The following is a 72,089-nucleotide window of genomic DNA, read 5'->3' on the forward strand; positions in this document are numbered from 1 at the left end:
ATCTTTTTCTGCAGATCACAGCAATGAAGGAGGAAAGTCTATCCTGGCTTGGATCTCACAGGGAGGTAGAACAATACTGGGGTGAAGTTTAATACTTGCAGGGAGAATACATAACTGATGAGCCGAAGGGACTCCTCCTGGGTTAGTACAGGCCTGATGGGCCGAAGGGGCTCTTTAAAAAAAAATCTGAGTAAAATCTCAGGGAAAGGCAATTTCCTGGACTTTTCCTGGCCTGGCACGGGCCTTTTGGGTCAAAAAGCTCTTGCTGGGCTAATACAGGTATTGTGGGCAAAAGGGACTAGTTTGTCAGCTAATAGGGGCCTTGTGGGCCAAAATTAGTGGTTTCAGGCAGGCCAAACAACTCATTTCATTTCCATTTCCATTGCAGTTTCAAGCACAGGACAGGCCAAACAGCTCATTGCATTTTCATTTCATTTCCATTGCAGTTTCAAACACAGGGCAGGCCAAACAGCTGATTGCATTTTCATTTCATTTCCATTTCCATTGCAGTTGCAAGCACAGGGCAGGCCAAACAGCTCATTGTCTTTTCATTTCATTTCCATTTTTTCATTGCATTTTCATTTAATTTCCATTTCCATTGCAATTACAAGCACAGTGCAGGCCAAACAGCCTGTAGTTGCCAAAAAAAATCACCGAAGTGGGACAAGCCCATTAGATTTACATTAAATCTTTCCCCCTTCATCTTAAACTTCTATTTTCTGGTTCTCGATTCCCCTACTCTGGGCAAGAGACTTTCCAATCGTTCCTTACATAACTGGCCTTGAATTTTGGTTACTAGCACATGCAAAATGGCAGGTTAATTTATATTTTCATTTGAAATTTATTATGTTCAATAAAATTAATCATGAATAATTCTACAAAAACTCATGTTATAGTTAGAAAGCATAAATATTCTTTCTGTATTATCGTTTTATTAGCTATGAGCAAGATTTATGTGTGAAAGTATAAACTATTCAACGGTAATATAATAATGCAAATGTTATGCCCTTCTGTATTCAAACATGTTTGTTGCATACCCTAATTAATGGAAACTGACTATTACACAATTACCATGACAAGTATTGGCAGAGTCATTCAATGCTAATTTATTACTGCTGGTTAATTTTACAATATCACATTTGATAATCAGATAGTTTAATGATCACAGGAATTCTACTCAATTCCATAGACACCACAGGCAGAACACATTCTTTTAAATGGTAATCATAATGTCCCTTTAGATTGTAATGGTGGTGAGATAAGATTTGTAACCACACCTGATGGGTGTAATTAAAGCAGCAAGCTAACTTCCTACAGTCTGCTTATCCGCATGACAGCAACATCTAACACGCACTGTGCTGGATTCTACAGCAGTCAATCTTGAGAGTCTGTATCCAGTAAAAATCACACTTAACAGTTTAAAGTAAGTTAGCAGCTTTGTAATGAAGGAGTGTTGCATCTGGAACAGATGCAGTCAGGTATTGTACATCAGGACCTGGGGAACTACGATAGATACTGGGCATGAGAAAGTGTAGGTTCCATGGTTTTCGATGTAGAACCCATTGCTTAGTGGTAGAAATAACGATGATATTGAAACAGCAGGGAACCAGGGAGCTCCTCATGCTCAGAGGTCAGTGAGGAAGTGGGGAGGACGTGCAATTAGGCTTGGAGCTCAGTGCCAGGACTGGAGCACTGATAGCCTGGTGCAGTCCTGTAGGAAGCTTAATCGCTTCAACTGAGAGTTTCTGAATAAGTAAATAGTCATCCTGAGATGCTGCCTGGCCCGCCAAGTTACTCCAGCATTTTGTGTCTAAACACCCCAGTATTTAATTCACCACACCACTATCACTCACCAACTAACAATCCTCATCGATTGGGACACAACTATTAATATTTACTTATGAGGGTAGAGAAAGAAACCATCCAGCCCATCATATCTATACCAGCTCCTGGTAGAGTGATCCCATTAGTTATACCCTTCACACAAAAAACTCGAGTAACTCAGAGGGACAAGCAGCAACTCTGGAGAGAAGGAATGGATGACGTTTCGGGTCGAGACCCTTCTTCAGATTCACATTCTTCATTCTTCATCTTTTTTCCTCTGTATTCCTGCAATTTATCCTCTCTCACATGCGCATCAATTCTTTTTTGGATCTTTTTGCCTTCTTTTTGCAATGAATAACTTTAGCAGCCAATATAAGATAAATGTGCCCTGAAATAATCTCAGACACAAGACAATGTTGGGATCCTCAAATCCACAATTCAACATAATTGCTCAAATGATGTCCAGAACTGCTACCTCCATGGTAATTGTCACCTGAAAACGTCCTTGCTTCCTTCCAGTTAGCTATTCCGATTCGAAATCACCCCTTATTCACACAACCAGCTGTATAACCACAAATATAAAAACAGAAAATGCTGGTGTATTCAATGGGTTCAGCTGTCTTTGACCTCAAAGATTGACTCTGTTTCTCATTCCAGACATGGCTGCCTTGACTGCTGAGGTTTACCAGTCTGTTCTACTTTTATATCACATAGAGAACAGTTTTGACTTTCAACAATTTATAAGCAGCCACACCAGGCAAACATTTTGTATGAAATCATTGAAAGCCTGCTTTTCCACTATGGTGAATAGATTGGACACTAATTGGAGAGAGTAAGGTGGGGAGGGGGAAGGTGATCAACATATCTATTCCTATTATGGATTGCTACAAAAATCCATTAGGTGCTCTAGTGTCCTCACCTTGAGAATAACCTCAAGCACATAACAATTGTCCTCACCCTATGACTCATTGCTAGTAGGCGGCGCGACTCACCCCATGACTCATCGCTAGTAGGCGGCGCGACTCTCGTCAGCAGCGGCCTCTGCAGCCCGTCTGCGTTTTTATTATTTTTTGTCTATGTTTTTATGTAGTTTTTGTTATTTTTTGTTGGGGTGTGTGTGTGGGGGGGTGGGAGGGAGTGGGTAACTTTTAAATCTCTCCCTGCACGCGAGACCCGACCTTTTCTTTGTCGGGTCTCCGTTGTAGTTGGGGCTGCAACGAGGAGTGGCCTCCAACAGGAGAAGACCGGGGACTCTGGTGCCGAGGACTCACCTCACTGTCGCGGAGCTGGCCGAGTCCGGAGCGGGTAGAGCGGTGGTGGAGCACTGCTGCTGCTGCGGCCTGACCTCCGGAGATTCGGAGGCTGCAACTGCGGGTCTGGTGGACTGTGGCTCTCGCAACGGCGACTTCTCCTGCCCGAGTTGCGGGGGTCGAAGAGCTCCTGGATCGGGGCCACACAGCACCGCCCCGCATGGCTTGGAATGGCCGCGGGTCTCTGCGAGCGCATGCCGGGGGCTCCAACACCAAGACCCGGTGTGCGACCTCGCACCACCCGGCGTGGCTTTAATGACCACGGGACAATCGCCATCGCCAGCCGGGGGCTTTGACTTTGACTCTGACATCGGGGGAGTGCAGTGGAGAGATATGTTTTTTTGGCCACACAGCGATGTGATGGATGTTTATGTAAATTATGTTGTGTCTTGGGTCTATTTGTTTGTAATGTATGGCTGCAGAAACGGCATTTCGTTTGGACCTCAAGGGGTCCAAATGACAATTAAATTGAATCTTGAATCTTGAAATTTCATATCCGCAGTAATGTAGGTTTACCGTTGTATCTAAATTGCTGTTTTACAGCACATTAAGAATAAAATCTGATAGACCAGCTCGCATTGGCATGGCAAAATTACTCGCAACCTGGCTAGCCTTATAAATTCATCTCACAAGCATATGGGTACTACTAGATTAGGAAAGGGTAGATAAGCCAGAGCATGGCATAGTTATATTAAAATAATATACCTTACTGTCAATATCCCAGACATTTCTGAAATATGACCCATCAGAAGTGGCAGCTCTGTAGTACAGGTCAGGGACATATCGCCTAAAAGCAAGCTGACAATTTTGTGAAGCAGTAGCACAAGACGATATACATGCCACAGTAAAAATACCATACCACTTATAACTTAGGTGAACCCACAACCAATAGCTCAATTATGGGTCTGCAGTGAACACATATCCAATCATTAATTAGGGCAGCACAGTGGTGCAACAGGGAGAGGCAATGCCTCATAGCACCACAGATGTGGGTTTGATCATGACCTCAGGTGCTGTATGTGTGGAGTTTGTACATTCTCCCTGTCACCCCATGTGTTTCCTTCAGGTGCTCTGGTTTCCTCCCACATTCCAGACATTCAGAGTTGTAGGTTAATTGGCCTCTGTAAATTGCCCCATGTGTGTTGGAAACGAATGCACAAGTGAGATAGCAGAAATAGTGAATGGGCGATTAATGGTTGCCATGGACTCGGTGGGCTAAAGGGGTTGTTTCCATGCTGTACCTTTTTAAATGATTGTGAGCAATTGAGCAACTAATAGGAGGAAGAGGCATCAAGACCATCCTGTCCTTGATGATGGTGGCACTACTGTAAGTACAAGGCTGAAGCATTAAAGGCATTTTCTATCAGATCTGCCAAATAGATTATCCATCTCACTCTCCTCCTGTGGTCCTTGCCACCACATAAGCCAATGTTTAGTTGATTTAATTTACTCTGCTTTAGTTTAGTTTTGTTTATTGTCACGTGGACCGAGGTACAATGAAAAGCTTTTGTTGTGTGCTATCCAGTCAGCGAAAAGACAACATGATTACAATCGAGCCATTTGCAGTGTGCAGATACATGCTCAGAGAATAACGTTTAGTGCATGGTAAAGCCAGCAAAGTCCAATCAAGGATAGTCTGAGGGTCACCCAATGTGGTAGATAGTAGTTTGGCACTGCTCTCTGGTTGTGGTAGGATGATTCAGTTGCCTGATAACAGCTGGGAATAAACTGTCCCAGAATCTGGAGGTTTGCGTTATCACACTTTTATACTTTTGGCTGATGGGAGAGGGGAGAAAAGGGACTGGTCATTATATCAAGAAACAGCTGAGGACACTGGATGTTAACCTTACCAACAATATCTTCATCCTATATATAAATAACATACAGATGCCTAGAAACATTATTGGCTCGTCTAATGCTGAGAACATGGGCAGCAGTAGCATTAAACTTGGTGGCGATGATGGTATCCTCAAAGCTATCCTCTTTGTCACATCAAGAATCTTGCTGAACACCTATTTTACTCTACTTTGCAAACTGGTGTTTTACAGTATAAGCACCTCTTCTCTTTCTCCTTCATGTACCACAATTTTACCTAGTGCTATTTTTACGGCCATCCAAGAATTGTAGGAAGAGAAATCATGCAATGAAAATATTATAAAACAAATAAAATCTGTTTTGAACTTTAAAACAAATTGAGGGCATGTAAGTGATAGCTTTCAAAAGATTGCTGAGCTCAATGACCCCAAATTCTTCTACAATGGGTAGGTGTGTGAACAAAATGTAAGTAAGCAAGATATCGCTGCAGCAAAATAGGTTCAATTGTATTTAAATGGTGCGTCGAGAAAAATGATATCTAGAGTACAAACAATACATAGCTGATCCAAGACATAGGAAGGGTTTTTAACCATTAATGCATAAAATAGACCATTAAGTTATTTTCATGGTATTTCTGGTTGGGTCATTTGTGGCGGAAGTATTAAGAGACCAATGGGATACTAATGGACCCTATGGATATGAACACTTAATATATTGCACAAAAATGGAAAATGGGAAAGACTCCTTAAAATGGAGCTAATGATAGCTTTGGCCCTCCTTTAATTTACTTGACCAGTTTAAGCACAGAAAAAAATGATATTGCTACTTGTTGCATGAACTGATACATCCTAGCATGCTGCTGTTTCCTTGCCTAAAATCAATTCGGCATCATATGGCATTCATGCATTGCAACAATTACAGCAACTTTTGTTTCTATATGAACCAACACATCACATTATTCTCTAGCACTATCTGGCTAATTGATTGATTGGGTAATTAATAGGTACAACGTGGGAACAGGCCCTTCAGCCCATTGATTCCACACTGACTATCAGTCATCCTTTTTCACTATTCTATGTGGTGTGGGAGATTGCGACCCTGTTTCGACTAATGCAATTAATCTGATGTGCACAAACAAATAGATCAAATAGACCAAGTTGACCTACAACTTTAGGCTGTGCACGCCAAACGCAAAGAAGAAGACTATTCTATGTTATCCAACTTTCACATCCACTCCCTACACACAAAGGGCAATTATCAAGGGCCAATTAACCTACAGAGCCACATGTCTTTTTTGATGTGAGAGGAAAGAGGAACAGACGTAGGAAACCCACTTGGTTGCAGTGCAAATGTGCAAACTCCACACAGACAGCACCCAAGGTCAGGATCAAACCTAATTCTCTAGCACTGTAAGGCAGCAGCTATACCAGCTGCTATATTGAGATACATTCACAATCTTATACATGGCCAGTGGGTGCTGTATTGTGCAGCAATAAAGATAATACAAGGTATAGGACTGTTGGTTGTCTTCACCTTAGCCATAACTCCATAAGTTATTCACAGATGGCCTGGACAGAAAGGTGCTGTCAAAATGTTTTCTCCTTCACCTTCCTCCTGCAACTGGTAAAGAGTGTGAGATATTGAGGAAAGGTACATATTGGTGTTCTTTTTCCTGGTGAATGTTTTCTTATGAGGAAGAATTGACGTGTTGAGCTCCAAAATGGCAACATTGGCGTCAAATCAGACTGATTACTATTGTGATCCACCCACTCAGTCTATGCCAATGCGGGGGCTAATGCCACACATTAAATAATTTGGGGGTGAGTCACACCATATTTGAATCCATACTCCAGCCACTGTGTTGACACCCAAGTAATGTTTGTTAGTCATCTAAATTTCATGCTGCACAATTTAGTACCATACATCTATGACATAACATCACATTGATCTGGAATGTTTTGAGCTGGTTAAGAAGTAGTCTTTTATCTTATGGTCAATTCATAAAATAATGTACTAATCTAAGTTGCTGGCGAGTTGCTTCTTTTGGTTTAGAATATGTGATGTTATCAATCTCACACCTATTCTATCATCTTAAAATTCTTGAGATAATTGAGAACTTTTGCAAGCTGCCATGACTACTATTAAGAGTGTGTATAATACACAAAACAAAATAATTGCTTCAACTTCATAGTTCCATTTGTCACAAATTACATTTTTACATGGAATTTATGATTAAGAAATGAAGCAGTAAACATGATAGAAACCTCTGTTCTACAACTGTTCACAAATTTTGCCTTTGCTCCATTATTCAAAGCTTTTTATTGCCATAATCAGTGTTTTCTTCCTATGAAGCTTGGCATCCAATTTGTATCCAATTTACAGATGATAGATTTCAATAATGTAATACAGAGTGTTGCAAGTGCCTTGTATTTACATTGGGCAAACATCATCCTCGGGTATTGGCAGCTGAGCAAACGTATCACGTTTGCTACACTCTTCATGTTTTGTTGTAGTAGAATAGGAAGTCTTCATTCTTGCAATAGTGGACATCTCTCTCTCATCATGGCTGCATCCTTGCATTGGACGTTCTGTTGTTGGATTAGTGTCGGGTTCATTGAGGCTGAACATTTGCAGGACACATTTTCTGAACTGTATAAACACAACAACAAAAAACAGATTTGGAAACCAAATATCACAAGAAAAGCATTTGTATAGATTATATTAATCTGGAATTCTATCTTTAATAACATACACTGTACTGTACTGTTATCCTGCAAGTATGCGATGGTTCCAAATAGAAAACAATAGGTAATGTATCTGGGGAGGGAGAACGAGTTGATACTTTAATAAATGTTGATGCATGTTTCCCTAAGACAAATGGGTATCTTTCATTAATAACAAACGTTGGTATCAAGGAAAGAGCGTTCACATCACGGCCCTGTTTCCACCAATCTTTCCACCACCACGCACAAGAAACGACAAGACAGACACCATTGTGCAGATGCCGAGAAGTGTGTTCAGCTCTGGCTGAACAACTTCTAATCTAGTGTGTGGACTCGATAAGAAGAATAACAAATGTTAACTTTTGTTATGAGGTTTCCTTCTTTCAAAAAACATTGTTCTAATATTTATAAAATAAATGCTTCTCAGCCCAAGGATTTATAGCTGAAATTGATATATAGAACCTAAAATAACCAGGAAATCAAATTTAATTGAAAGTGCCCATTAACTAAATCATGCTGTGATGGGTTCTTTGGTTTTCTCTTTTAAAGGCAGGACTAACTTTTGTCTTCCATTAAAAGTGTAACATAGTATGATATTGGAATGAATTGAGAAGTTTCAGGGAGAACGTATAAATAATCATTTCCTAAAGTCCCCCATCACTTTGGTGGCAGTTTCAACTTTACATATGATTCATTGAAAAGTTTAAAATTTTGACAAAGGTTTTGTTGGATGTAGCTAATGCTTCATGGAGATAGTATTATATTGAGCAATCTCTCTGACGTCTTTGCCCTCCAGGATCTTTTCATGTCTTCTGGCTTCACGCAAGATTTGCTATCTGAAAGGTGATAAATTCAATTGCTTCAAGATCTAATGTTTATTCTCTCTTACATATGTGATGTATTTCCGGCAGAAAGGAAGTTTAACTTGACAAGGTGGGATCTGCTATTGTAGATTTTACATTACCCTTTGAGGAAGATAACCTGTTATTTTCATGATGTTGCCCATCATCCTAAGTTCTCCCACAAAAGAAACCTTTTCCATATCCACTCTGTCAAGATCTATCAGGATTATGTTTTGAATAGGTTCCGGAAACATAATCTTCAAAACAATTTTTTGGAATTAGTATGGAATTGTACAATCCTATCTGATTTTATTTCATGCAATACTAAACATAAAATTAATCTGACACACAAACAGTGTAGAGATTGTCAAATGTCACCGGTAATCAATATTCTCCGTGTCTAGCGTCAAAAATAAAAAACAGCATTTTAGTACACAATTGCTGTGTTTGTACCCAACACACATTTAATTTGTATAATTGTTGTGGCTTGGTATTATTTAAGCAACAAATGACATTATAGCTGTCCACATCTTTTCATCACAGTTAAATACTGTTTCAACAATTGACCTGATCTCTCAACAAATTTGTAAAGTATGTTTAAATGTCACATAGCAAGTGGTGAAATCATTGCAGCTCAGTATAATCAAGTTTGATTATCGTTAAGCAGGAAGTTTGAATGTTTTCATTGTTAATAGACAATAGACAATAGGTGCAGGAGTAGGCCATTCGGCAACTTCGGGCCAGCACCGCCATTTAATATGATCATGGCTGATCATCCCCAATCAGTACCCCGTTCCAGCCTTCTCCCCATATCCCCTGACTCCGCTAATTTTAAGAGCCCTATCGAGCTCTCTCTTGAAAGCCTCTAGAGAACCTGCCTCCACCGCCCTCTGAGGCAGAGAATTCCAGACTCACAACTCTCTGTGAGAAAAAATGTTTCCTCGTCTCCGTTCTAAATGGCTTACTCCTTATTCTTAAACTGTGGCTCCTGGTTCTGGACTCCCCCAACATCGGGAACATGTTTCCTGTATCTATCGTTTCCAAACCCTTAACAATCTTATATGTTTCAATGAGATGCCCTCTCATCCTTCGAAACTCCAGAGTGTACAAGCCTAGCTTGCATACGTATTAGCAAGATGAAACTTGTTTAATTGTAAAGGGCCTGTCCCACTTTCACGACCTAATTCACGACCTCTGCCAAGTTTACCCTTGACTCATACTCGCAGCATGGTCGTCACGAGGTAGTAGGAGGTAATAGGTAGGTCGTTGCAGGCGGTGATGCTAGTCGTAGGTACTCGTGGCATCAAGTAGTTCGGGCCGTTTTTTCCAGCATGATGAAAAATGTCCACGAGTAAAAAAGGTTGAGAATTAGGTCGTGAAAGTGGGTCAGGCCCTTAAGGCTGCATGCAATAATTACAGAGAGAAACAAGAACTGCAGTTGCTAGTTTACAAAAATACATAGTGTTGGAGTAATTTCATGTGTAGAGCAGCATCTCTGGAGGATGTGGTCAGGTGACATTTCAGATCGGGACCCTTCTTCAGACTCTTCTTCAGTATGAAGAAGTGACCCGACCCAAAACATTACCTGTCCATGTCCTCCAGAGATGCTGCTTGACCTGCTGAGTACTCCAGCAATGTGTTTAAAAAAAATGGCAACATACCTGTCTGTTCATAAACACATAAATGACTGGATTATAAACAGTAGCAGTTTTTGAGAAGAAAGCTGGTACTGCTGACATCCGAGGATCCAACTCGATGTCCGGGCAAGTAATCACGGTTATGGAGAAAGCTGCATAGGGGCACCAGCAGAATAGGAACGCCAGTATCATAACAATGACCATCCTAGTCACCTGCTTTTCTGGTTTCCTTGCAGCTCCCAGTCTCCCTTGTGTACTTGATACCTACAGCAAGAAAACCTAAAGTCAACTGTTTCATCCTGGATTTTTAATAACTTCTCCTATTTTTCAAACCATACAAAATGTGTACACCGGACAATTCTGAAAATGGTTGCGACCATTTTGTTTGCAGATTTCGTATTTTTCCCTTTTCAGTTTAATTGTGAGCTATTCTGAATATTGATTTAAATTCTGCAGTACAGAATTAAAATATCCATGGCATTCATCTCACTGTGTCATGTTGTCAGCATTTTGATTTTGCACTTCAATTCCAAGTAACGGTCAGTATTTAATAGTGCATGATACTCAGAAAACATTTTAAATCATACCCTGTTTCGCAGCCAGTTAAATCAAGCATTTCAAGAGTCATTCGTCATTAAAATAATATTCTAAACGAAATGGAATGGTGAGAGCTGGGAAAATAATATCTCGGACCTTGCCCAGTGCAGTAAGGATGATTTTGCCGGTTGAGCCCATACCCTGTTTTGTGAGGCTTGTGAGGACCCTCACATGTGAGGCCCTATGTATTGTGATCCAGTTTGATGGCAAAGTCCAGTCAGTAAACAGCTAAGACATCCTTTAACAACAGCAAAGTCTCACCCCCATATTTGCCTTTTGAAAAAGGTTTCTTGGTTTAAAAAAACAATATCAAAATATTGATTTCAATCATTCAAAAAAATATATCACTTAAGGACTTGTTTAAATAATTAATAACAGTGCAGCAAACCAAAATAATTTTTAAATGCAACTCAACTTTCTTCCTCAAAACTACAAGATCTCCATTCAATTTAATGTCTTTTACTTTACTCGTGTGATGTAGGTTTTGCTGATGGCCATACTTAGTATCCCCGAACTGAGGATATATTTAGGGAAGGTGGGGATGGAGTCATTAGTACACCATACCAGGAAGGGTCATGAATTTCTCTCTCAGATGATAGTAATGAAACAACCTTTTATCAAAGCCAACTTCTTACTTCCAGATTTACTTCTTTGCTTGAAATCCCCTGATGCCCTGGTGCAATTTAAATTCATTTCTGGATGAGCATTTCAAATCTCACGATGCTTATCCAGTTAATTAAACATTGGATCACATTACTCTTGGGCCTCTGGATCCAACAGCAGTCCTAATCTAGTGCATGTGATGATGTGTAGAAAAGAACTGCAGATGCTGGTTTAATCTGAAGATAAGACACAAAATGCAGGATTAACTCAACGGGACAGGCAGCTTCTCTGGAGAGAAGGAATGGGTGATGTTTCGGGTCGAGACCCTTCTTCAGACTCTAGGCCCCCCTTCGGTCATGGTTGACCATGGGTGTCTCCAGGGTGCTATTCCCTATATGGAGGACAACCGTGCTTGACTGTTTAATGTGGGGAGACTGGGGCACAGATGGTCCTTGACAGATCTGGGTCAGGATCCAGTGGCATGGAGTCCAAGACGACCGGAGACCCTTTTCTGCTGCAGCCTTCATCCGCCTTCCCAGCCGTTGTGATGCTACACTGAGGTCAGCCATCGTCCTCCGCCTGTTCCACTGTTGAGGTCTTGGTTGGATTGCTCTTTGTCAGAGACCTCCCCCTCGACCTTACCGCCATGGGTGGCCTTACCAGGAACATAGCTCCAGACAGCATCGCTCTCAGGATCTCAGGTCCACACAAGCTTCTCCACCAAGGGGAAAGGGAAATGAGGGATATAGATGGTGAAATAGAGAGATATAAAACAAATGAATGAAAGATATGCAAAAAAGTAATGAAGATAAAGGAAACAGGCCATTGTTAGCTGTTTGCTGGGTGAAAACGAGAAGCTGGTGTGCCTTGGGTGGGGAGGGATAGAGAGAGAGGGAGCAAACTCCTCAATGTACAGTAAATGCTGGGGAATTGCAGCAAGTCTGTCAGGGAGTCTTAAACCTACTGGCACTTATGCTGAGAAATGCTGTGCATTCTATATGTAATTACTGGCCTTATGCAGCATGCTCTAGCCCATTTTGAATCATAAGATTAAATTTAGGTTCTTATTAATAAAATAGACTATTTATAATTGTAACCTTCTTGAGGTTTGTGATTAAACCACAAAACAGAATAATTAATTTTGAATTACCTTCCTCAATTTTCTCATGAGTTTCCCGTAAGACACAAATATAACCAATAAAGGCATAATGAAGCAAGTTGTGAAAAAGGCAAAAATATAAGTGTGATCGTTGAATTCTCTAGAATACCTGTAAGAAATAAAGCAATGTTATATTGAATATCAATGGTTTTGTTAACCATATAAGTATTAAGTGCATGACATTAAGAAATAGGGATATTGCAGAACCTCAAAAAACAACTAACTTTTAACATTGTAACATTTTCATTGCAGTTATTCTAATACAATGCTTTTTTACATGTCTCAAGTTTGATAAATAGTATCATTAACATATGTAGCTGGACCCCAATACAGAATTGATTATTTTTGGAACAACAGGTGCCTGCTCTGAGCTATCAATATTTCAAAGACGTTTCATTAACTAGAAATGAAATGAAATGAAATGAAATGAAAATGATTCAATTTATTGTCATTGTCAGTGTACAGTACAGAGACAACGAAATGCATTTTTAGCATCTCCCTTGAAAGGGAGACACAGGGCGTCGCGGTGTGCCCGCGCCTGCCGCCGTAATTACATTCCATTACAGGCAAAGGTGGGTGAAGTGTCTTGCCCAAGGACACAACAACAGTATGCACTCCAAGCGGGATTTGAACCGGCTACCTTCCGGTCGCCAGCCGAAATCTTAGCCCATTGTGCTATCTGTCGCCCTAGGGCTTGATAATGGCAAAAAAACATATACTTAAATTTTAGAAAACTGCATCCACCCCAACGCTTAAAATGCGGATCACAAGCATGTCTGAGACGCTACATCTTGAAGATATGAGACTCGTCTTAGCAGGAAAATAAGAGCAATGTTTAAAGACATGGTCTCCTTTTATGGATTAATTACAAGTATAGTATGGTGCAACACAACTCTGGAATTAAACCGATTCACGAACATGGTGATGGGTGTGGTGAGAAATGAAGCAGGTATATCAACACATAAGGGTCTGTTTTTAATTTTTATTTATTATTATTTTGGGTTTTTGTCTTCTTACTCTTCTATAAGCTTTTACTCGTTCACTCCTGGACTGCATTATCTGCTAGTCTAGGGGTTTACACATCACTATTTCTTTCACTTTCTCTCTTTCTCGCCCTTTCTCTCTTGTACTAATTCTCTCTTGTTAAATTTAAAATAGAAGTACATTAAATGTATTTTGTCATATGCCACGGTCTATACTACTGTACATTGCTTTTAATAAAAATACAAATTAAAAAAAAAACCATATGTGTAGCTTTATTAAGATATCTTATTCAGGAGTAGCTACATTTCAATTACAAAAAAAACTTGATGTAAAGAATATTCAGCATGATTTCACATCACCCATCAACCTAATGTTAGATTGTGCTGTCCTTAGCATGAACTAAATGAGATATTTCTTGTATCACAAACATTCCGCAGAAGATTTCTAATGAGATGATACGATATGAAATTATTTACAGATAATATGAGAAATATATTCTCTACCCACAGGAGTGTGGTAACAGGAATGTGGAATTAAATTGTTAGGGTTTAACTAATGTTTTCATGTGTGGTATAATTAATAAATAATTCTCCCTGCTTTAAAAATTCAGTAATTCTCGAAGGACACTTGGGCCAAAATTAGAACAGCAATGTATTGGTCCAATATCTTTCATGAATTACATTTATGTTCAAAATTGGTAGCAATGGATTGGAATATTGTCAACACATCCCTTTGCCTGCTACACTGTCCCTGTAGTTGTCTTTACTTCTTCTGGGTGAGCGAGTCCAGTCATTCTTGAAACCTAGCTAAACTTTCCCTCTCAAACTCTCTCTCTCTCTCTCTCCCCTCTTTCTCTCTTCCCCTCTCTCTTTCCCCTCTCTCCCCCCCCACCCCCCCCCCCCTTCTCCCCCCCTCCCCCCCCCCCTCCCCCCCCCCCCCCTTCCTTCCTTTCCTTCCTTCCTTCCTTCCTTCTCCCTGGGGAGCAGGGTGAGCAATTCCTTGTCCCTTCAACAGGACAGAGTTGAGAGATATGGTAAAGGGGTTCCCTGTCAACTACCTGCAATACAGAGGAAATTATATAGTCATATAGTGATACAGCATGGAAACAGGCCCTTTGGCCCAACTTGCTCACACCAGCCAATGTGACCTAGATACACTAGTCCCAACTGCCTGCTTTTGGCCCGTATCCCTCCAAAACTGTCCTATCCATGTACCTGTCTAACTGTTTCATCAGTCTATACTGTTGATCCTGTTATCTGCCTCACACTCAGTTGGCTCTAGGGTGGAACACAACAAGCCTCATGGTCGGCATGGCAAACTCCATCCAAACTACCAAAAACTTGTCACCAGACAGTAAGCAGCATGCATTGTGGCCACGAATTATGTAAGAGCCATGGCCAGAAATATGGATCGGACTTTACTATGTGAATTCCTCAATCCTCTCCCAATGTGGTTCCTGCAGAATTTAAATCCATGTAATGTAATAAAATCTGGAATAATTATGTTGAATCAAGTAACTATGACATTGAGAGAATGTCAAAAAGGCCCATCTGATGTACGAATGTCCATCGAAGAAAGAAACCTGCCATGCAGTTTCTATTCAGTCTGGTTACATGAGCTCCAGGCCCACCAATGTGACAGAGTGTTACATGCCCCTTCAATTGAGGGGCAACCAGGAATGGACAGCAAATGCAGGCTTGTGATGCCCAGCGTCCATGAATAAATCACCAATTCCAAACTCTGGGAAATGCGTAGCTGACCATTACTAATGCATGTAATACATCAATGTTATTCATGATCCTTGAGCAAGACTCAGTGAAGTTGCCCCTCAGGATATTTATTTATACTTCTGAATATTAAATGTTACTGAATTTTCAGCTTTTGCAGGAAAATGTTTGGGACGGGGAATGGACAGAGTGGTTGGAAGCAATGGCAGAACAAATAGAAAGACAAGAATTGAGTTTTGGAGAACCTGATGGACTGGCAAGTTAAATTAACTCCATCTTTTGTATCCCGACCACTCCCTCGTCTCCCCTCCCCCATCAGGCAAAAGGTATAGAAGTGTGAAAACGCACACCTCTAGATTCAGGTGACCCTGACTATCTTTGATCAGACTTTTCTGGCTTTACCTTGCACTAAACGTTAAACTGTAAATGGCTCGATTGTAATCATGTATTGTATTGTCTTTCTGATGGCTGGATAGCATGCAACAAAAGCTTTTCACTCTACCTTGGTACACGTGACAATAAACTAAACTGAACTGAGAAACTGGGGGTTCCACTATCTGAGATGGAGGATTACTCTGTTTAAATCTCTTGGCTACCTTTCCTCGAAGATAGTCTTGCAGTATGCCTGGAAATAAAAAGGAACGCAACCATCATTCACAATAGATGACATAGATGGGCAGCAGGCAGAATATTTGGTTGTCCGAGTGCATGTATATCATATCAGGTGTAAAGGACATAGGAATCATCTTCAAACTCCAGATTCTCCTTTAGAGAACAAACTAGTCATCAGGGCAACACCACTGTGTATAGCCTCCGTGTTGTCATTGGATCTACTTCAGATGGCCCTGGAGTTGTCATCCTAATGAGTGAGTTGGAGGTGAAAACAAGAGAAGACCTCCAGTTTTTAACTACACGTGCTACCTATGCTCTTGACCCCAACAATGTCCTAAAAACCTCAGCATGGACGGCAATGATTTAACTTTGTTATACTGCTGCAAGTAGAGTTCTCCTTTTCTTTATGAGCCATCAGTCTAAAAATCTGTGCTTTTGTATTTTAATAATGGATCCTAAATGATTGCCTCTTTGGAATGATTCGTACAAAGCCAGATTATAATTGGAAAACTCTGCCTTTCATTCACTGACATTGATGTAATCTTTCTGCTGATATCACAGTCAGGAACATGAATGAGGCTGAGGCAATTTTCTAACAATATAGTAGGCAAGGACACTAATGAACACTTGGAAGGCCTTCTCTGCCAATTACTTTGTCATTTGCAATTGGAACTTCTGAATGTTGCTGGTGTATTCAGCCCTGATGTCTCCTGATCTCATGACATCTACAGAGGGGGATGAAGTTCTGGAGTTGTGCAAGGGTTTAAACTGTGGCTAAACTGAGGCATCCTGTCAAAGATTGTGGAAGTGTGGTCAGCTGGCAGAGGTAGAGCAATAAACTTAAAATGTAAGCAGGATGTAGCAATGTTACAAAATTTTGATATTTAAAAAATCAAGTCTGCAATTTATCCCATCAGATAAAGCATAAAAAGAAGTTTAATTTGACACCTAATTCACTTTCATCTCTTCAGTATTGAAAAGTTTATGGCCATTTTCATACTCGGAAATTAGCATCTTGTTCCCTATCGCTTTTCCATTGACTTAACTCAAAAGCTGTGATCGAGGACAGTCAAAAGCCCATAACTTTCTTAAAAATTAAGAGAACTGAATAAAATTTTCAGTTATTATAGGCTGAAGCATTCTAAAACAAATATGAAAGAATCTTACTTGGATGACCTGAAATTAAAGCATATAATTAGTTAGTTACCTAATTGTAGCTAATTACAAAATGTAATTACTTGATCTATAAACATCTATCCATTTCTTAAGAAAAGGTTAACATTTTAAGATAGCCTAAGTGTCCAAATAACATTCACACAATAATTCACAATATAATATGATTTTTAAATCTCATTGTCATGAATTTATAAACCAAATGGAAGGAATTTAGTCTTTAATTCCCGTAAATTAATGGCCATTTTAATCACCTTGCAAGTGGGATTTTGTGGAACGGGATCGATTGGAACGTTGCGGTTTGCGGTGAATTTAAACCCTATAGCGGTAGGGAAAACACTGCCGGTTCGTTTGGGGCCTACATCACCTTTTCTCAACATAAAATTTGGATTAAAGTAATCCTAAGAAGCACGTTTATATGTAAAACAAACGGCTTACCTTTATCAGTCCCGTACGGGAGGTCCGACCTGTTGTCGGCGTTAGAAGTCAATATTTATTTTACTCCAGCAATTAAATTATCCAGCGTTGTTTTTAAAAAACTTGATAGATCGGATGTCGGACGATTTCTCTGCAGCAGTTAAACAGCCTGAGAAAATCGACTTCGACAGGCAGGAGTAAACGCCATTTTAATCCCGCCCCCCTCTCAAAGGCGCCAAAGTCGTGCACACGGCCAGTGGCAGAACTGCAGCGCCGCTGAAGGTAAATTTTGTAACATATCTACAGGATGGTGGAAATTGTTAAAAAGATAAACTTTTTCCTGGGCTTTATTAATGGACGGTTTCAACCGTGAGCAACAAAGTTAAAATAAACCTTTCATGAAATATGGTGCAGCCGCAACTGTAGTACTGTTTAGTTTAGTTTAGTCCAGTTTAGTTTAGCTTAGTTGAGAGATACACCGCGGAAACAGGCCTTTCAGCCCACTGGGTCCGCTCCGACCAGCGATCCCCGCACATTAACACCATCCTACACCACTAGGGACAATTTTTACATTTATTAAGCCGATTTACCTACAAACCTGTACGTCATTAGAGTGTGGGAGGAAACTGAAGATCTTGGAGAAAACACACGCGTGTCACGGGGAGAATTTACAATCTCCATGCAGACAGCACCCGTAGACGGGATCGAACCCCCGCGCTGCATTCACTGTAATGCAGCAACTCTACCGCTGCATCACCATGACCGGATAGTTCTGCATAGTATAGCTTCGGAAAGCTTTGCAGAAGATGCAGAATGGATTTACAAAAATAATTCCAGGAATAAAGGTCTTTAACTACATAGAGAGACTGGAAAATTAGGGCTCGGAAGAGAGGAAGATGTGAGGAGATTTGATACCCTATTTACAAAGGTATACGGTATATAGAGTACAAAGTGATAAACTGTTCTCCTTGGCTGACCGATCAAGAGTCAGGGAGCATACAATGAAGGGGATTGGCAAAAATAAAAATGAGGAAAAGATATTTTCAAACAAAGAGATTAGAGCCTGGAATGCACTGATAGGGTCAATAATGGAGGTAAATTTTATTGCAATGTTCAAAAGGGAGCTTAATAGTTATCTGAAAGGATACATTTTTTGGAAGTCTTTGGAATAGGGGTAGGATTAGCAGGATTATCATTCCACAGAGCTCGTATGGACTCGAGGGTTGAGTGGTAAATAGGACATAACGTGTTGGAGTAACTCAGCAGGTCAGGCAGCATCTCTGGAGAACATGGACACGTGATGGTTCGGGTCGAGACCCTTCTTCAGACTACTTCTGTGCTGTGATTGATCTGAGGCAGTTTTCCAAATGTACAACAAGCATGGAAACCCTTGAATAAAATAAGCGCCAAGGCTTTTTTTCTACCATAGAAAACAGAGAACATAGAACAGTACATTGCAGAAACAGGTCCACATCTATGGATCAGGTCCACATCAGATCTATAACTTGGAAATATAAAACATTGTAGATTAACTGTGAAACACAGAAGATTCAAAATCAGACTTTGGTAATGGAAGGTGTACATCATTTCATACTAGTACTTTAGCTGTATTCATTTCAGCAATGGGCTCACCAGTTAGGTTCACATGTCGTGCCAATTGGACTGACCGTGTAACTGCTCCATCCGATGGTGGGTGGTATGGTCCAGATGAAGGAAAAGACCCAAATGAAGATAATGCCAAGGGCAGCGTGCTTTCCTTGCAGGCGAATATGGCCCAGTGGTCGGCAAATCACAAAATATCGCTCAAAGGCTAACACAGCTAGTGACCAGAGTGCCACGATCCCTGAAATACAGACACAGAAACCAAATGTAAAACACATCTGTAATTTCTGTTTTTATTAACTATTGTGTTGAACATAGAATAGAACATAGAAAAGCAGCAGAACAGGCTCTTTGGCCCACAATATTCATGCCAAACATGGTGCCATGACAACTCTCATCTGCCTGCACATATCCCTCCATCATCTGCATATCCATGTGCCTATCTAAATGTCTCTTAAATGCCTCTATCATATCTGCCTCACCCACCACCAGTGGAAGTATGTTACAGGCACTCACCACCCTCTGTGTAAAAAACTAGGCCTGCACATCTCCTTTAAACTTTGGCCCTCTCACCTCGAAGCTACACCACCTAGTATTTGAAATTTCCATCCTGAGAAAATGGTTCTGACTACCTACATCTATGCCTCTCATAGTTTTATAAAATTCTATTAGTTCTCCCCAGCAACCACGGGTTTTACAGAGAAAATAATCCAAGTCTGTCCGATTTCTCCCTGTAGTTAATAGCCCCTAATCCTGGCATAATTCTGGTAAAAATCCTCTGCACCCTCAGTACAACTGCTCTGCACCTTTGCTGGATTAAACTCCATCTACCATTTCTCCACCAACTTCTGTTATTAATCCTCTCTGTATTGCTTCTCAGCGTTTCTCACAGCCCACGACCCCAGCAATCTTGGTGTCATCTCCAAATTTCCTAATAAACCCATCTACATTTACGTCCAAGTCATGTAACACAAACCACAGAGGTTCCAGAACAGATCCCTGCAGAACTCCTTTAGTCTAAGACCTCCAGGCTGAATATTGTCCTTCCACCACAATCTTTTGTCATCCATCAGTAAGGCAATTATGAATCCATGTGGTCAAGTCACAGTTAATACTGTAAATCTTAATCTTCTGGATCAGGTGATCACGGGGAACTTGAACAAATGGCTTACTAAAGTCAATGTACACAACTTCCACTGCCTTACCCTCACTGATTACCTTTGTCACTTCCTAAAACAACTCGGTCAAGTTCATAAGACACAACTTGTCACATGTAATGCCATACTGACTGTCCCTGATTGACCCAGATAAATATACAAATTACACAAAACTACAGAAATTTATAGCACCTATACTACAGCCACTATTATCTGCATAGACTATTAATGAAATTTCATTTTAATTAAAATAGATTCTTTCATTCAATTATCCCTGAATTTGGTAGGTAAAATGCCATCCATGGAAATGCAGAATCTGCCCTTACTCAAAAAGTATACCCAAGCTGAAATGGACATATACCAATTAACTAAACATTACAATTAACAATAGACAATAGAGAATAGGTGCAGGAGTAGGCCATTCGGCCCTTCTAGCCAGCACCACCATTATTCACTGTGATTGTGGCTGATCATCTACAATCCGTACCCCTTTCCTGCCTTCTCCCCATATCCCTCGACTCCACTATCTTTAAGTGCTCTATCTAACTCTCTTGAAAACATCCAGATAATTGGCCTCCACTGCCTTCTGAGGCAGAGAATTCCACAGATTCACAACTCTCCGTGTGAAATAGTTTTTCCTCATCTTTGTTCTAAATGGCCTACCCCTTATTCTGAAACTGTGGCCCCTGGTTCTGAACCACCCTGAAGATTTGGTCCTTTTAGTTTAATAGAACCATTAAACTAAACTAATACTTCAGCAGACAAAAAGTTTTTATTTTGCAATTTCTCAAGTCATAGATGTGACTCACCAGTTGGGCTCCTCCACCCACCCATCAATGGTGCAAATATTTTCATTTTAGAATTTCCTAATCATACACCATTTTAATCTCCTATTCTGCTGGGCAGTTCTAATCATATAATTGATTCTAAAACACCTACATTCATTTCAAGAAGGCGGGTTGAATAATTTGTCAATGTTTTGTCTCTTTAATCATAAATGGTTCTTATGTTGAACCATGCATTATATCAGTAACAATACATAATGCACACACCGTTCATTGAATTTATCAGATCAATTTGTGGAGAAGGCCAGAAATGACTGGTCTATATATAACAATAAATCCAGTGATGAATATCAGTTTGAAATTCCCCGCATAAACATTCATAACATCAACATTCAATGTAAAACGATTCAATCAAATCAATCAAAATATTCCTCTAATTAAAATATTATCCAGCATACTGCAAACTAACAAAATGTTTAGAGAACTAAAGAGATATACAGCATAGAAAAATTCCTTGATCCTTCTTACTCATGCCATGTTTTGATGAACATTTCAGAACTAACCCCATAATCCGAGCAATCATTTTATCGCCATGATTTTTCAACGCATTGAAAACTCACCTCATTAGTTACAATCTTCTCTTCTTCATCTATTCTCTATGTCAAAGCATGTAGAACATAGAAAGATAAAGCATGGGAGCAAGCCCATCAGCTCACCATTTCTGTGCCAAACATAATGCCAAGATAAACTTACCTCAACTGCTTACAAATGATCCACACTCCCCCATTCCCACCACGTTCCAGGTTCCAACCACCCTCAGTGTAAAAAACTCACCCTGCTCATCTTGTAAACTTTGCCCCACTCTCCTAAAACAATGCCCTCTAGTCTTTGACATTTCCACCCAGGGAAAAAGGTTCTGACTGCACTATGCACGTCTCTCATAATTTTACATATTTCTACCAGCTCTCCGCTAAACGTCTTGCATTTGAGAGAAAACAAAGTTTGTCCAATCTCCCCTTGTAGCTAATATTTCCTAATTCAGAAAACATTCTGGTAAATCTCCTTCAAAGCCTCTCCAAAGTTTCCACACCCTTCCCGTCATGGGACGATCAGAAATGCATGCAATACTCCAAATGCAGCCTAAGAAAATTCGTATAGAGCTGCATCCAAACTTCCTGACTTTTATGCTCAATGCCCTGACCAACAAAGGCGAGGGCACCATATGTCTTTTGTACCTGTGTATCAACTTGTCTTGCCACTTTCAGGAACCTTTGGTCCTAGACTCCAAGAGTCCTCTGCACATCAATGCTGTTAGGATTCTTGCCTTCTACCTTATACATTCAACCTCCCAAAGTGCAACACCACAAACTTGCTCGGATTAAACTCCATCTGCCATCTCCCTGCCCATTTCTGTAGTTGTTCAATGTCTTGCTGTACACTGTGGCACCTTTTCTCACTGTCCTCAACTCCAGCAATCTTTGTGCTGTCTGCAATCACAAAGGCTTTTTTTGCTTTACGCGATCTGTCACAATCTTAGATGATAGTGAAGAAACATTTATAAAGATATTGTTTGATCCTTATTTGCTACGGTGTAGATTCTCCTTGCATTAACCCGGTGAATCTATGTTACAACCTAATGTTTTCCGTTATATTGGGATTTTTTATTTGTTGACAGGATAGGTTGCAAGTAAGACTGAAGTGCACAGGACTACAAACTCCAACATCACCCCCAACCCCCTTCCATTCTACTGGCCTATGTACAGTCCCTAGAGAATGAAGTTGAGGCCTTCAGGGCAAAGCTGCCTTGCAGGGAATTGAAGCAATGTTGTGTGTTTTGTTTCACAGAAACATGTCTCATCTCCAGCTCCCCAGACATGGCCCTCCAGCCTGAATGTTTCTCCATTCATCACATGGACCGAATGGAGACATTGGAGAAGGGGAGAGGTGGAGGATCTGCCTCATGGTAATCCCTTCTTGGTGCTTAGAAATGGCGGTCCTTTCCAACCTGTTCTCTGCACCTGGAACACCTGGTGGTGAAGTGCCATCCCTTCTACCTCCCGAAGGAAGTAACCTCCATGAATTCAAAATAATGATGAGCCAAAGTGTGAGAGGAAGATTGACCATCTGATTGGTTCCACTACAACAACCTAACTCTCAAAGTCAGTAAAACCAAATAGATGATTGTTGACTTTAGAAGAGGTGCGCCGAGGAATGACAAACACGTCTTTATCGATGGGTCGATGGTGGAGAGATTCAACAACTTCTAGTTCCTGGGCCTGCCTATCTCTGAAGATCTGAAATAGACACAAAGTGCTGGAGTAGCTCAGCGGGCCAGGCAGCATCTCTGGAGAGAAGGAATAGGTGATGTTTCGGGTCGAGACTCTTCTTCAGACTGAAGGGTCTCCGAATATCTGTCCTGCACAACAATCGAATTATAACTGAGCCCATCAATGTCTTTCCTTCTTTAGAAGATTAAGGAGATCTGGTATGTTGACGAATATTCTCTTGAACTTCTACAGATGTACAGTAGAAAGCATGTTGACTGGCTGCATCACAGCCTGGTTCAGCAACTTAAACGCCCAGGAATTAAAGTAATTTAATTTTATTTATTACAAGAATTGGATGGTTTAATAATTACAAAAAGTGGTGGTCTCTGCATGTCATGGGGATTGACCTGCTCACCATCAAAGTGATCTACAGGAGGTGCTGCCTCATAAAGGTCAAGAACCTACATCACCCTGGCCATGCTCCTGCTATCGGGAAGAAGATATAGGAGTGATAACTGTGATATCCAGGTTCAGGAACAGCTTCTTCCCAACAACCATCAGGCTTTTGAATGCTACGGCATGCTTCAAACTACAAACTATCTTGGTTTTATTTTCCATTATATTGGGATTTTTGATTTGTTGATCTTCTTTTTGTTGCTTACTTTAGTGAATCTACAGTGTACAATGTATAAATACCTGCTGTGCTGCTGTAAGAAATAATATCATTGTCCCATTCCAGTAGATATGACAATTAAATACTCTTGACTCTCTTGAGCTATCAATGAATCCAGTATGGTTTCTACAATGTATTATTCAAACCTGCCTGTTAATCTAGTGGTGGCCTTAAATATATTTTATATAAATTTATTATTACTCACATTCTCTATCTCCCGGTGGAAAATCGGGCTACAGTGAACCAGTTTCGCCAGCTGGCCTGTGGATTTAGGGGCAGCTCATGAGACTGTTTTATGGGGTTAAGGACAGCACAGAAGATCCCACGTGGGTTTAAAGAGATTGGAGGAGACAGGAACTGTGAGTTTAGGACAGCACAGAAGGTGCTGGGATGCAGCACCATGGGTCTAGGACAGGAACGAGAACACTGGCCGTAGGAATAGGAAGAACGATCGAGGCCCCATGGATTACAGAGACCACAAGTCTAGTTTAGTTTATTGTGGTGAGTACCATGGTAAGGTGAAAAGTCTTTTAGTTGCGTGCTATCCAGTCAGCAGAAAGATTATACATGAGTACAATAAAGCCATCCACAGTGTACAGATAAATGATAAAGGGAATAATGTTTAGTGTATGATAAAGTTCTGTAAAGTTCAATTAAAGATCATCCAAATGTCTCCAATGAGACAGATGTTAAGTTCAAGACCACTCTCTAATTGGTGGTAGGATAGTTCAGTTGCCCGAAAATACCTGGAAAGAAACTGCCTCTGAATCTGGAGGTGTACATTTTCACATTTCTATACCTCTTGTCTGATGGGAGAGGGGAGAAGAGGGAGTGATCAGGTGAGACTCGTCCTTGATTATGCTGCTGGCCTTGCTGAGGCAACGTGAAGTGTAGATGAAGTCAATGGAAGGTTGGTTTGTGTGAAGGTCTGGGCTGCGTCCACAATGTGTGGACATTGCCTTGTTGGCCTTCTGCTCAAAGCGAGCATAGAATGTGTTGTTCATCAGGTGGGGCCACAGTGTCACCAGCGATGTTGCCTGACTTCACTTTGCAGCCCGATATAGTATACAGACCTTGCCACAGTCTGTGGGCGTCTGAATGATTATAGTAGGATCCAAGTTTGTCCCGGTATTGTCTATTGGCATTCTTCATGGCTTTGCAAAGATCATGGTCAAGGGTGTTCTGGCCTCCGGAGCAACAAGAAACATGTTGAGAGCCCTTTGTAGTACAACTCTGAGGATGGTTTGATTGAAGTCTCTGGCTACAATGAACAGGGCATTGACAGAGGAGCCAAGGGTTTATAGAAGGCATGGGAGAGACAAAGGGCCATCTGCTTTGATGATGGAGGGCGCATGGGTGTATAGATAGTAGAGGAGACATACACCCTATGGGTTTAAAGACATTGTTGGAGTCGAATGGCAGAATGGCATTTCAGAATGGCAGGCAGTCACTAGTGGAGTACCGCAAGGCTCAGTGCTGGGACCCCAGCTATTTACAATATATATTAATGATCTGGATGAGGGAATTGAATGCAACATCTCCAAGTTTGCAGATGACACGAAGCTGGGGGGCAGTGTTAGCTGTGAGGAGGATGCTAGGAGGCTGCAAGGTGACTTGGATAGGTTGGGTGAGTGGGCAAATGTATGGCAGATGCAGTATAATGTGGATAAATGTGAGGTTATCCACTTCGGTGGCAAAAACAGGAAAGTAGACTATTATCTGAATGGTGGTCGATTAAGAAAAGGGGAGATGCAACGAGACCTGGGTGTCATGGTACACCAGTCATTGAAAGTAGGCATGCAGGTGCAGCAGGCAGTGAAGAAAGCAAATGGCATGTTAGCATTCATAGCAAAAGGATTTGAATATAAGAGCAGGGAGGTTCTACTGCAGTTGTACAGGGTCTTGGTGAGACCACATCTGGAGTATTGCGTACGGTTTTGGTCTCCTAATCTGAGGAAAGACATTCTTGCCATTGAGGGAGTACAGAGAACGCTGTAGCCACAGCTCTCCATGCTGCACTGTCTCACCTGGAGCAGCGGGGGAGCTACGTGCGGATGCTCTTTGTGGACTACAGCTCTGCTTTTAATACCATCCTTCCCCACAAACTGGTGGACAAACTGGGGGACTTGGGACTTCCACACTCCACCTGTACGTGGATAAATAGCTTCCTGTCGGGTCGCAGCCAGAGAGTCAGAGTGAGCCATCATACATCCACGGCCCTCAGCCTCAGTACCGGCTCTCCACAGGGCTGCGTACTGAGCCCCCTGCTCTACACCATCTACACACATGACTGCACCCCCGCCCACCACAGCAACACCATTGTCAAATTTGCGGATGACACTACGGTGGTGGGACTCATCTCCGGGGGGGACGAGTACGCCTACCGGGATGAGGTGGAGCAGCTGACAGTGTGGTGTGAAGAAAATAACCTGCTCCTCAACACCTTAAAGACAAAGGAAGTAATAATAGACTTCAGGAAGAACAAAACGGACATGGTACCATTGACTATCAGAGGGGACTGTGTAGAGAGGGTGGCGGATTTCCGCTTCCTGGGAATCCATATTGAGGAGGACCTGACGTGGAGCGTGAACACCACTGCGCTGCTGAAAAAGGTCCAGCAGAGACTGCACTTCCTGAGGGTGCTCAGGAAGAATAACATCACTCAGAGACTGCTGCTGTCCTTTTATCGGTGCTCCATTGAGAGCATACTAACATACTGTGTATGCGTGTGGTACACCAGCTGCACAGCGGCTCAGAGGAAAGCGCTCCAGAGGGCCATTAACAACGCCCAGAGGATTGTCGGCTGCCCTCTCCTTACCTTGGAGGACTTACACAGTTCCCGCTGCACCAAAAAATCCCAGAATATCATAAAGGACATTTCCCACCCCGGACACTCCCTGTTTGAACTGTTGCCGTCAGGCAGACGGTACAGATCTACAAGGACAAGGACAAATAGACTAAAAAACAGTTTTTACCCCACTGCTATAAAAGCACTAAATGTAGCCGCCAAGGAACGCAGGGGCGATACAGACTAAGGGACTGTGGTAACTGTGGAATCGACAGAAGGATGGAGGGTTGGGTGTGTATGCGTGCTTTGTCCGTGATATTTATTTAGTTGTTTATCTTTAATATTTTACCTTGTATGTATCGTTAGCTTTTAGAAATGTTTGAATGCTGCACTGACTGGCTGACATTTTAAATTTCGTTGTACATGGTTCATGTTACAATGAAAATAAAGAAACTATTCTATTCTAGAAGGTTCACCAGACTGATTCCTGGGATGGCAGGACTTTCAATGAAGAAAGACTGGATAGACTCGGCTTGTATACGCTAGAATTAAGAAGATTGAGGGGGGATCTTATAGAAACTTACAAAATTGTTATGGGGTTGGACAGGCTAGATGCAGGAAGATTATTCCCGATGTTGGGGAAGTCCAAAACAAGGGGTCACAGTTTAAGGATAAGAGGGAAGTATTTTAGGACCAAGATGAGAAAATTATTTTTTACACAGAGAGTGGTGAATCTGTGAAATTCTCTGCCACAGAAGGTAGTTGAGGCCAGTTCATTGGCTGGATTTAAGGGAGTTTAGATGTGGCCCTTGTGGCTAAAGGGATCAGGGGATATGGAGAGAAGGCAGGTATGGGATATTGATTTGGATGATCAGCGATGATCATATTGAATGGCGGTGTAGGCTCGAAGGGCCGAATGCTGTACTCCTGCACCTATTTTCTATGTTTCTATGAAGACCTTTCAGCCTAGGGACTTGTACGTAAGATACTTCCCACTGGATGAATCCATTACCGTCAACTGGGAAACTGCTTCTGTGACCCATCAAATTGGCTGCAATGCTCTGGGGGACCATGTTCTGTTGACATCACGCTGCAACAGATGGTGGCTGAGGATTCTCCTGCGATATCTAGCTGTGGCTCAGTGAGGTCAGGGTTCAGTCAGCATAGCTGCAATGATGGAAAGTGATGCCAATCAGTCGGCTGGAGGCTGTCCGGAAGGGGGTAAAGTGGAGGGTGCAATAAGGAGTTGGAAAGTGGTCTACAGTGTCATTCTGGGAGAGAGATCGTGGCTGCCAGCTTTAGAGACAGAGTAGCAAGGGTAGAGAGTTGGTAAGTTGGGTGGAAACAAAGGGAGCAAGAGAAAAGAGGTCATGGATGGTGAAGGAGTTGAACGTGAAGGGGTCTGAGGGAGGAAAAGGTAGTCAAATCAAATTTGAAAATAATTTCACTGTGACATGTCACATATGACAATAAAGTATTCATAAATGAAAGAATGGCAGAAGTCAGGAGGCTAATAAGTGTCAGCGAGTGAGTGCATGATTGAGTGCGTGAGTGACTGAGTGAGTACCTATATGAATTTGTGCGTAGGTGTGTGCCTGCCTACATGTGCGCTCCATCTGTGCGGAAGGTCCAAGTCTCCAATTGCCTTGGATCTTACTGCTATTGGACCAAGACTTGCTCTTTCATTCATGCATGGTGTGGTGCCTGGGGTGCAATAGACACCCACACTAAAAGCATGTAGGCACTGGTATTTCTCACTCCATGGAACTGGAAATGAAACGTCATCCTCAACCCCAGAGGAATGGCCTAAGAAGAAGAAAATACAAATAAATATCAAAGTCTGGCCTGACGATTAGATCAGATTGCATTGAATAGAATAGAATTGAATAAATGTTATTAGCCAAGTATGTATACATACAAATAATTTGCCTTGGTGCTTTGCTCGCAAGTAACAACATGATATAGGGTCCACAATTAAAAATAAAACATTATCATTTAAACATGTGATGAATTAAATAAAATACCAGAGCAAAAGGAGGCTACAGACTTTTGGTACTGCTCGTGGAAAAAACTGTTTTTATGTCTGGCTATGGAGGCTTTGACAGTCCGGTGTCACCATCCAGAGGGAAGTACTTCAAAGAGTTTGTGGCCAGGGTGAGAGGGGTCAGAAATGATCTTACCCGCTCTCATCCTGGCCCTTGCAGAGTACAGTTCGTTGATAGGGAGAAGGTTGCAGCCAATAACCTTCTCAGCTGATCGAACAATGTGCTGCGGCCTCCGGATGTCGTGCTTGGTGGCAGAGCCAAACCAGACCATGACGGAGATGGTGAGGACAGACTCTATGATGGCAGTATAAAACTGGACCATCATTACCTGTGGCAGATTGTGTTTTCTCAGCTGCCGCAGGAAGTATATCCTCTGTTGGGCCTTTTTTCACTGTGGCCTCCCAATTTAAGGTCCCTGGAGATGATGGTTCCAAGGAACTTAAATGACTCCACAGATGTGACTGTGATGCTGTTGAAGGTGAGTGGGGGGAGGGGAAGGGGAGCTCTCCTAAAGTCTACAATCAATTCCACTGTCTTAAGAGCATTGAGCTCCAGGTTGTTGTGATGGCACCAGGATGCCAGCTGTGACACTTCCTGTCTGTAGGCAGATTCCTCCCCATCCTGGATCAGTCCAATCAGGGTTGTGGCATCCGCAACCTTGAGAAGCTTGACAGAGGTGTCCGTGGAGGTGCAGTCATTGGTGTAGAGAGAGTAGAGGAGAGGGGAGAGTACGCAGCCTTGTGGTGCTCCTATGCTGAGGGTCAGCGGGTCCGAGATGTGCTTTCCCAGCCTCACATGCTGCTTCCTGTCTGTCAGGAAGTTGATGATCCACTGACAGCGTGGTTCAGGCACAGTTAACTGGGAGAGTTTGGAATGTAGTAGCTCTGGCACAATGGTGTTGAATGCAGAGCTAAAATCCACAAAGAAAATCCTTGCATAGGTCCCCTGGTGGTCTTGGTGCTGGAGGATGAAGTGCAGGCCCAGGTTGACTGCATCTTCCACTGATCTAATGGCCCTGCATGCAAACTGCAGGGGGTCCAGCAGGGGGTTTGTGATATTTTTCAGGTTGGCCAGTACAAGTCTTTCAAGGATTTTCATGACTACAGAAGTCTCTGCGACAGGTCTCTAGTCATTAAGACCAGTAACCCTTGGCTTTGTGGGTACAGGAACAATAGTGGAGACTTTGAATTAGGCAGGGACAGTGCAGGTTTGCAAGGACCGATTGAAAATGTCTGTGTAGACTGGTGCCAGTTGTTCTGCACAGAGCTTGAGGGTAGAGGGGGAAACATTGTCTGGTCCAGGAAATTTCCGCCTTCTCTGATTCCTGAATAGCTTTTCCACCTCCTAGATTAACCAGATCACAAAGAAACAAAGCAATGCATGACAGAAAGCATCAAAGCACGGTATAAATAACCTAAGGATAAGCATTGAATTCAGCACGTGAGACCCAATAGGAAAAAGCAAATACGTTGATTTAAATCTACTTGTAGTTAAATAGGCTTCAAAGTTCAGTTTTTCATGGTACACCACCAGAAGCAGTACTTTGTGGAACACCTGCGATATAGCAGAACTTGGAGAACACCCATTTGATTGTACTCTGGTGCTATAGTTTCTCACCGTGCGGAAGTCAATTAAGACTAAACTACTTATTATTCCCGATGTTGGGGAAGTCCAGAGCTAGGGGTCACAGTTTAAGGATAAGAGGGAAGTCTTTTAGGACCGAGATGAGAAAATCATTTTTTACACAGAGAGTGGTGAATCTGTGGAATCATCTGCCACAGAAGGTAGTTGAGGCCAGTTCATTGGCTATATTTAAGAGGGAGTTAGTTGTGGCCCTTGTGGCTAAAGGGATCAGGGGATATGGAGAGAAGGCAGGGATGGGATACTGAGTTGGATGATCAGCCATGATCATATCGAATGGTAGTGGAGGCTCGAAGGGCCGAATGGCCTACTCCTGCACCTATTTTCTATGTTTCTAAACAAAATCAGCATGGAAGTTGAGAATTATTCTTAAATCAACACCAATCCTGTTTACGCATATAACCACACATCCACAAAACTATCCCAGGCAACTGAATTCCATTTTGTATCAGGAGCGGAAATAAGATAAGTGACTAATAGCCATATCAGACACTCATTCTGAAACAAAGATCAACATTTCTTGGTTTAACATTAAATCAACATTAAAAAAACATTTAACATAAAATCAACATTAGTTCAGTTTAGTGTTTAGTTTATTGTCATGTGTATTGAGATACTATGAAAAACATTTGTTTCATGCTATTTATTATGTTATTAAAGATAAATTGTTTGCAAACAAACATCTTTAACCGTTCAAATTGGGCCTTTCCAGTTTTCGTCGTGATCCCATTAGCTCCTCTTACAGCGGAGAGAACACCAGCAGACCACGGGAAGATTTGGAAAATCGGGTGAGATAAGAAATCTTACAAAAGAAAATAATATCGAGAAGCGTGAGTGAACATAATTTGAGAGAAAGAATATGCAAAGGGAAATGTAACTGAAGTGGCATAATTTTATAAGATTTGCTAGAGCAGTGATACTTTGAGATGCGCAAGCACGACGCTCTGAATGGAGAACAGGTTGGCTGTTGGAAATAGATAAAGGATGCGTGACTGTAATCAGAAACAAAATCAACAAAATCAAATGCTAACCCATTATCTGATACCAATCAGGTGTCTTTTGGCTATTTCATGTTTCAGAAGGATTTTTTAGGTTTAGGCAACAATCTATAGGAAAATGACTAGTTGGGCACCGTGCATAAGAAGAGAAGTACGTTCATCAATTTATACAAGCAGAATTAGGCCATTCGGCCCATCAAGTCTACTCCGCCATTCAATCATGGCTGATCTGTCATTCCCTCTCAACCCCATTCTCCTGCTTTCTCCCCAAGACCTTTGACAACCTTACTATTCAAGAAAATGTATCTTTCCTCTCCACTCTTAATCCATGGGAAATGAAATGCAAAACATTAATTGGTTGGGCCCTTCGGAGTTTTCGTTCACAAAGGGACTTTAGCGTGCAAGTCCATAGCTACGTGAAAATAGCAACACCAGCGGATAAGGTGGTAAAGAAGGTTTTCAGCATGTTTGTTTTCATCAGTCAAGGCATTGAGTATAAAAGTTGACAAGTCATGCTGCAGCTTTATAACATTAGGCTACATTTGGAGTATAGCACATCCCTGCATTATGGAGGGATCACATTTTCTCTATATCACGATTCTCCATAACACAAACCCTGGACATAATTTGACAAAATATTTTGTTTGTTTCGCATTTGTGATTACTAATTTCTGTGTTTCTCACATACAATTCGTAAGCGTGAATCTTGAATTTTCCATCAAAATTGTATATGGTTGTGAATTGTGAAATCCTTTAGGGGGTGTTTCTGTTACCCAAACTGTCGCGATGTAACAGTGCACTGCAATGTATGCAGTTCTGGTATTGCCACATTACAGGAAAGATGGGGCTTGGGAAGGTGTGCAGAAGAGATTCACCAGGAAGTAACTTGGATTGGGTCAACATTAGTTATAAGGAGAGGTTAGACAATCTTGGATTGTTTTATTTGGACTGTTGGAGTTGAGGGGCAATCTGATAGAAGTATATAAAATTCTAACAGATATAGATAGGGAAGATGGACAGTCTTTTTCTCCAGGATGAAAATATTAGGTTCTAGAGGGCAGAGCTTGAAAATGGGAGGGGCAAACTTTAGAAGATGTGTGGGGCAAGTTTTTCAGTTCAGTTTAGTTTATTGTCACGTGTACAGTGAAGAGGTAGTAAGTAGTTCAGCACTGCTCTCTGGTTGTGGAAGGATGATTCAGATGTCTGATAACAGCTGGGAAGAAACTGTCACTGAATCAGGTGTTTTATGCACACCGAGGATGATGAGTGCCTGGAACATGGTGCCAAAGTGGTGGTGGAGGCACATACAATAGTGGCATTTTAGAGACTTGTTACCAGGCACATGGATGTGTATAGATATAGATTATGTCTCACAGAGTCTCTTGTCGAGAGTAGGTGAATCGAAGATCAGAGAACATAGGTTTAAAGTGATGGGGAAAAGATTTAATAGGAATCTGAGGGGTTACTTTTTCACACAACGGGTGGTGGGTGCATGGAACAAGCTGCCAGAGGAGGAAGTTGTGGCTGGGACTATCCCAACATTTAAGAAACAGTTAGACAGGTACATGGATAGGACAGGTTTGGAGAGATATGGACCAAATGTGGGCAGGTGGAACTAATGTAGCTGGGACATGTTGACCGGTGTGGGCAAGTTGGGCCGAAGGGCCTCTTTACACACTATCTGATTATATGACGCTATGTGCTGGCATATAAGAGTTTGTCTTGGCTTTATGTTTGGCACAGACAAAATACCTGTTCCTGTGTAGTACTGTTCTCTGTTGTATGTTTTAAGTTATACGCGGGATTGGCAAATATTCGGCCCCAATGAAAAGACTGTTATTAACGATAAATGTAACTAAATCAGATTTTTGTCTGTTCAATGTTTAATATTTCTAAGTAATACAAGACATAAATAACATTACATTACCATTTTTACTCATGATCAAGAATGCTGGAATCTTGACATAAAACCATGAGAGAAACATTATGAAGTATATTGCAAAATTTCAGAACATTACAAAGAGCTTGACATCTAATGAAGACCTTTTAAAGTGTTGTATTTCAGAAAATCTGGCTGTCCATTTGTGCCTGAAGAAGTCCCCTCGGACAACAGTGTGAGAAGAACAGATATGTTTTTGGTGATACTTATTACAAGAAAGATCGGCAAAGGCTATTGAGAGAACTCTGCTATTTTTCGAAATAATGCTATGCGATCTTTCACATCCATCTGTGAGGCATCTCATCTGTAATAGTATATATGACATTACAGTACTACACAGCCATGAAGTAGAATGTCAAATAATGAACTTCAAATAATAAACTTACATCCTTTCACTCAGGGATTAGAGCGGTGCACGTTGAGCCACGTCTGACACTTTAAAAGTCAAAGGCAGTGTTAGGTTATCAAGCTTCATCTGTCGAGTTAAATATTTCACACCTATGACCAAGAGCGGAACTCGCTATCAAAACATGGAGGGGACGGGGGACACCATTTTTTGGGGGGCCACGCGCGCACGCGCACACTCACGCGGGGCTTCGGAGGCTCAATCCAGCACTACATGCAGCTCAACTGCCTGTCTCACCGGGTTAACTGCAGCCCTGTCTGGACTGACGGGATACCAGCGATGCTTCTCCCCGCTGTCCATATTTCCCGCAAGTCCAGGCCGGGCTGTAGGTTCACCTGGCGGGACAGGCAGAGTTGAGCTGCAATTAGCGCTGTTTCTCTGCGCTGGCCCGTCTGATTCCCGACCAAAGATCCTATAGCGGAGGATCTTTGCTGCCGACCTCTCTGGTCACCCGTGGGGGGGGGGGGGGTACTTGGCAGGGGACAGGACAGCGCCGGAGAGCCGTCCGGGATCGATCCTGGCTACGGATGAGGAGCAGATCTGTGCCATGTCTCCCTCCTCCAATCACCGCGCTCTATCCTCAGTCCCACTCGCCCCCCACTCCTCCCTCCTCCAATGATCGCGCTGAATCATCATGTCCCGCCCCCATTGCCTGCTGACAGACGTCTCTCTTGTCCAATCGGCGCCCTCGATCATCAGTCCCACCCCCACTGTCTCGTGGAAAGCGGAGATTTCACCGGGTTTTAAAATCCAGATTACAAAAACTTGGGAGGGATGTCCCCCACCTCTCAAAACATGGAGGGGACGTGTCCCCTCTTGTCGCCCCCTGGTTTTCCGCCCCTGCCTATGACTACAAATCCATCAGACAGTGGTTAGCATGTAATGTCCTGGCCTTCCATGAGTCTGACCATCCACCTTTCCTGTACTCCTCATGATTTTATAAACCTCTGTAAGGTCACCCCTCAGTCTCCTTAATTCCCCACACTCCAAAGACATACATAGGCTTGTAGAATTGTAAATTGCCTCTAGAGCTTGTTGGATAGTGTTAATGTGTGGAGATCGCTGGTCGGTGCGGACTCGGTGGACCAAAGGGCCAGTTTCCTTGCTGTATCTCTAAACTAAAACAAACTAAATGTTTGTAAATAGACACAAAAAGCTGGAGCAACTCAGCGGGATAGGCAACATTTCTGGAGAACAAGGAATAGGTGAGGTTTTGGGTCAAGATCCTTCTTCAGACTGGTTAGGGATAAGGGAAACGAGAGATATCGACGGTGATGTGGAGAGATAAAGAACAATGAATGAAAGATATGCAAAAAAACAATGATGATAAAGGAAACAGGCCATTGTAAGCAGTTTGTAGGGTGAAAATGAGAAGCTAGTGCGACGGGTGGGGAGGGATAGACAGAGAGGGAATGCCGGGCTACTTGAAGTGAGAGAAATCAATATTTACACAACAAGCGAAATATGAGATGCTGTTTCTCCAATTTACGTTTAGCCTCACTCTGACAATGGAGGAGACCAAGGATAGAAAGGTTTATGTCGGAATGAAAAGGAGAAGTAAATTGTCCAGCAACCGGGAGATCAGGTTGGTTCACGCGGGCTAAGCGAAGGTGTTCCACAAAACGATTGCCCAGTTAGTGTTTTGTCTCGCCGATGTACAAGAGTCCACATCTTGAACAGCAGATGCCATACATGAGGTTGGAGGAGGTGCAAATGAACCTTTTTTTAACCTGAAAGGTCTGTCGGGTTCCCTAGACGGTCGAGTGAGGAGGTATGTAACTAGTAGCGTGGATAGGGGAGAACCAGTGTATGTGGTGTATCTGGACTTCCAGAAGGCTTTCGACAAGGTCCCACATAAGAGATTAGTATACAAACTTAAAGCACACGGCATTGGGGGTTCAGTATTGATGTGGATAGAGAACTGGCTGGCAAACAGGAAGCAAAGAGTAGGAGTAAACGGGTCCTTTTCACAATGGCAGGCAGTGACTAGTGGGGTACCGCAAGGCTCAGTGCTGGGACCCCAGCTATTTTCAATATATATTAATGATCTGGATGAGGGAATTGAAGGCAATATCTCCAAGTTTGCGGATGACACTAAGCTGGGGGGCAGTGTTAGCTGTGAGGAGGATGCTAGGAGACTGCAAGGTGACTTGGATAGGCTGGGTGAGTGGGCAAATATTTGGCAGATGCAGTATAATGTGGATAAATATGAGGTTATCCATTTTGGTGGCAAAAACGGGAAAGCAGACTATTATCTAAATGGTGGCCGATTGGGAAAGGGGGAGATGCAGCGAGACCTGGGTGTCATGGTACACCAGTCATTGAAGGTAGGCATGCAGGTGCAGCAGGCAGTAAAGAAAGCGATGTTGGCTTTCATACCAAAAGGATTTGAGTATAGGAGCAGGGAGGTTCTACTGCAGTTGTACAGGGTCTTGGTGAGACCACACCTGGAGTATTGCGTACAGTTTTGGTCTCCAAATCTGAGGAAGGACATTCTTGCCATAGAGGGAGTGCAGAGAAGGTTCACCATTCCTGACTGATTCCTGGGATGTCAGGACTGCCTTATGAAGAAAGACTGGATAGACTTGGTTTATACTCTCTAGAATTTAGGAGATTGAGAGGGGATCTTATAGAAACTTACAAAATGCTTAAGGGGTTGGACAGGCTAGATGCAGGAAGATTGTTCCCGATGTTGGGGAAGTCCAGGACAAGGGGTCGCAGCTTAAGGATAAGGGGGAAATCTTTTAAAACCGAGATGAGAATAACTTTTTTCACACAGAGAGTGGTGAATCTCTGGAACTCTCTGCCACAGAGGGTAGTTGAGGCCAGTTAATTGGCTATATTTAAGAGGGAGTTAGATGTGGCCCTTGTGGCTAAGGGGATCAGAGGGTATGGAGAGAAGGCAGGTACGGGATACTGAGTTGGATGATCAGCCATGATCATATTGTATGGCGGTGCAGGCTCGAAGGGCCGAATGGCCTACTCCTGCACCTAATTTCTATGTTTCTATGTATAACGACTGGTGTTTCATCATCTGCGGTTGCAGGGGAAGGTACCTGGGGAGGGGGTGGTTTGGATGGAAAGGGAAGAGTTAACCAGAGAGTTGCGGAGGGACCAGTCTCTGTGGAAGGTGGAAAGTGGTGGAGATGGGAAAATGTGGCTAGTGGTGGTATTCTGTTCGAGGTGTTGGAAATGTCAGAGGATTATGTGACGGCTGATGGGATGGAAGGGAAGAAGTAGGGGGACTCTGTCTCTTTTGCGACTAGGGGGAGGGAACAAGGGCGGAGCTGCGGAGTACTGATGAGACACAAGTGAGGGCCTCCTCTATGATAGGAAAGGGGAACCCCCGTTCCCTAAAGAATGAGAATATCTCAGAAGCTCCAGGCTGGGACACCTCATCTTGGGTGCTGATGCGTTGTAGATGGTGGAATTGGGGGTAGGGGATACAATCTTTGCAGGAAGCCGGGTGGGAAGAAGTGTAGTCGAGATAGTTGTGGCAGTCAGTGGATTTGTAATAGATGTCAGTCAATAGTTTATTTCTTGTGATGGAGACTGTGAGATCATGAACGGGGAAGATGTCAGAGATGGTCCAAGTAAATTTGAGTGCAGGATGAAAATTGGTGGTGAAGTTGATGAAGTCCATGAGTCCTGCGTGGGTGCAGGAGGTGGCACCGATGCAGTAATCAATGTAATGCAGATAGAGTTTGGGGATAGGGCCAGTGTACGCCTGGAACAAGGATTGTTCAGCATACCCTACAAAGGGCCAGGCATAGCTGTGGCCCATGCGGGTGCCCATAGCTACGCCTTGGATTTGGAGGAGGTGGGAGTAATCAAAGGTGAAGTTGTTGAGGGTGAGGGCCAGCTCCGCTAGGTGGAGTAGAGTGTTGGTAGAGGGAAATTGGATGGTTCTGTGGTCAAGTAACAAACAGACGGGCATTAAGGCCTTCCTGGTGGGGGATTGGAAAGCGGAAGTCATTAAAGAGATGAAGGGCATACTTCTTGAACATAGGTCGGGAGAGATTGGGCCGGGGGGATAGGATGGAGTCAGAGTACATGGAAATCATTTCAGTGGGACAGGAGCTGGCAGAAACAATGGGTCGGCCAGGGCAGTTGTGTTCGTGGATTTTTAGGAGAAGGTAAAAACGGGCTGTGTGGGGGCTGGGAAATGATACGGTTGGAGGCTGTGGAAGGCAGACAGCCAGGAGTGATGAAACCAGTAATGCTGTTTGAGATTAAGGCTTGGTACTCATCTGTGGGATCATGGTCCAAGAATTTGTAGGGGGAGGTGTCTGAGAGTTGTCGCCTGGCCTCAGCCCAGTAGAGGTCAGCGTGCCAGACTAACACAGCACCTCCATTATGGGCAGGTTTGATTATAATATCTAGGTTGCTGCAGAGTGAGCGGAGGACAGTACGTTCAGAGGGGGTGAGGTTGGAGTAGATAAGGGGAGTGGAAACGTTGAGATAGTTGCTGTCACGCCGACAGTTAGAAATAAAGAGGTCTAGAGAGGGTAGAATGCCATTCGGAGGAGTCCAAGGGGAGGGGGACCAGTGGAGATGGGAGAAGGGGTCATCGCTGGGTAGTGAGGACTCCCTCCCATAGGAAAAGGCACGGAAGTGGAGGGAAGAAAATCTCTACATCATGACGGACCCGGATCTTGTTGAGGAGGGGGCGGAGGGGAACGAAGGTGAGGCCTCTGTTGAGGACAGACCGTTCGGTATTAGAAAGGGGGAGATCATAGGGGATGGTGAAGACACAAGGGTGGGGATTTGAGTCAGAGGAAAGTCGGGGCGTGGACAAAGGCTGAGGCGAGATCTGGTGGGGGGGATGGTGGGTGGTCTGAGAGGAGGGGGGCGTGAGGACTATTCTATGGGTGGGGGGTGGTCGGGGTAACCTGGTTAAAAGAGGGGGAAGAGGAAGACCCATCACTACTGAGATTCACTGTAGGGGGGAGGGAGCAGTAGAACCCAGCAGAGGCCACGTGGTGTCGCTGTACTTGATGTACTAACTCATCCGCTGAAGGCAAAGGTGCAAATGCCCTCCTCCTTCACCACTCCTGTCTACCTGTGTCACCAATATGTATTTGCACCCCAATTCGCATTGTTCTACCGCACTGGCCCTGCATTTCACAGTGTAGACATAGCTAAGAGTAATTCTAGTGAAAGTTTATCATATTCAGTGTTAGTTCAATTTTTCTGTACCAGCATTATCTGTGTATATTTTACAACCCAACGAATGATCTACCTAGATTAGGATTGTATTGTTTTAACTAATTTAGGTTGGACTTAACATTTAGACTCTGCCTTAGAGATACAGCGTGGAATCGGGCCCTTCGTCCCGCCTAGTCTGCGCCAACCAATACACTAGCACTATCCTACACACACTAGAGACAATTTACAATTTACAGGAGCCGATCAACCTGCAAACCTGTACGTCTTTAGAGTGTGAGAGAAAACCCGAGAAAAACGACGCGGTCACGGGTAGAACGCACAAACTCCGTACAGACAGGCGTCGTTGCGCCTAAATTACAGAAAAGGGGTAGTTTTTAAGTATTCTTGTGGGATTGCTGCTATCACAGTGGGAACAGCTCAAAGGCCGTTTGAGCAACTAACAATTATGTTCTGGGGACAATTAAGGCACGGGCGGCATTGAGTTTGCACACCCGCAGTTTTACTTACCCGGTTTGCATACGAGTGAGATTGCAATGGTAACAATGGCTGGCTCTTGTAACATCGGACAAATTAGATGAAGTTCCCGTTCTCCCCTGCACCGTACATTCCGTTCTGCTTCCAGATGCATCCCGTGATGGTGCACCCCACAGGCGTCGCTCTCCACACAAACCTACTCCTTGTTCAAACTAAATGTCGCTGGGCTTGTCGCTCCGCGACTAGCTCCAGAAGGCGGCGTCTCGTTCCGCTGTTACTCCGTCCCCGGCAAGGTTTTCTCCTGTGCTCTGTCCAAGTGCGCCTAATCTGCGCGGAAGGTTTCGGGGCATGTCTTTTCTATTTCCAAAACAGGCTCATTGTCAAATATGCGGCCGAAGAATGAATCGCACAGCCCCGCTGCTCCCGTCTCAGTTTTAAGTTGAAACTACTGAGCTGACGGATGCTACTACAGGAAGATCTCCAGTAAGTCTTCAGGAGCATCGGGGTCTCTCACTGAATACACACCTGAGTAAGGGTCTCGACCCGAAACGTCACCCGTTCCTTCTCTCCAGAGATGCTGCCTGTCCCGCTGAGTTACACCAGTATTTTTGTGTCTATCTTCGGAATAAACCAGTATCTGCAGTTCCTTCCTACACATGTTTACCTTTCCGACAGCATCTTCTGTTCGTCAAACCGATGCTAATGTGAAGGAAGCGGGAGACGTGAAGCAGTGGCCACGACAAAGGGTTACCACCATTGAGCTCAGATATGCCGCTAACACTTGCCCTGCGAACCACGATCACAGTGAACAGGCGCTGATATCTCAGCCTTTGGAGGCAGGGACGGATTGGTACTTGGCTCCCGCCGCGTGTTAATTTCACTCCACGTTTTATAAAAGCCTCACGTAGCTAAAGCGGCGCGCATTTCTCTGCAGAGCCTCTCAAAGTCTACAATGACTGTCTCCACACACAGTAGTTTCAACTTAAAACTGAGATGACGGGCAACGGGATTGTGCGTTTCTTTCATCGGCCGCGTATTTGTCAACCAGTCGGTTTTCGACTGAACGGATAAAATAGATGCTGGGGCAAGTGACACGTTCATAATTGATTGCCACTGAAAATGCAGATCGACAATGTTTACTACCGAACATCCGACTGCAACGGTACATTATCATTGCGAAAAGCTCTCGCCCCAGTAACCTGTTGCAATGGCGGCGGTTCCACAGAGCACCAATTGACTGTATGTTTTATCAAGGAATATATAACCTGGCCAATCGAAATGCCCTCTTAACATATTTTATATTACCTGCACAAGTCCTCACCATTTCCCTCCCCTGTTACAATCGCCCAAAACATTGGACAAACAACTTACTTGATAGAACTATCAAAATTAACTTCAAAAAGAAAACGTGACTTACCCAAAAAAGTTACCGCGAACCCTTCTAAAACGCACGCCCAGACTCCCAGGACGAAATATCCGTACAAGTTGGTGATAAAACTCAGGGACCCGCCGATAGCCGAGACCAGGAAATCGGCCAGGGATAAATTGAGAATTATGTAATTCAGAGGCTGCCTCAGCTGCTTGTACTTGTACGTCACCAACAGGACGATGAAGTTTTCGGAAAGCGATAAAAATGTCACGAAAAACATGACAGTCGCCAAAAGTTTGAAGTTCCAGGGTTCGATTGATCCCAGGGGGCCGTGGAACGGGTCCACTGGCCGGGAGATCGCAGCGGTCGGCATGGTTGCGTTCACAACACTATCCCACGAGGAATTCATCCTTTACGCACACAAGATGGATACATTCACTGGTAGCATCTACCAAGCACCACGGATTTGCTTCATGTTTACCAAACTATGGTGAACACTCATGATGAAACTCACAGTGAACAGGCAAGTATAAATCAATCTGTAGGTGATTTTCTCCTTGCCCACTTCTCTATTTAAGATGCGCTGCCCTGGATTTCAGCGCAATTAATTAAACTATCTTCAGGCATGAGACATCCGACAACATGCTTCCTCTCTGAAAGGGGAGGGGTACGGGGAACCCTTTTATAGTGGAATCAGTTTGAGATGGCTTGAGGTTACAGCGTGCACCACTGGAACGCGAAGGGAATTATCTATTCGGGATTGTGAATGGCCGGGATCGCACAATAACGTTTCACGGATCCCAGGGAAGTTGTCAAGCTATTTTTTTGTTAAAGAGAGGATGAAAGTCAAACATATGTGCACAAGTGTTGTCTAAAGTGCAACGTATACAACAAGAGGGTAGTGTTATGCACCAACATCTAATACACCTTTCTCAATAGGGAAAGTCAACATGCGCTCCGCTTATCCGTGACGGACATTGATCACATATCACATATCAATCATTTCAACTTTACATTTAAGCTCCTGTAGCAACTCAACTTGGGATGGATAGAACGGCATTTATCGGAACCTAACGGAAGGTGGGAATGTTTTTTGTTACAGTGTGGTATTTCAGTCGGGCTCCACTATGTTCTGAAAGCTTCTAATGACATTCGGAGATATATAAACTCATTTTTATTTATATGGCGTCGAGTACTTGTCAAAATATTTTAGTCATCCATGGGGAAAATATTATCGCGTATTGTTGCATTTACTGTTGAAACTATTGAAACAATTTCTGCACCATTAAATATTGGTTCAATGTTGATTATTATTAAATCAATAATAATTGGTTTGATGATAATTAGCTTAAAACGATATTTAATGTCAGTAGTGGGTATTTTTTAAAGCGGTGATTGATAGATTCTTGATTAGTAACGGTGTCGGTGGTTATGGGGAGAAGTCAGGAGAATGGGGTTGGGAGGAATAATAGATCAACTATGATCGAATGGCGGAGCAGACTCGTTGTCCGAATGGCCTAATTCTGGCCCTCTGTTTTAAGGACTTATGGTCATATTGATTACGTTGATATTTTGGGTAGTGTTTGGCAAATGGAAGTTACTGGCTGCAGTAAGAGGGAAGATAACATAGAAGGTAGGAAGGTAGACAAAATTACTGGAGAAACTCAGCGGGTGAAGCAGCATCTATGGAGCGAAGGAAATAGGCAACGTTTCGGGCCGAACCCCCCACCCACCAGTCTGAAGAAGGGTTTCGGCTCGAAACGTTACCTAATTCCTTCGCTCCATATATGCTGCTGCACCCGCTGAGTTTCTCCAGCAATTTTGTCTACCTTCGATTTTCCAACATCTGCAGTTCCTTCTTAAACATAGAAGATATGTTTCGGTCCAGCCATGATCATATTGAATGGTGGTGCAGGCTCGAAGGGCCGAATGGCCTACTCCTGCACCTAATTTCTATGTTTCTATGTTTCTAAGATAGGAATCCAGGGTTGACTCGTCCACAACAGCACCGCTGCTGCCAGTTCAGTTCGTTTACACTAAGTCACCGCCTTTCACATGGAATCATCGATAGGGCACCGCGTTGCAACATTTTGCCTGTAATCGTGGGATTATACACGCCGAATAATTCAAAGTATTTTACCCCGATTGAAGAGATTCCACACAGTTTCCGCGCAGTCAAAGGAGGGTCATTTAGAATATTGTGCCCGCGCATCAGCATTTGGGGATGGTTTAGACGCAAACCCTGCATCATCGCTATAGAAAGCTTCATGGTTCATGGGAATGAATGGGCTACATCACTTCAACGATGTACCAACATTTAGCATGCTGGTCAAAAATAGACTGTAATCTCAAAACTTTTGGAGGAACACACTAAATCAAAAACCCATTCTCATTGTAATTTGATCAGAAGTAGGTGTCATGAAAATTCCCTACTTTCTTTTTTAACTTCGAAAGTCTGTCTAGGGTCACATGGTGATGTGTGCAATCAGTCTCCATTTGGAGCACACAATGATGCCCACTTGCCTAGTATCACTTCACATGTGAAGGAAGGAATTGCAGATGCTGGTTTACACCGAAGGTAGACACAAAATGCTGGAGTAACTCAGCGGGCCGAGCGGCATCTCTGGAGAGAAGGAATGGGTGACTTTCAGACTGAAGAAGGGTCTCGACCCGAAACGTCACCCATTGCTTTTCTCCAGAGATGCTGTCCGCCCCGCTGTGTTATTCCAGCATTTTTGTGTCTATCACCACACGAGGTCCACTTGGATTTGGAGCCATGATCTCCGGCCATCTGAACATCTCGATCCTCAATGCGCGCAACAACCCAGCTACAAAACTAAACGAGGGAACAAATTACCAGTATCAGGCCTATTCGTTGTTGATACATACATTTTAAATTAACCCGAAGTTTCAGTCTGAATATCGTAATGTAGTTTAAAATACGCAGCGCAGAAGGAACTCGGCGGGTCAGGTTGCATCTGCGGAAGGAATGAATAGGCGACATTTCGGATCTGGGCCCTTCTTCGGTGTGATTGTAGTCTGGGGAGAAAGCTGGAAATAGGTGGGTGCGGGACAAAGTCTGGCACAAAATTGCTGAACAGCTGAGTTTTCTTCCAAACGTTCTCTTTTCATTTCAGATTTCCAGCAACTACATTTTTTAAATGTTATTATTCACTGTAAAAATGGCGATATTGCATTAAGGAAAGTAGCAATGCTGAACAAAGACACAAACTGCTACAGTAACTCAACGGGTCAGGCAGCATTCCTGGAAAAGTGGATAGGTCATTTCGGGTGGGGACCCTTCTTCGGACTGATTTGTGGTGGGGGGGGGGGGGGGGGTGTGTGGAGGGGGGAGAAATCAGGAAGAAAGGAGGGACCTAAAACTAGCAATGGAGGAGGCCCATGATAGAAAGGTTAGTATGGGAATGGAAAGAGGAGTTAAAATGATTAGCAACCACGAGGTCTCCTAGACCTTGGCAGACTGAGTGCAAGTGTGGCAAAATGATTGTTGAGTCTATGTTTGGTTTCACCAGAGTATAGGAGGATACATCAGCTACATCAGATGCGACAAATGAGGTTCGTGGAGGTGCACATGAACCTCTATCTAACCTGGAAATAATGTTGGGGTCAATAGACAATAGACACCAGACAATAGGTGCATGAGTAGGCCATTCGGCCCTTCGAGCCAGCACCGCCATTCAATGTGATTGGGTGGGTTCCTGAATGGAGGCGAGGCAGGAAGTATAGGGAGCAGTGTCACATCTCTTGCGGTTGCTTAAAGTACCTGAGGAGAAGATCGACTGGGAAGGGTATGTAAACCAAGAGGTTGTAGAGGGCATGGTCTCTGCAGAAGGTGGATAGGGGGTGGGGATGGGAAGATGTGAGGGCTGGTGGGATTAAGTTGGGGGTGACGGAAATGTCGGAGGATGATATTTGGATGCGGCGTTTGGTGGGGTGAAAGTTGAGGACCAAGGAAATTCTATCATCATTACATCTTGAGGGAGGGGAGTGAGAGCAGAACTAAGGCGCCTAGTGGAGACATCTTTTTATCACCTCCCCCCCTCACCTGCATGAACCTATTACCTGACAGGTTTTGACCAGCCCCTCCTTGTTTCTACCTTTCTTTTTCCCCCCCCCCCCCCCCCCCCCCCCCCCCCCCACCTACTCAGTCTTGACTAGAATCCTTACCTGTCCATGTTCTGCATAGATGCTGCCTGACGTGTTTAATTACTCCAGCCCTTTGTCTTTTTTTTGTAAACCAGCATCTGCAGTTCTTTGTATCCACATCTGTGTATATATTGATTGGTAGTGATTTTGAAATCATGTTTCTTATTTTTCAGGGAAGCCAAGCAGACACACGTTATTGTAAGAAAATTACATCAGCATCTGAAGTACAACTTCTGCATCTGAAGTACATCATCTTGAAGTACAACTTCAAGTGCTGTAGAAAAACAATAACCCACATTATTTTAAAACATCTCTGTCCATTGTACTTGACCTACTTAATCTCATTGTCTCTTTCTTGCCTCCTCTCGCTGATGAGAAGATGGGAAGGACAACAAAGCATCTCACTTTGAAACCAGGCACACTGTATGACAGGCATTAATTTCATTGCTTTAACAATCTGGGATAAAAGAGGTGAGAACAGATGAATTAATAAAACAATTTGTTTCCGCTGTACAAATTTATTTTTTGTAGTCATAGAGTCATAGAGCATGGAAACAAACCCTTTGGCCCAACTCGCTGAAGCCAGCTAATACGCTCCAGCTACACTAGTCACTTACACATATGTATAAAACTTTCCTATCCACTCTCGTTCCAAATATCTTTTAAACAGTGTCATCGCACCTGCCTAAACTATCTGATCTGTCAACTCATTCCATACACTCACCACACATTGTGTGTGACTCGCCTTTACTGGGCCTGGCCTCCCATCTACCTCATTGGAGACCTTTGAACTATCTTTAATCTGACTTTATCGGACTTCAATATTACACCATGCACTAAATGTTGTACCTTTTTTTCCTACTGTGCACTGTGGATGGCTTGATTGTATTCATGTATATATAATCTTTTCTTTAACTGGATAGCACACATACAAAAGCTTTTCACTGTACCTCTGTACACATGACAATAATAAACAAAACTAAACTAAAATTAAAATTAAAACAAAACTAGTTTTTCCTGGAAAATGAAGGACAGTAGATACACAATTTAAAGTATTTGTGGACATAAGATACGAAAGATGAAAGTCATTGTAGAAACAAGGAACCATAGGTGCTGGTGTACAAAAAGAGACACAAATTGCTGAAGTAACTCAGGGGGGTCAGGCAGAAAAGTTGAAGAACATGAATAAGTGATGTTTTGGGTCGCAACCTTTCTTCTGCAAGGAGGAGAACTTCTTCAAAGTAGAGACACCTTGAGGAGATATTGCACTGGAACAGTCAAAATGTAGAAAACAAGGAGCTGCAGATGCTAGTTTATGAAAATAAGACTCAACGTCCTGGAGTAGCTCAGCAAGTCAGGCAGCACATCTGGAAAACATGGATAGGTAATGTTTTGTGTTGGGACCCTCCTTCAGCTAAAATCATTGATTGAGTTGTTTTGTATTTTGTGTTAATCAGTTTTTCATATCTCTCTTATGTACTTTCCACATTACCCTTCAGTGTAGTAATTGGAACCATATTGATTATTGCATTGAAAAGAGAATTAATCTAGCTCTACAGGGTGATTTCACTTTTCTTAAGAAAAAAGAGCGTGCAGTTCTTATTGTTTACACCACTGTCATTTTTTCCAAGCACCCTTCCTTTAATCAGCACCTTTGGCCTTTAATTTTCTTCATCAATGTAATGCCATTTTTCTACAATAATGTGTTTTATTTCTATACACATCAGTTTGGAGTGCAAGGGTGAATTAGAAATGGATGTCTGGTATACAATTAAAAATGGATGTCTGGTATACAATGAGATACATTTAATTAAAAAAAAATGTTTTGAATATATACACTGCACAAGTACACAGGTTTGTCAAGAACATTGACTCACATTTCAAATTAGCAGAAATGTTACTGTACCCTCAGATTATCAGATGCTATATAAAGTCCACCCTATGGAGGAAATACAAGTATTAAGAGCTGGAAATATTGAAATACTTGAAGTACTCTTTCAAGTTATTCCCAGACATTCCACTGTGAATGAAATAATCAGTAATATCAGAAAGGCAGTTACCAATTTGTATAAAAAACAAACTCTCATAAGCAGCAATGTGAACACAACCAAATCATGTTTTAAAAACTCAGTGAAGGATAAATATTGAACATAACAGAAACATAGAAAATAGGTGGAGGAGGAGGCCATTCGGCCCTTCAAGCCAACACCACCATTCATTGTGATCATGGCTGATCGTCCCCTATCAATAACCCGTGCCTGCCTTCTCCCCATATCCTTTGACTCCACTAGCCCCTAGAGCTCTATCTAACTGTCTCTTAAATCCATCCAGTGACTTGGCCTCCACTGCCCTCTGTGGCAGGGAATTGCATAAATTCACAACTCTCTGGGTGAAAATGTTTTTTCTCACCTCAGTCTTAAATGACCCCCCCTCCCCCTTTATTCTAAGACTGTGGCCCCTCGTTCTGGACTCACCCAACATTGGAAACATTTTTCCTGCATCTAGCTTGTCCAGCCCTTTTATAATTGTGGGGTCACGTTGGTGGTGGCGGAAATGGCGGAGGCACGTTGGAGGTGGCAGAAATGGTGGAGGCGTGACCCCACCACTCGCCACATCTTCCCATCTCCCCCTATGTCTGCCTTCCGCAAAGACCGCTCCCTCCGCAACTCCCTTGTTAATTCTTCCCTTCCCTCCCGTACCACCTCCTCCCCGGGCACTTTCCGTTGCAACCGCAAGAAATGCAACACCTGTCCCTTCACCTCCCCCCTCGACTCCATTCAAGGACCCAAGAAGTCGTTCCAGGTGCGACAGAGGTTCACCTGTATCTCCTCCAACCTCATCTACTGCATCCGCTGCTCTAGATGTCAGCTGATCTACATTGGGGAGACTAAGCGGAGGTTGGGCGATCGTTTCGCCGAACACCTCCGCTCAGTCCGCAATAACCTACCTGAACTCCCGGTGGCTCAGCACTTTAACTCCCCCTCCCATTCCCAATCCGACCTCTCTGTCCTGGGTCTCCTCCATTGCCAGAGTGAGCAACACCGGAAATTGGAGGAACAGCACCTCATATTCCGCCTGAGTAGTTTGCGTCCTGATGGCATTAACGTTGAATTTTCCCAATTTTGCTAGCCCTTGCTGTCTCCTCCCCTTCCTTAACCCTCGAGCTGTCTCCTCCCATTCCCCCACTCTCGGGCTCCTCCTCCTCCCTTTTTCCTTCCTTCTCCCCCCCCCTTCCACCCCCCATCAGTCTGAAGAAGGGTTTTGGCCTGAAACGTCGCCTATTTCCTTCGCTCCATAGATGCTGCTGCACCCGCTGAGTTTCTCCAGCAATTTTGTGAATCTCACATTTATCTATGTTACACTGCATCTGCCACGCATCTGCTCACTCACCCAACCTGTCCAGGTCACCCTGCAACCTTATAATATCCTTTTCACAGTTCACACTGCAACTCAGCTTTGTGTCACCCGCAAACTTGCTAGTGGTGCTCCTATTTCCCTCTTCCAAATCATTAATATATATGGTAAACTGTTGCGGTCCCAACACCGAGCCTTGCGGCACTCCACTCGCCACTGCCTGCCATTCTGAAAAGGACCCGTTCACTCCTACTCTTTGCTTCCGGTCTGCCAACCAATTTTCTACCCCATGTCTACCCATGTCATGTCAACACCCTACCCCCAATACCATGTGCTCTAATTTTAGTCAGCAGTCTCCCATGCGGTACCTTATCAAAGGCTTTCTGAAAGTCCAGATAATCTACATCCACTGGCTCCCCTTCATCCATTTTACTTGTCGCATCAAGCATGATTTCCCTTTCATAAATCCATGCTGACTTGGACTAATCCTTTTACTGCTATCCAAATGCCCCATTATTACCTCTTTAATAATTGACTCCAGCATCTTTCCCACCACCGAAGTCAGGCTAACTGGTCTGTAATTCCTGGTTTTCTCTCTCGCTCCTTTCTTGAAAAGTGGGATAACATTAGCTATCCTCCAATCCACAGGAACTGATCCTGACTCTATTGAACATTGGAAAATGATCACCAATGCGTCCACTATTTCTAGAGCCACCTCCCTGAGGACCCTGGGATGCAGACCATCAGCCCCAGGGGATTTATCATCCTTCATTCCCATTAGTCTACCCAATACTATTTCTCGCCTAATGAAAATTTCTTTCAGTTCCTCTACTCCCTTAGATCCTCTGTCCTCCAGTACATCTGGGAGATTGTTTGTGTCTTCCTTAGTGAAGACAGATCCGAAGTTCCTATTCAACTCTTCTGCCATTTCCTTGTTGCCCATAATAATTTCACCCATGCCTGCCTTCAAGGGACCCACATTTGACTTTGCTACTCATTTTCCCTTAACATGTCTAAAGAAACTTTTACTGTCCTTCTTTATATTCCTGGCCAGCTTCCCTTCGTACTTCATCTTTTCAGCCCGTATTGCCCGTTTTGTTTCCTTCTGTTGTCCTATGAAAGTTTCCCAATCCTCTGGCTTCCGGCTACTCTTTGCTGTGTTATACATCTTTTCTTTTAGTTTTATTCTATCCCTAACGTCTCTTGTCAGCCACGGTTGCCTCCTACTCCCCTTAGAATCCTTCTTTTTTGGAATGAAATGATCCTGCGTCTTCCGGATTATGCCCAGAAATTCCTGCCATTGCTGTTCCACCGTCATTCCTGCTAGAATCCCTTTCCAGTCTACCTTGGCCAGCTCCTCTCTCATGCCTTCATAGTTCCCTTTGTTCAACTGCATCACTGACACTTCCGATTTAACGTTCTTCTTCTCAAATTGCAGATTAAAACTAATCATATTATGATTAATTTTATATATTAGCACCAAGCAGTTCCTTTACCTCAAGTTCTCTTATCATATCTGGTTCATTTGACAACACTAAATCCAGAATTGCCTTTTCTCTGGTCAGCTCCATTACAATTGCTCTAAGAATCCATCTCGGATGATACCCCTGTACTTCAAATCAATGTAACATTATTTATATATATTCCAATTTAGATAAATGGGGGCATGTTCACACAATTGTGAATTACATTTCAAAACCACTTAGCATTAAAAACGTTAAGGGACCACAAAATCATGAGATACCATATAAAGTACACATGATGGAGAAAATAAAACACAGTAAGTGCTGGAAATACTAAACAAATAGATTAGCTAAATATTTATCTATCTGTAAAGAAAAACAACCTGACCGACTCTTCCCTTTCCTTTCTCAACTTCCCGATTTCCATTACAGGGGAGCGATCAGGAGAGCATTAGCATCTATCGCAAGCCCATGGACTCCCACAATTACCTTGACTATCTCCCCAACCCTGCTGCCAGACAGAGCCTTATTTTCCATATTATCCACTTCCACCGCATCCATTCTGACAATAACACTGTAATTATGCTCTCTGCAGCTTACCCCCTTAGTCTAGTTCAGTAAAAATACTGAGCCAAGCACTGGATCAACTAACTCTTTATTCTCACTCACACAAACAAATTTCCTATATGAAACCTAACCACACCCCAGTTCCGATCCATGTCTCTCCTTGTCCAAGCCTTGCAGCCTCGTGCGAGTGGACCCCTCCAGCAAGCCAGCATGGTCCCAAGTGCTCTCCCAGAAGATCGGCTCTGATCCATGTGGTGGTCTCTCTTTTATAGAGCATTCGACACATGGCATGAAACTATATGGGAGTGGCAGTCCCTACAAGCCAATCACAAATATTGATCATATTATACAGTTATTGATAGTTCCCCAACCCAATCACAAAGTACCCCATTACATTGTTTCCACAAAAGCTTCTCGTGGGAAGACAGTAAACCAAAGTAAAGAAACATTTTCCCAGGTAGTATAAACAATTCGAATTTGAACAAGGCTCCACACTTTAACCAATCACAAGATAACAGCATAAACACTCTGCAACATAATTCACAATACTTTGCAACACCCCATCTTGTGACCAATCCTAATCATGCATTTGCAAACCTGCTCAGCTCTTCTGCAAAATCCTCATACAAATTAACAAAAGGAAGGGCATCTGGACCTCACCTTACTTTCAGCTTCCATCTAGGGTTCAGACTCCTTGGAGCCGTGACTCACAGCTTGCAACCTTTCACAGAAAGAGGACAAGCAGGTTTTGCAAATACAGAGTTTCTCCATTTTGTGACCTTTTATTTGGCCAATATTATCATTCCTCCCTTTTATCATTTATGATAACGCTCATCATTAATGATAATCAAAACACAAAAGTAACTACTTCACTCCAGCAGATATCTTAACAGGAAGATGTTGATGTAATCTCTCAGAATTTCATCAATCTTCCCGAGTTTTCATGGGCATAGCTTCATGATTCCTGTCTGATGAGTCTTCACCTGATATTTCATGGGCGCGAATCCCCACCATGCATCATGTCAGGTGCATCTGTCTATGACTCATCGTAGAGTATGATGTTTCTAAGAGAATCTGGAATAAAATAAGTTTGCAGCCTACTCCCCCATTGACACTCTTGCAGTGGTGGAGATGCACCCATGCAGTTCTTCCTTCTACTTTCACTGCTGTGGGGGTCATTAGAGAACCTGGTAAGGTCCTTCCCAGCGAACCTCCAACCCTTTCCTTACCCAGTTCTTTACAAGGACATAGAGCTCAGGCTCCACCTTAGTAGAAGCTGTCACCAAAGGCAACTCACCATATGCTGCTCTTACTCTACAGTGTGATTCTCTCAAAGCTCGAGTCAAAGCTAGAATGTAGTCAGTCATTTCCACAGTCATATGATGGAAATTTATAATTTTCATTGCATTCTGCTTCCAAGGTGTTCTTAGGGGTCTACCATAAACAATTTCAGCTGGGCTCAGTCTCGATTTCCCTGCAGGCGTGACTCTCATTTGAAATATAGCTATGGGAATTAATTTAATCCACCCGATTCCAGTCTCTGTCTTCAATTTGGTTAATTTAGTTTTCAAGGTCTAATACCTTTCTACAAGTCCAGCAGCCTGTGGTCGATAAGCACAGTGTAATTGCTGCTGGATGCCCAACTTCTCAAAAACTCTTTATTAACTTGTCCAATAAAGTGCGGACCATTGTCTGAACTATGTCGAATAGGGATGCCAAATCTATGGACAATTTCTTTCATTAACACCTTGACAACTGTAGCCGCTTTGCTATCAAGGGTTGGATAGACTTCAATCTACCAGCTGAATACGGATATGATAAGTGTATATCTGTAACCCTGGCAACATTCCAATTTGATGTAATCCATCTGTAATGTCTCAAAAGGATCCATGGGCAACGGTGTCTTCCCATCTCCGTAACCTACTCCTTTCCCAGGATTGTATTTCTGGCAAATCAGGCAATAACTACTTACTTTTTGAGATAATGTTTGTAACCTTGGATGCCACCAAGTAGCCAAAATAGTGTCTCCTACTGCTCTTGCACTGCAATGAGTTGCATAGTGCAAGCACTCTATAACCCATACTGCTAAAGAATCTGTCATGCAAGTTTGCCCTGCCGGAGTGGTCCAGATTCCTGTCATACAATCCAGTGTACACCCAAGTTGCTTCCATCATTCTTTATCCCTTTCAGTAGCCTCCTCCTGCAACTGAACAATCTCTTGGATGGTTGGCATGGGCTTCTCCGAGGGGGACCTGTTAATTAAAATTTTAGTCTGCCTCATCATCTTTGGTATCATCATCTTACGTTCCCGGGATATTTATTTTGCTGCCAAGTCGGCATTACGAATTTCAATGTCTGTTGGGGTCTGTCCTCTTGTGTGTACACCACATTTCATAACTGAAATTTGTCTGGGTAACATCAGAGCCTTTAATAAATCTGTCACCAATTGTTTGTTTGATATTAGAGTCCCTGCCGAGGTAAGAAATCCTCTATTTCTCCATAATTTTCTGAAATCACGCACTACTCCAAATCCATATCTAGAATCTGTATATAGGTTTACCCTTAAATCTTTCCCCATAATTCCCTAATTAAAGCAAATAATTCAGCCGGTTGTTCTGAATAAGGTGACTCAAAGGCAGCTGCTTCTACATTTTCCCAATCTTGATTAACAATTGCATACCCAGACAATTTCGCACCCCAGGATCCAATGGATGCACTCCCATCTACGTACAGTGTCATGTCAGGGTCCTGTACAGGTGCATCTCTCAGGTCCTCCCTCACTGATGTCTCCTCCTTGATTATAAACAAACAGTCATGTCCCGCCTCTGACTGGGGGTGAAACAAGAAAAGATGCTGGGTTAATGGATATACAATGCCTAAACTGAAGCTTTGGGTTATTTAACAAGTAAATTTCATACATATTCTGACGAGCCATTATTAAATGCTGAATCTGGAGTTGCCCCAACAAGGCTGCCACTGAATGCGAACTGTAAACCACTGTCTCCTATTGTAGGGTCAAATTTGCAGCCGACTGTAAACTATTGTAAATGGCGGTTAGAATTTGGGTGCATAATGGGTGTCCTCTCGCTACGGGATCGAGTTTACTTGAATAATAGGCCACTGATCTATGCCTATCCCCATGTTTTTGTGTAAGGACTGCCGTCGAACACTCAGAGAGAATGGTGTAATAGAGTTGGAAGGGTCTGTCGTAAAGTGGTCTTCCCAATGCTGGGGCCTGCATCAGCGATTTCTTAAAGTTCTCAAAGGCCTCTTGTTTTTCCTTAGTTAGTTGAAATACACCCTCTTTACTTGTATAGGGTATCAGCTCTTTAGAATCTAAAGACAAATCCAATGTCTAAAGTAATTGACCAAACCAAGCCATTGCCTCATTTGTTTTGCTTCTTTAGGAATCGGGAATTCACAAATTGGTTTGAGTCTGCTTTTTTCTAGACTCCTTTCTGTTGCCGAAATTATGACACCTAAACATTTTATTTTCTCCTGGGCCATCAGTACTTTCGATTGGGAGACCACATATCCCAAATTAGCTAGATGATTTAGTGATTGTGCAGTATCTTCACGGTTACTTGATTTGTCTCTGCTGGCCACGAATAAGTCATCGACATACTGCACTAAGGTAGATCTTCTTCTAAATGTTAAAGTACTCAATTGTTCTTGTAGACATCTGAAAAATAAAGTAGGCGAATTGATGAATCCCTGAGGCAATCTGGTCCAGGTTCATTGCTGGCCCCTATATGTGAAAGCAAATAAATATTGGCTGTCCTTGTGAAGAGGCAAGGAAAATAATGTTTGTTGCAGGTCGAATATCGAGGACATTTTGACTTCAGCTGGGATTAGAGCTAAGATGTGACCAGGGTTTGGCACTAGCGCATGGGGCAGTTCTACAACTGAGTTGATTGTTCTTAATTCCTGGACCAATCTGTACTGGCTCTCCTTTCCTGGTTTCGGAATTCCAAGAATTGGGGTGTTGCAAATGAGCTACCATTTTACTAAAATTTCTATTATACTTAAATTCTGGACAAATGCGCCGACACCAACAATAAAAATGTGGATATCAAATATGTTTGAAACATTACATCTGGAAGAGATGAGATTCCTCCTAGCCGGTAAAGCAGACCAATTCCAAAAGACGTGGTCTATGTTTCTGGACCTATTACAAGTATGAGGTGCAATAGTCAGGACCTGGTAACGGGAGGTAAAACAACAAAAACAGACTTGGTTGGTAGTCCCCTTTCTGCGGAGTTTAATGTTATAATAGAGCGATTGTTTCTATTTTCTCTTTCTTTCTTTTCTAGGGTCTATTTTCTCACTTTACTTCCTTCTCTAACTTCTTTCCTAAGGGGCTTTCTTTTCCCAACACTCTTGCACTTCACGACTCTCTTGCACTTTCTTTACTTTCCTTACTTCTACCTTTTTCTTAAAGCTCAAAAAAAATGAAGCGGTACAAAAAATGTATTAAGATATATGTGTTATGTAGGATTGTAATTTACCGTACTTCTAATAAAAATAAAATTTAAAAAAAAAAAATTTCTTGCTTCAGCAGCCCCCGAATTAATATGTCTATGCTGTTAATGGCCTGCGGTTTCAATGGATACTGCTGTATTGAAGGCAGTGTTACCCCTTTCTGGAGAGCTACTTGGATGGGAGCGATGTGCACACATCCTACCTGAGCTGTGTCTTCTGCCCAAACTTGCAGGTCCACAAACTCAGATACCTCATTCCCCAGATTCTGGCGTAGCCGGGTAATATGTCAGTCTTTGATGATATGTGGAGCAATCTCTGCAGTTGTCTTCCATAAGTTCACTGGTACCTCAGCCTACTCCGCAGCGCCCTCCTTTCATTTAACTAGTGCCAAAATTCTTATTTCCCAGTCACTTCCTTTGTATGGCCTAAATAAAGCTTGCAGCTCTTTATTCTTACCACTCTTATTGTAAGTCAATGTAATATGGAGTGGGGGTTCTTCATCCAAATCTAGAGACCACCATTGGGGGGTTCACTGTGGAATAACATTGTCTTTCAGGAGCCCAGAGGATCACTACTATCCCACCATCACTGCATTCTATCTTTAATTGAAAGGCACAAAGCAAATCTCTAGCCATTAAATTGCAATCTCATCCAGTTGTTATCACAAATCGGGTGCTGCATTGCTTTTCCAATTCAACTGGCTTAGAGATGCGATACTGGGAGACTTGTCCTTGAAAACTGGCCAGGCTCTGAACATCTTGTGATTCAGGGAGATAGTAAATTGATTGGAGTGATGACATGGATGCTCCTGTGTCTACCAAGAAGGTGCATGTTTTCCCTTCTACTTGTAATGACAGCACAGGTTCTTCGTCAGATTTGCCACCATTAAATTTGCCAACCATAGATGTGATAATGGGTTATTTTAGAAAAGGGATACCTGTCTTCTCTGCCCCTGATTTTCCTGCCAGCTCCCTCTTTGCTCTCTCTGATCTTGTCCATCTCTGGAATCTCTCCAATCTCTCTGATCTCGGAAATCTCTTTGGTGACCCCCTCTTTCGTTCCTTTCTCTAGTTGGGTACTCCCTACTCCAGTGACCTGACCCTCCACAAGTGTAGCACCGATCTGGTCCCAATATTCTATGTCTTCTCCAATTTGATCTCAGTGACCTCGGCTCTAAGGCAGACACTTCACTCACCCCCCTGCGGGAACTATACAACAGGAGGTGCAACTCTAGAGCAAACAAAATCATGAGAGACCTCTTCCACCCCTGCAACGGACTGTTCCAGCCACTACGGTCAGGCAAACGCCTCCGCTGCCATGCAGTGAGAACGGAGAGGTTGAGAAGGAGTTTCTTCCCAGAGGCAATTCGGACTGTAAACGCCTATCTCACCAGGGACTAACTCTACAGAACGTTTTTCCTTCTATTATTTATTATGTAAAAGAATATGTGTGTTATGATTGTGTTTATAATTTATTTGGTTATTTTGTTGTTTGTCTTTTGCACAAAAGTCCGCGAGCATTGCCACTTTCATTTCACTGCACATCTCGTATGTGTATGTGACAAATAAACTTGACTTGACTTGACTTGACTTGATCCTTGTAAAAGTGATCTAAATATTCTGGGACCCTAATTTCTCCTATTCCATACTTGGCTGAAATTTTAGGACTCCACTGTCCTGAGTCAGATTTAGGCGCATCCTTTTTAATTACGTATTCGGTTTTTGGTTTTACTGCAGACTGACCTTCCTGCTTTTTAACATCTTTCCAGTGATATCTCACTGCCCAAGCCATCTGAGTGGAACTATTTTCAATCCACATTATTGATTTTAAATGGTGCAGCCAGATTAGGTGGAAGGCAGTTCAATAATATTGTGCAGTACCGAGGAGAATTTGCCCCATTCCTAAAATTCATATCCCCTGACTGATCCATGTATAACTCAGAAAATCTATCTAAAAATTAATCTGCTCCCTCTCTGTCTTTGGTCTCACAACCAGAATCTGAGCATTATCGATCGGCTTCTGAAGAGTATTCACAAGGGCAGTTAAAACTGCATCTTCTCTTGCACTATTGTCAGCCATCACATTAGCCAGTGCTTCATGAGTTGGGTCTCCTAAGGTTGCTAGGAATCTGGTATGTTCGGTTGGAGTAACTATCTGTTGGATCACAGCCCATAAATCTCGGGAGTCTGCGTGATACACATGCATTGTGGTTCTAAGGTAATCCACAAAGGAAGCAGGTGATTTCTTACGGTCAGGGGATCTTGCTCAGTACTGCCATAATCTCATTGGGTTTCCATGGGGTATATACTTCAATGCTTCGGGGATTGTTTGCACCCACTGCACTAACTGGAACAAAAGCTGGATTAGGCATTTCCCTAACTGGGAACTGCCTATGGGATATTTGCTCTACTTTCATGATATTGGCCATATCAGGATCTCCTTCAGTGTCTCCCGCTACTGTTTCACTCTATGATAAGTCTTCCTCTTCACTAGGGGGATTACGGTACTTCTTAAAGGAACCTCCCTGATCTCTCGCTGCTCGTCTAATTCGTCTATGCTTAGGCTCACGTATTCTGGGGGTTGTTCTATGTCTCTAATAACCTCTCCCTCCTTAAATATCTTCTTCGTTTCACTCCTGGTACCGTGAGCTACAGGACTACCTGCCAATAGTGGAGTGGTTGGAGTCAAAGAATCCTGTACTAATGTTGCTGCTGTTTGTAAAGCAGGCAATGTTGTGGAATCTGCAGGTGTTGTTAGAGGTGCTGCAGGCTAAGTGTCTGTTGTGTGCACAAACTATACAATGTGTGGATGGAGCATGGGAACGAAAGAGGAATAAATTGGAGGCTGCAAACTTCTCCTAATTCTAACACTTTCCCAATCTTCCAAATAATTGTCTTCTCCCCCTTCAATTGAATTGAATTGAATTGAATTGAATAACCTTTAATAATCCTTTACAGGAAATTACAGTGCCACAACAGCTTCAAGACAGACATAACACCACACATTTCCACAGATAACTTCAATACGTAATAAATTAAAATACAATGAATGAATACTAAAAAAAAATCCAAAATTATTTTTGTGCATTATAAAACCTTATAGCAGCTGGTATACAAGACTTCCTATGTCTCTCCGTTTTGCACATTGGTGCAATCAGTCTCTGACTGAAGATGCTGCACTTGATCACCTTCAGGGCGTGGAGTGGGTGAGTGGGGTTGGTCATTATTGAACCTAGTTTGTTCAGAGTTCTGGCCTCTGCCACCTGCTGGACTGTTAGTTGCTCAGCCCCGACCACTGAGCCGGCCTTCCTGATCAGCTTGTCCAATCTGTTTTTGTCCGCTATGCAGGCGCCTTCTCCCCAACAGGCCACAGCACATTATTGATTTTAAATTCTCCTCAGTACTGCACAATATTATTGAACTGCCTTCCACCTAATCTGGCCACCACTGAATGGTAGACACTGCACAGTAGGGGTTGGCAGATATTAAATGACCTTAGCCTCCTTAAAAAATACAGTCTACTTTGTCCCTTCCTGTACACCGCCTCCATATGACTCTTCCAGTCCAGCTCACTGTCAAGCTGCACACCAAGGTACCTGTGGTTGGCGACCACCTCCACCTCACTGCCCCTGATGGTGATTGGTGTTGGTTGAGTCCTCCTCCTCCCCCTCCTGAAATCCACAACTATCTCCTTGGTTTTTGTGGTGTTGAGATGGAGGTTATTGTGTGCACTCCACTCCACAAAGTTGTTAATTGTGTCTCTATACTCCTCCTCATTGCCCCCTTTGATGAGGCCGACAACAGCTGTGTCATCTGAAAATTTCTGCAAAAAGCAGCTGTTGGTGTTATATTGACAATCCGCTGTGTAGATGGTAAACAGGAATGGAGCCAGCACAGTTCCTTGTGGAGCCCCTGTGCTGCTCAGGATGGTGCTTGAGACATTGTTCTGTAGGCGCACATACTGTGGTCTGAGGAAAAGGTAATCCAAACACCACAGTACCATTAATGGATCCACCTTCATCTTCTCCATCTTCTCCCCTAGCAGTCGGGGCTGAATTGTGTTAAAGGCGCTAGAGAAGTCAAAGAATGTAATTCTTACAGATGCATCAGGGATGTCCAGATGTGTGTACGCCCTCTGCAGCATGTAAATAAGGGCATCATCGACACTGATGTTGGGCTGATATGCAAACTGTAAAGGATCCATTTGAGTTGACACACTAGTCCTGATGTAGGAGAGGACAAGTCTCTCAAATGTCTTCATAATATGTGAGGTGAGCGCTACTGGTCTGTAGTCATTGTGGTGATTGGGATGGGTCTTCTTTGGGACAGGTACCAGGCAAGATGTTTTCCACAGCCTTGGGACCTTCTGTAGGCGCAAGCCTTAAATTCTAGATCTACTTGTGCCAGTTTTGCTTCAAAAGATTTCTCTCTCTCCCGCTCCTTATACTCTCTAGTACATCCGCACCCCTTTCTCAAGGTGCCTGGAGGTCGGTTCACTTTGTTACCTCTTAGTTCTATTCCAAGCTTTGAAGCTGCTTCATGCCAATTCACCATTCTCGCAGCCTCTCTATTCACATTCTGTTCTTCATAATACTTTCTCCATTATCCTATCAACTCCTTAGCTACATCCCTATTGCTGCATTGCCAAATAATATTTTCTATATACTTCAATCCTGTCCCTCAAGATACCCCAGCAAATTCAGGTATCCCAAAGGGCCTCAAAGCCCTGAAATCTCTTTCTCTTTGGTGTCAGGCCAACTCAATGACTGCAACAGCTGTTGACTAACTAGGTGCGGGGTCTCAAACGCACTAGATAAAAGCCTTGTGTGCCTAACTCCCACCACAGCCTTAGGCAAGGATTCCCTCTCCTCCACCCTCAGTGCTTGCTAGCCTACTGTTCTTAGAGCTCTTTGGGAACCACAACACAAGCGCGTGAATGATTGATTTGTCCCGATCAGCGAAGTGGGGAAAACCGATCCGTAAACTGCACCGTGGCACCGATTTCTCCTGGAACGACTCAACTCCTTGATCGCAAACTTCTGTCTGGGGCTCTGTTGAGATCCCGGAAGAGCCCCCAATGTAATTATGCTCTCTACAGCTTACCCCCGGTGAGACCAAGCATAGGCTTGGCGATCGTTTCGCCGAACACCTCTGCTCAGTCCACCTTAACCAACCTGACCTCCCGGTGGCTCAGCACTTCAACTCCCCCTCCCATTCCATATGCGACATCACTGTCCTGGACCTCCTCCATGGCCGGAGTGAGCACCACCAGAAATTGGAGGAACAGCATCTCATATTCCGCTTAGGGAGTCTGCATCCTGGTGGCATGAACATTGAATTCTCACAATTCTGTTAGCCCTTGCTGTCTCCTCCCCTTCCCAGCTCTCCCTCAGCCCGCGGGCTCCTCCTTTTTCCTTTCTTCTCCCCCCCCCTTCCCCGCCCCCTCACCCCATATTAGTCTGAAGAAGGGTTTCGGCCCAAAAAGTTGTCTATTTCCTTTGCTGCATAGATGCTGCTGTACCCGCTGAGTTTCTCCAAAATGTTTGTGTACCTTCGATTTTCAAGCATCTGCAGTTCCTTCTTAGACAACTTACCCCTTTAGTCTAGTTCAGTAAAAAACACTGTGAAGCATTGGATCAACTAACTCTTTACTCTCACTCACACATACAAACTTCCTATACAATACCTTGTCTCTACTCGCCCAAGCCAATCACAAATATCAATCATATTATACAATTATTGACAGTTCCCCAAACCAATCACAAAGTACGCCATTACAATGTTCCCACAGAAGCTTCTAGTTGGAAGACAGTTAATCAAAGTAAAGAAACATTTTCCCAGGAACTATAAACAATTTGAACAAGGCTTCACACTTTAACCAATCACAAGATACAGCACAAACACTCTGCAACATAATTAACAATACTTTACAACACCCCATCTTATGACCAATCCTAATCATGCATTTGCAAACCTGCTCAGTGATTCTGCAAAATCCTCATACATATTATCAGAAGGGAGGACATCTGGACCTCACCTTTTCCTAAACTTCCATCTAGGGTCCAGACTCCTTGGAGCCGTGACTTACAGCTTGCAACCTTCCACAGAAAGAGGACAAGCAGCTTTTGCTAATACAGATATTCTCCATTTTGTGACATCTTTTATTTGGCCAATATTATCAACACCTTCCAAACTGGTTATTGCTGAAAGATCAATCCTTCACCACGACCCATTGCCTCCACCTGCCTCCCATTACAAGGTCAATTTTGGTTCTACTTTGCCAGCATGATGGGGTTATTGGGAGCCACAGTGCACTAAACTTGAGAAGCAACCCTGTGGCTAAAAATAACTTTATAGGCTCCATGTCTTATGTTATTACACTTTAAACATTATCAAGTCTCAGGGTCAGCACCTTGAGAAAGTCAGAATTTTGTCAAAGGGATTATCAATCATTTGCAGGTTAGTTGGGGAGTCGTTTGAAGTTGTGTTCAATATTGATGTGTAGGAAGGAACTGCAGACGCTGGTATATATCGAAGTTAGGCACAAAAAGCTGGAGTAACTCAGCAGGCCATGCAACATCTAGGCAGCAAAGGAATATGTGACATTTTGGGTTGAGATACTTCTTCAGTCTGATGCTGCCTGACCCACTGAGTTACTCGAGCATTTTGTGTCTACCTTTAATGTTGGTGCACTGTGTGGTTAGAATCTGGGATGCAGCTTACCTTTCCTAAATTTGTGAACTTCCGTTTTAAAACATGTCAGTATTAACTCAGATAGTGCAGACTAAATTCAGTGAGTGTGCATGATGGTAGATGTCAACGGCACAGGGCAGTAGACTTTAAGGCATTCTACCTTGGTTTACTTTGGCAGCTGGATGATAGTGGTCTTCTTAAAACCTCCAATCTGAGGTTAAAGATATCCATAAGTGCTCCCACCAGCTGGTCCACGCAGGTGCTAAGGACAGGACCGGGGACTCCATCTGAGTCCATTGCGTTCCTTGGGTTCACACTCAGGAATGCTGATCTGGCATCTGCTACAGTGACCATGAGTACTGGTGCACTTGAAACTGTTGGGGTGGGTGACATTATTCCACCGACTCTCTGTTGAAACTGAGTATAGAATGCATCAATTTCAACGAAGAGTGGTTGCTCGTAATACTGCCCAATTTCACTTTGTAGCCCGTTATAAGAATAATGTGGCCTTGCCACAATGGACAACAATTGATATCCCAAATGATTCAACCACACATTCATAAGACGGGCTTGAAAGTCATGCATTTACATGCACTTTCACACTGGTCGTCACTAGCTTTCAAATTGGCTGTTTTATATAAACGGCAAATATTGTGTTTTACACACAATACTTAAATCAACAACCCCCATTCTAAAGGGCCTGTCCCACTGTACGAGCTAATTCAAGAGTTCTCCCGAGCTTCCCCTGATTCGAACTCAGAGAATTACGGTAATAGCCGCTCGTAGGTATTCGGGGCTCTCATGGACATTTTTCAACGTTGAAAAATCGTCACGAATCTTCACGAGCTTACCGCGTTTCCCAAGTACCTGCCGTTAGCTTTACGAGCCGTTAAGAGACTTCCCGAGCTCCGACGTACCCGCTACATACATTCTACATGCTTACCACGAGTTCGATTTATTTTTAAACTCAGGAGAGCTCTTGAATTACCTCGTACAGTGGGACAGGCCCTTAAGGGGGCTGGAATCTATTCCAGCTAATTAACTGCTGTAATCCCAGGAGCAGGTCAAAGGCTGGGTATCCTGGACGATTCTTCTTCAACCTGAGCAATGCCCACATAATGTTAACACATTTTCTTATCCATTCAGCCAATTTTCCTAATACATCGTCACCCATGGTTATAGAGCAAAGAAAGGATACCCCAAAGGAAATCCTCCACTAATGTGGTTAAGAGGGAAATGCAGATGCTGGAAAATCGAAGTTAGACAAGAATGCTGGAGAAACTCAGCAGGTGAGGCATAGATGATGCCTCACCCACTGAGTTTCTCCTCCACTAATGTGGTTATGTCTTGCTGGCCATACCTTGGTAATGGATCTGTACATATTTTAGCGGTGCACTGCTAACATTAAATGTAATTCACACAACAATATCTATCAACGTATGTTTATTAATTATTTAATGCATTTTCAACTGAAATATAATAACTAATTGGCACCTTCTTTCCCGTAAATGAAAGACAGCTGTCTTAAATCCTCAGTCATGGATTCAATAATTCAAATACGCAAATCATTGGCTCCATCAACTAAATGCCTGCAAGTTAGAAATAAGAATATTGATTACATTGAACTGCTTTTATTTTTACAGCAATGTTTACCCAGCTCTGTGCAATGGACACCACTTCTGGTCTTCTGGCGCTGCACGAAATGTGCTGGCCGTAGTTTGGAAGTGTCTTCTTCAAACTAGCCCTGTTGATGTCTCTGGTTATGATAGAGAAGGCATCAGGATACACCAGCTTGTGTTTTTTTACTGTGCCGTGCAGCTTGTCCAGTGCTAGCTGATTGTTTTCCTGGGGTGAAATGTAGACGAATGTGAATTCCCTTGGAAGGAAGAAAAGAAGGCACTTCATTGTCATCTCTCCTCATCACTTCATTAGTCAAAGGGTGGTGAATCTGTGGAATTATTTGCTACAGAAGGCTGTGGAGGCCAAGTCAGTGGATATTTTTAAGGCAGAGATAGATAGATTTTTGATTAGTACAGATGTCAGAGGTTATGGGGTTAGGAGGGAGAGATGGATCAGCCATGATTGAAAAGCAGAGTAGACTTGATGTACCGAATGGCCTAATTCTACTCCTATCACTTATGACCTTATGATTTCTGCCTTGTCTCTCCCATACTGCTTCACTCCCTGTCAGATTAAATTTATGGAAATCCCATCTTGAATTAGCAAGAAAACGAGCAACATTCAATGACGACTTACGCGGGTGTCTGGAGTAGAGAATTTCAGATATATGAATGTACAAACAAAAAATCCTTATCTCTGCCTTCAATGGGCAAGCCCTTATTTGGCAAGTTTGAAGTTTGATCTTTATTTTATGAGTAACATTGAGGGATTACGTGAAGACCCCGTCCAGTACGCATGCGTGTCAATCTTCAAAGCAACGGTGTGAAATCACAGATAACAGTTGTTGAACTGAACATAGTAAGATAAAAGAACCATAATACCAGTTGAACTTTATGATAGAGGGCTGGGAGCGGAGGGCACGTAATCCCTCAACGTTACTCCTCATAAAATAAAGATCAAACTTCAAACTGGTAAGTCTCGTTTAATCTTACTATTTTACTTCGGAGTCACGTGAGTGACTACGTGAAGATTTTAAAGCTCTGTGATTTCATGCCGTGGAACCGAGTCCAGGCGTCATACACTGCATCAGTAGGCCAATGATGAGTGAACATTAAGAATGCATTCAGACATGACATAGATATAGACATGTTGATGCTATTAATGAATAATAGTGGCAATAGTAACCTCCCTCAACCTGGAGGAAGTATGAACCATACCTAACATACAGTTGGCAAATACCCCTGATCTGGCAATAGGTTTATTCTGATAATTTGGACAGATCAATAGTTTGACCATCCTGCAACCGCTAGGATGTGGTCCATCCCTGCTGCTGAGGTATAGCGGTCCTGGTGGAGTGAGACTCAATGTCAATGTACACTCCTGAATATGCCAGACCCATATAACCATCTGGAGAAGGTTCGTAGTGATTCCTTCTAACAAGAACCTAGATGGTGTAGTGCCAGTAATATGTTTGTGGCTGCAGGAGTCAGTACTTTAGAAGCTATCCTAAGACACCACATGTATAAATTCATTTGCAGGATAAATGACTCTCAAAATGTGCTTATTGTGGCCTTGACAAGCATAAGGGTTAGCACTACATGCTACGAATCCCAGTTGTGGAGACAATGGTATCGTTGTCTCGTTGTAGGACATTGATCATCTTTTAATCTGGATTTTTAACTTAAGTATTGTGGGATTTTGTTAAATATAAATTATGATGTTTTTATGTGATATACCATGATTTTATATATATTTATGATATTTGATATGCAATGCATTTTTAATGTAATGTTTCCCCTTGTCTGGACCTTGTCCATAATAAAGTTTATTATTATTATTATTATTATTATTATTATTATTATTATTATTATTATTATTATTATTATTATTATTATTATTATAAAAGCCAACTCATCTTGTACCATATGTTCAAAGATGTGCTGCCCAAAACTGCTTGGAAAGAAAGCATTTTCTGCTGATGGAATGTAGCAGTTCATAACAATGTACTTCTTTGTGAGAGGGACATTTAATATAAACCACATTCAAAGAAACAAAAAAATAATACCCACACATTCTCTACAAAGTTGGATCCATATTATTGCATGTTTGTTTGTCTCTTTTTCACATTATCTATAATTGCAAATAATCATAGATGACGTCAAAGGGAAAAGCAATGTCCAAATCTTCTTGCATTGAAGCAAGTGACATTGTTTGTCACACATTTTTTGTCACACAGTTAGATGAATAATGCCAAGTTATATCTGGTTCCATATGTGTCAGGCACATTTTCCTTTTCTCCTCAAGCAAATACCATGCAGCAAGGGAAAACTGTGTAAAGTCATTATCTCTCATTTCATATTGTCCTTAAGACTTGCGTTCTTTTAATGTAATTACAGAACTTGGGAAGGTTTCTGCTCTTTGGAGTTTATAATGGCTTTTAAGTAAATTCATAACAGAAATATGGAAATTATATTTCAATGTATTTTTAAAAAATGCATGCAATACCTGTAACAAATTCAGCATGACCTAAAAAAATAATTTAGCATCTATTGAAAATGTGTCTTCTTTGATTAAAATGAAAGACATGCAGACATACATCGTAATATTTAATCAGTAATGAGAAATGTATGGAAGATAATCTGACGCTTGATATTGGTAAGTATAAATTAAATATTGAAACCGGGTGCTTGGAAGAAAATGATTCAGTACAAACAAAATTAATGTCTTAAGGGAATTCCACCTTATCTAATCTAGATTTCAGCCGGACTTTTGCAAACTATGCAGTTTCTTATAAATATATGTCAATGCTTTCAATCTGTGAAATGTTAAACACTGACTGTGTTCTGTTGAAAAAAAATGTGAAAGTTTCAATTTAGACATGTGGTAAGTGGATATGTAAGTAATCAGAGCTAGACACAAAATGCTAGAGTAACTCAGCGGGATAATTTTTTTTTACCTTTGATTTAAACCAACATCTGCAGTTCTTTTCTACACATAAGTAATTAAAGCATAGCTGACACGAGTAGCATCATCAAACAATGGCTTCCCTTCCTAAAGGCTTTATCAGCGACAATAATTTAGCAACGTGAGCTATGCATCGATGTTGTGCATATCAGAAATTAATGAATGTTGTGTAAGGGCCCAAAACAGAGCATATATTAATATCCTAGGTCTACAATTTCCATTATTGTACAAAACTGTATTTGCAGAATTTAGTGGCCCATAGAAATCATGGTGCATACTTGGTCATTTCCCAACATTCTTTAAATTTTCAATCAGTATTTATGGACTGACATATGGCTAATGTAAAACCACTATTTAAATGTTTGCTGGATATTGGTTGTGGGGACAATGCTAGAGTCCATTATTAATGATGTAATAGCTGAGCTTTTGGAAAACATTAGACAGGCAGCATCTCTGGAGTGAAGGAATGGGTGATATTTTGGGTTGAGACCCTTCGTCAGACCCCCTTTCAGTGGTTCTTAAGAAGAGGCTCGACCCAAATCGTCACCCATTTCTTCTCTCCAGAGATGTTGCCTGTCCCACTGAGTTACTCCATTTTGTGTCTATCTTTGGTGTAAACCAGCATCTGCATTTCCTTCCTACACATTTGGAAAGCATTGATCAAATTGGGCATCTATAGCAAAAGTGAAATCATGCTTGACAAATTCATTGGGATATTTATGAGGTTTATGAGGTTCCAACCAGTCATGTAGATGAGAGAGGACCAGTGAGTATGATGCATTTCGGAAAACTTTTAATAGTTTCTCATAAGAGAATAGGTAGAAAATTGGTTGGCAGACAGAAAACAAAAGTTGGAATAAATGGGCCTTTTTTCCAAGTGGCAATCAACGATTAGTAAATACTGCAGGGTAGGTGGGCAAAAACATGAGATGTTATAATGTGGTTAAATGTGGTTTTCCACTTTGACAGCCAAACTAGGAATGCAAATTATTATCTGAATTGCAAGAGATTTAATCACAATTTACTTGGTATCTCCTGTCACAGATACTTCATAATGGGTATTGACAGCTTTCTAGGTCATGTCCACCATCATGACAACAGGAGGTGCTTAGACAATTGTGGTTCCTGATCTCCCCTCGTCTCTACCATGTCTACCTCCAAACATCTAAAATCTCCAAACTTATTGCTACCATTGGATGTAGTCAATGATATGCTGGTATGGCTTGAATCAGCTCTTCAGATAGTTAATGGCTCTCAAAATTGTATCCCTAACAACCATGTGATAATAAAGCACTAGCACAATTTTAAATGCAGGTTAGTGTAGTCTATAGTGTAGTCTATGGGTTCATTTTTGTAAAGAGCTCAAACTCACACAGGTTGAAGCACAAGCATCTTTATTGTTCAGGTCATCAACTACTAAGCAGGTCATCACACGTTCACACTGCTACTCGTACTGGTAGACAGTGGTAGGATCTTGCACTATCAATGTTATAATTAGGTGGGGTTATAATTACTAAGCAGTTTAATTGGCTAACATGCTATAGCCAATCTACATCTCCTCTTCTATAAATGAAAAGTATATAACGCTTTACCACCACATTGAGTAAATAAACTGTTACATGCAAATCGCCACATCTAATAATAATGGGGTTAAACATAATCGCCATATCTAACAGGTGGCTTGCTAACCCGCCCGGTCCTCATACGGTAAGGAGCTGCCTCATCAACCTTTTCCTCCGAATAGTTGAGGGCACATTTTGGTGAGCCCAAAGGGCTGTGGGGATATACCGTGGAGGAAGACTGTGACGGGGACACCGGTGAATCGGTTACAAAAGGGAAGGGGGAACAGACCGATGCGGGGAGTGGACGGAGCTAGCAGCTGCAGGTACTGGAGCGGCTGGAACAGCGATCACTTTAAAGTTGAGTGGGGGTGCGTCAGGATCCTGAAGTGCTGGGCGCCATTCCTTCACTGGAAGGAGGTGTTGACTGTTTTGTCTGTAGATGGTACCGCCAACATGGACCAGGTAGGAACGTGGTTCCTTCGCGGGGCCATGGATGAACCCCAGTGTGGTATGTACTTTGTCTGTCTGTAGTCAGACCACTTGGCCTTGGATGAGTGGCTTAAGTGGTTTGCTGGTTTTATCATAAGTACGTTTCTGTTCGTCTCGATTGGACTGCACGCACTTTTGAACTACAGCAGGGCTGAAAACCTTGGGCTTTAAGTGATCCTGTGTCACGGGCAGCAGAGGTCGTGTTCGGCGGGACATCAAGCGCTGGGCCGGAGAGCCTAAAACATTGTCTCTCGTAATATTTCTCTAGTTCAACAGTTCTACAAGTTCAATAGTTCAAGTCCAAACTAAGTTCAAGTCCTAACTAATTCAATATATCTCCTCAGTACATCTAATACATGAAGCCAATTTTAAAATATCTTTAAAATATCTTTAAAATAAGTAACATATCTAAACTGGATTGAAATCTGGGATTTCAGTAGTTTTTTGAGAGGTATGTGAAAAGTGATTGAGAGATAATTTGAATGTAAAAGCTTTTTTGAATATTTCAAAAATGTATTTCTATTTTGAAAATATTTCTGATATTTCCACTACCTTCACGGTTTATCATCACCATTGTTAAGACATAGTGCCTTAAAGATTGCTAACGCAACTGCAACATGCATTAACTCAGCAGTAATATGGTGTAATGTTGAGAAATAAGGAATTATTGCAAATAAAGCTAAATCTTATCCTACCTGCAAAGGACATGGCAAACATGTTTAAAACGTGCAGATTGTGAAAGTCAGGGTACTGATGAAGACTTTAACACTATGTTTGAAACAGGCAGGCAGCCGAGTAAAGAACAAGTACATTAAATCTATGTGGAATTACTGAGGATACCTTGGACTCAAAACAAGTTGAGTCACAACACCGATTAAAAGATAGACAAAAAGTGTTTGAAATATCCAAAGGACAGCTTCATTAAAGCAAAACACATTTATAATAGAATATAAAACAATTAGTGAGTCTTGGAAAGGGCAAACAAGAATCCTGAAGGAATAGTTATACCTACAAATGAAGAACATGGCCAGCCTTGAATACAAGATCATTATTGCAGTGGTATGATTAAAATAGCTCAGGAGACTGCTCGTTACACTGTAAGATTAAGGAGACAGAGAATAACCAGGAGGAAAATAACTCATGTCAATAGGTCTACAACAGGAGGAATATAATTCCTACAGAAAGACTCTTACAGATGGACTGTCAGCACGCAACAAAAGCTTTTCACTGTACCTTGATACACGTGACAATAAACTAAACTAAACCAAACATCGCTTTGGAATTAATGAAATTCTACAGAAGACAAATATTTTTAAAAAACCTACAACATTTAAAAAAATGAAAGACTTGCATTTAATATCAGTTTTTTAATGATCTCAGGATTTCACAGGGTAATGAAATACTTTTGCACTATAAAGTGACTTTTATAGCAATGTTTACTGAAACCGGTGGGGAAAACTGTGGTCAGTCTTGGTCTGAAGTCAGTACAAAAGGATTCACACAAAAGATTTTTACTTCCATTGTAAGAGACAAATCTAATTCTGAGGTGAATGGCTGTCAGTTAATTGAATTGTAGCAAAATCATATTCCAGCAACAATGATGTGTATAGCACTATAATAACTGGTGGGTGTGATTTAATGTCAGGCAGGATAGGGACAGAAATGTTTTCTTTGAAAATGAATGCTGATTTATTTGCATGACAAATGATTGCTTATCAATTCCCCAATCATATTTGAATTAGTGACACGTTTGACAAGCATTTGGGATTATTTTAAATATGCCTATTGTCAATGTGCGTAGTGCACTGGTGGAACGGTGGAGCATCGGTAGAGTTGCTGCCTTCCAGCGCTTACAGCGCCAGAGACCCAGGTTCGATCCTGGCTATGGATGCCTGGCTGAAATTAGTTCGTACGTTCGAGAACATCGGTTTCCCCCCACACTCCAAAGATGTACAGGTTTGTTGGTTAATTGGCTGGTTAATCGATTTGGAATTACAGTGTATGTAAACATTGTCCCAAATGTAGGGCAGTTGGCAGACTAGTTTTCAGGCATCTGAGAAAATGTGGCATATTCATGAGGATTCTTTTGAACTTCTACAAATGCACTTTTAAATGCATCTCAGCCTGGTGTGGCAACTGCTCTGTTCTTGACCGCCTGAACATGCAAAGTGTGGTGCATATACCCAGACCATCATGGGCTCGTCACTTCCTTCCATTCAGTCCATCTTCATGTGTGTTGCAGCAGGAAGTATCATTAAGGATGACTGTCAACCCAGCCATTCCTTCTTCTCTCTTTTGCCTCGTGTGTGAAGATATGGAAGCTTGAAAGCTTTGACATCCAGATTGAAGAACAACTTCTTTGCCACTGCTTTGTGACTCCTGAAACATTCGCCTCTTTCACAACACATTCCTGGAGGTGCTGCCACATACTCCCACTCTTAATTCTACCTCATTCAATTATTTGGCAATTGTACTTAAATATTATTTTGCTATACTTGGATTTTGCATTACATTCTTGCACCTTTCTGCAGTTTTGCACGTTGTTTTATTTACTATTGTATTTATATTGTTTACTCGATCAGCTTCATGCAAACAATGAATTTCATTGCATACTAATGTGTATGGCCATAAACTAATCAAAATCTTAATTAACCTCTGCGAATTATTCCTTTTAAAACGTGCTTGCCTCTATCTCAATCTTTGTTGTGCACTTATAACCTCATGTCTTGATGTTCTAATTAACATATTACGATGATCATTTGTCATTACATTCTCAAACACTAAACTAAAAAGTAATTATTGCATGTATCTGTGTCAATGAATATGGTGTCAACATCATTACTTTCTGTTAATAAGAATGACTCAACACTCTTGCCATCAATCTGGTAAATTTATGCTGTATGCAATCAACAATAGGTAATAAGTGCAATCAACCAAGGTGGGTATACAAAATAGAGAAACTGCTGCGTTTATTGAGTGAGGGTTACATTTCATTGACAAAGACTGGCCAAGATCTGTTCCCATGTTCATTTCTATTAAAAAAGAAAACACGATATATTTACACTTACTGTGGGTGAGTCTAGGACTAGACGTCATTGCCCCAAAATGAAAGGACGTTGTTTTAAGTAGGAGATGAGGAGGAACTCCTTTAGTCAGAGGGTGTTGAATCGATGGAATTCTTTGCCACAGAAGGCTGTGGAGGCCAAGTCAGTGGATATTTTTAAGGCAGAGATAAATAAATTCTTAATTATTACAGGTATCAGGGGTTATGGGGAGAATGGAGTTAGGAGGTAGAGATAGATCAGCCACGATTGAATGGTGGAGTAGACTTGATGGGCCAAATGGTCTCATTCTGCTCCTATCACTTATGACCTTATGACTTTGCCGAGCATATATTTATTACTTCTTCCAGCTTTTGTACTCGTTAACCTACAATATTTTTGTAATGGTACTGCATCCCCTCTACAAATGGAAAATTAATTGCAGAGTGGCAAAATACTTTACTGATCGTTAATGTTCTCTCCATAGATGTAATTGATTTCCTCCCTGTGTCTCACAACATGGATCTCCATTCCCATACTTCTGCTTCCATCTTTGGAATGTTGCAGTATTCCAAACAAGCATTACCTTCAGGAAGAATGTGTCACCTTTTCTCTGAATAACCTTCAACTTTCCTTCAACTTTATGTTCTGAACAATTGCTTTGGAACTTTAAGTACCAAGCTATCCTCACATCAGTCTGAAGAAGGGTCTTGACCCAAAACGTCACCTATTCCTTCTCTCCAGAGATGCTGCCTGTCCCGCTGTTACTCCAGCATTTTGTGCCTACCTGCCCACTATCTTGTGGTGTGACATGCACAACTTCTACTTCATCTGCTCCAACTTGGATTGGTTCTTTACTTATTTCTTATGCTCTCCCGTCAAATTACTTTGAAGCTCCTCTTATCTCTGGACACCATTTTCGCAGACTGAGATTTTGTCTGTATTTCAAAGG

The 72,089-nt window shown here is 42.4% G+C and overlaps 1 protein-coding gene across 1 annotated transcript; it reads right to left on the minus strand.

Moving 5' to 3' along the window:
* Positions 1-5,030: 5,030 nt before the first annotated feature.
* On the minus strand, positions 5,031-41,546 carry valopa (vertebrate ancient long opsin a). Its single transcript, XM_055646643.1, has 5 exons — positions 40,785-41,546; positions 19,056-19,266; positions 12,502-12,619; positions 10,176-10,415; positions 5,031-7,598 (listed from the first exon to the last, which is right to left on the minus strand). The coding sequence occupies exons 1-5, from the start codon at positions 41,143-41,145 to the stop codon at positions 7,380-7,382; spliced, it is 1,149 nt and encodes a 382-aa protein (XP_055502618.1). The 5' UTR covers positions 41,146-41,546; the 3' UTR covers positions 5,031-7,379.
* Between the last annotated feature and the right edge of the window lie 30,543 nt (positions 41,547-72,089).

The sequence above is a fragment of the Leucoraja erinacea genome, chromosome 15 (genome assembly GCF_028641065.1).
Source record: "Leucoraja erinacea ecotype New England chromosome 15, Leri_hhj_1, whole genome shotgun sequence".
NCBI lineage: Eukaryota > Metazoa > Chordata > Chondrichthyes > Rajiformes > Rajidae > Leucoraja > Leucoraja erinaceus.

What these genes read in the sequence shown, in the direction of transcription:
- valopa (XM_055646643.1), bottom strand. Translation starts at nt 41,145, where the DNA reads ATGAATTCCTCGTGGGATAGTGTTGTGAACGCAACCATGCCGACCGCT. An exon ending in ACGACATGTGAACCTAACTG is followed by an intron (nt 12,620 to 19,055) that starts GTGAGCCCATTG and finishes TATTTCTTACAG; the next exon opens with GTATTCTAGAGAATTCAACG. An exon ending in ATGTGTTTATGAACAGACAG is followed by an intron (nt 7,599 to 10,175) that starts GTATGTTGCCAT and finishes GTGTTTATACAG; the next exon opens with TTCAGAAAATGTGTCCTGCA.